The following is a 57,411-nucleotide window of genomic DNA, read 5'->3' as shown; positions in this document are numbered from 1 at the left end:
GGCCGACCATTCTTCAGTCCACGTAGTGCCTTATCTTCTTTGGCCAAAACACGTTATACGGGCCTAATAACAGTGAGCCTCCAACATGCTATACAACACGAACTCAACTTCTTTGACTATTATACTAGAATCTCATCAAAATAAATTACCTTCTATGTTTGGTGACTTGTTAACTGGGCTTTGGGGTTTAAAGAGGACCTTTTGGAGAGACATATAATGGATTTTTTTTATAATTCATAATTTATAATAAGTTGAGTTTTTCGAAGTGGGTTATAGTACAAGACCTTATCTTCAACTATTAAAAACATAATTTCCCTTTTATGTTTGGTCGTTTTTTCGTTTGCGATTTGAAGAGAACCTTTTGGAGCCCCTTTTGGAGCCATCTATACTCTTTATTATCAAAATATTGAATTACCAAATTTGGTACAACTGTTAACACAAATTGACTTTGTCCTCTATCCATTAGTATCATGACCATATAATTGTTTTTAAAATATGATAATATTATTAAATCTCAACTATTAACAACTTCAATTCTCTGCAGACTTTATTTTCTATTAGTTAATTTTCATCTAAGCAACTCTTTACTTTTATTATATAGAAAAACATTTTTAAGGAGCGATATTAAACAAATTATACAGAAAAAGATAATTATTTTAATTTCAAAGATAATTTTTTTATCAATAATTAAGTAATATTAAACAAACTATATTAAAAAAGTTAAACAAATAATATTAAAAAGTGATTATTTTAATTTAAAAAACAACTTCTTATCAATAATTAACCTTTTTTATATTATAAAAAGTGAAATATACCATATACGAGGAGTCTTTGACCATATTGTTTGTCTTTCTTATTATAACGAGTTAGATGGTTAACCATCTGCCTTACTTTATTGTTCAAAATCAGTTCTCCTTCTTTTCCTCTTATTCTTCCAAGATAATTATTTTAATTTTAAAAATAACTTCATATCAATAATTAAGTACTATTAAACAATTTATATTGAAAAAAATAAATATAAATATTAAGTAATATTAATTCCACACTTTTATTAATAAATGAAATCATCTTTGATTGAAATACAAAATTACTAAAGTACCAAATTTGGTACTCACCATATAATTATATATATATATTTTTAAAATTTTATGTTATTAAATTATAAGTACTAACATGAAATGAATTGTAGACTTTATTTTATAGTAGTTAGTGTTCATCCAAGTACTAACACATATTGACATACTTTTTTTTAGATTTTTTTTAACCTGTACTATTTAATTTTTATAAACAATTAAGCCATAATTTATTGGAACATAAACATATCAAAAGTAACAAATTACTAAATTTTGGTACTTATTAGATATTTATATATATATTTTTTAAATTTTATATCACTAAATCATAACTACTTACTTACTATTTTTCTTTGTAGATTTTGTTGACTTTTGGTTATAATAATAGTGTGACGAATTGACTTCTATTTTATTTACACTTTATTTTTTATATACAATTTTTTAATAAGTAATACACTCTTTAAATGGAACACAATAATTTATTAAGACTCTCATTGTAATCGCGAGTTTGATTCCCCACAACTACGTTTTTATTCAAAATTTATTGATATAATTTTCAATTATTTAATTTTAACATGGTTCGATTCCCCATAACCTACATAAAATTTATTTATAATTTAACTTTTATGATTTTACTTAGATTTCAATTTGGCATGACTATACATAGTTAAATAAGATTTACTTATTATACACTTTTAATAATGCTTATTAATAATTTCACTATATTTTGATTCTTTGCAATAATGTAATTAAAAAAAAATTAATTTGTAATGTATCTTCTATTATTTCACTTGGATTTAATTATTATGACTACCTATAATTAAATATTATTTATTGCTATTCACACTTTATAGTATTTAATAAATTTTGTAAAGTAAAACACTTTAAATTGTTAGTATTCCGAGGAATGATCTCAGTATAGTAATTAAAAAGTATATGTCATTAACGAGTATTTATAAACAAACCGCTTTAATATGATAAGTTTTCGTGATCTTTTTTTTTCGAGTCTTAATAATATTATGTTGGAGAGATTTTTTGTTGTTGCTAAGTATGTATATATTGTAGAAACTAAGAAAAATAAGGGATATACCCAAACTCTATGACAGGCCATAAAGGGGACTATCTATAATCAATCTACAAGCAGATTGAAGATAGAAAGCAATCAAAAATATACTCAGGCCTAGTAGAAACTAGTTTAGAGAACCATAAAGAACTAGCTAATTTTGCTTTAAAATCGACCACGATCTCGTCAAAAAGTTGTTGAGACCCAAAACAGCTTTTATCATGAACCCGTACGTTTCTTTCCCTCCAAATATGATAACAAAAGATCTGAAGGCAATATAAAGAAAGGGTACGAAGTAGCCTGTCTTCAATCTGTAAAACTAACTCCAGACAGTGAAGCCAAGAGTCACCCAAAATGTGCACATGCAAGAGAGTACAAATTTTCCGAAGTACGAAAGCATTGTTGGACAATGTCTAAGAAGGAGATTGTCTGCCTCGAGACCTCCTATACACAAGTAAAAAATCTGAGAAAAAGCAATGCCAAAACGAGCATGGCGCGCAAGCGTAGGGAGACACCCATGACAAGCCACCCATTGGTGGTGCACATAACGATAGATTGTGAGTTTGTGCCAAACCGCAAGAGCCCAACTTATCTCAGTTCCCCTATTTTTGATAGAATCCCAAATATTCCATGTCTTTATCTTGACAACATGAATGCTTGCCCAAAGTATCCTGTCTTCTCTATGAACTCGCACAACCGGAAAGGAAAAATGTTCAAGCCATTGCGTTACGAGAGGATCCACGTGATGATGTCTAGAGTTGGGAGTTGGCAACGCCCAATGACCAGTTTGAAGCAGCACACCAACAGTAGCAGTACTTGAAAGACCACATTGACGAATGATGGGAGATGTCAAAGTAGATACAAGACAGACCCCTTCCCACCAAGGATCAAACCACAACGAAGTATTGCATCCATTCCCTATATCATAGGTGATGAACTACAATGCAATGTTACGAAGTTTGAGAACCTTTTTCCAGATCCAGGATGAGTCAGGAGTAATTTTCATGGTCCAGAAATGTTTGTTACGAAGAAGAGTAGCATTAACCCAAGTAGACCACAAATTAGAGTTTTTTGTGACAACCTTGAGTAAGTGACCTATAATTTGAGCTCGATTTCAATCCACCATATTTTTAACACCAAGGCCCCCTTCCTTCTTAGGGAGACAAACTATTCTCCAAGATATTTTAGCACCACCTTTCTGATTAATATTACTCCTCCACAAAAAAACGAGTCAACAAAGATCGGATATGTGCATGAACCGCCGTTGGAAGCAAAAAATGGTTGCACCAATAGGCCTCGATAGCATGTAGAACAGAGTTTATTAGGCGAACTCTTCCAGCAAAAAAAAGTAGCAGTGAAGTCTAATTATGAATTCTAGCAGTGATTTTATCAATCAGGGGAATGCAGTCATTCAAGCACAACTGACCAGAAATTGAAGACACCCCAAGAAACTTAACTGGTAGACACCCTCTAGGAATAGAAAAATCATTATCAAACCAATCAAAAAACTCGGGGGAAGCATTGCAGAAAAAACTATTGCTTTTGTGAATGCTTGGCTGAAGCCCACTCATAGAGGAACAAGTGCTTGCATTTCCAATGATATTTGAAGGCAGGAGGCTTTGGCTTTAATAGACAACAAAGAACATTGATGCATATAGTGAAGAGATAAGGCGACAAAGGATCACCTTGGTGAATTCCTTGCGCACCATCAAAATAACCGTGAATAATGCCATTAAGTTTGATAGAAAACTTTGTTGTGCAAATGCAAGCTTTAATCCAAGAGATAAAAGGGGATGAGAATCCCATTTTTTCCAAAGTAGCCAAAACAAAAGGCCATTGGAGAGATATAAATGTAGTATTTGATATTTTATAATTTAGGCCCGTACTTCACACATGTTACTAACTAGTATAATAGAATTTTGTATAATTTGTAAACTATTATAAAAATAACAACTGTAGTTGACAAATAACAAATTTAAATTATTTACATTTATAGTTTATATAATTTTTTTGACCAAAAACTGACCCAACATTATGTCGGTTTTGTAAATCATAAGGAGTTATGAAATACTTATTAGTTGAATGTAACTACATTGCATCAAATTTTCTTAGGTATTTATGGGATTATGTGATAAATTAATGGAATATTATGTGTTATTAAGGTTTTTTTTCATAGAAGAGATGTGAGAATAATTCTGTTTTAAAATAATTAACTTTGTTGATTAAAAATATTAACACATTGCATAAGTAAATTTTGTTTTGGAGATATGACCAATAGATTATACCTTGATTAAGCTAATATGGAATGATGAGTTGGTTATTAGTTCCAATTAAAACGGCATATTTTCTAGTAAACAAATTAATTAATTAAAAAAATATCAAGTAAAGTGTAATTATTTAATTATGAACTTAACAAAATATATATCTCAGAAATCATTGTTCATAAATTAGCAAAGAGAATACCCTTCTATCATATTATACTTGTTCATAAATTGTTCATAAATATTGTTCCAATAAAAGAAATATTGTCTAGAAGCCTTTTATCTAAATACACGGGTTGTTGATTCAATATCTAAAAGGGAGGCCCTGGTGCAACAAAATTATTTGGCAAATCTACAGCAGGCCCTGCATTAAACAAAGAAAGACTAGTACCAACACTTCCTATCACGGTAAATGCCTGAGATATTAGTGGCTGAACCTCCTGCACCTGATTAGCACCATTTGCTGCATTTTCCTGCTCTGCTGCCCCGTGCCTCTCCAATGGTATACGCTCAAATACCGCATTAGCAAAAGTAGCCACCATCAAAATAACTGCACCTTTGGCAATCAGCGGACCTACCACTTTTCCCCCAAGAACCTGCCCTTGTCCTCCTGATAAAAAGATCGATAGGCTCCCGAATCCTGGTGGAGCCGGGGGAGGAAGCACTATCCCAGTAATCGAAATAATCTCAAAAGCACCTGGCAGTGTAATAACGCCCCCAGACAAGGAAGAAGAAGCATGTTGGTGGATGATAACATTCCAAACTGTCCCCTTCCCATTAAAGATACACACACCTCTGCCTCTCTGCATTGCATATGTGTTAAGGGTCTCCATTATGTCAGCGCCCGATGAAATTTCAAGAACGTGCGCCTCGAGAACATTGAAGCTCTCACAATTGCGGACAACAGGAGTCTTAGGCTTGTTTTTGGAGCCACGAGGACGGCCTCGTGGACAACTTTTTGGGAAAAAACCGCCACCCCCTGTAGAGTTGTTGTTCTGGGGATTGGTGTTGTTCAGGGGATTGGTTTCAAAATCAGAGTGGTGCGGTTCATGAGGTGGGAGTAACCGTTGAACCATTTGGGAAGAGTCTTGGCTTTGGTTGTTATCGCCTTCCATCTGTAAATGTAACATAAAACTCTAGATCATTACTGATTTACTATATCACAACATGTTGGTAGTGCCTTATATTTATATGATTTAAAATACAGCTTTGATTTAAAACCGATTAGGCAATAATTATGGATTTCAAAATTATTTTATGTAGATATTAATAAGATACTGGAGTAAATTAATGACTAAATTAAAAACTAAAATCCAATAGATTTTGACTAGTTTTTATTTTCTTTGATTTGTATGTCACGGGTCTGTTACAAATATAGCAACTGACTAAATTGCTACTCAGATATGGATTTTGCATATATTTACCTAGCGGCATAATGCTAGTTGCTTGACTATTAGTTACCAGGGTTTTTAGCACGTGGGATATAAACATGATTATTAGTTGCTAATTTTCTCGCACGTGCACGGACAAACTCTAGTTGCATAATTAGGAGGCGCGTACCATACCCGTATCATGTTTGTTAATTGCTAGTTATTTAGTGAAATAATCTTTTAGCACGTGACATGCACATATATTATATTGTTAATTTGTGCGGTAAACATTTATTTTTTAGGATAATAAGCACCGCAAAGATCAATGACATTATTCAAAATAATTGGATTTTATTATCTTACGGTGGACATGATTATTAGTTGCTAATTTCTTAGCACGTGAGTTGCACGGACAAACTCTAGTTGCATAGCACGGACAAACTCTAGTTGCATAATTAGGTGGCGCGTACCATACCCGTATCATGATTGTTAATTGCTAGTTATTTTTAGCGAAGTAATCTTTTAGCACGTGACATGCACATATATTATATTTTTAATTTATGCGGAAAGTATTTATTTTTTAGGACAATAAGCACCGCAAAGATCAATGACATTATTCAAAATAATTGGTTTTTATTATCTTACGGTGCTTGTTTACATTATGAAGATTTGATTATTACTGATTAGCTAATTACACAGTGAAAAAATAAGTGATAAGGTGAATGAAGATATCGATCATAAATATCAAATGTAAACGGGAGGATTTTTATTATATAAATTTATAAAGTAAATTAGGATTTGATTGACTTATTAACACTAGAGGTAGCGCGTATGGCGATTAACATTAAAAATTAAGGGCATTTTTAGTTATATTAACGAAGGTGTATTTAATTAGGAATATAACATATATTTTTGAATATTAAAAATTTGTGACTGTTTGATAGACTTTTAAAACATTCATTAAATTTGTCATATCTGGTTAAAAATTTATTGATTTTTATTGAAATATTATTGTATTCACATTTCAGAGACAATCAATTACTCCATCCGTTCCACTAGGTTCTTAACGTTTGAAATAAAAAGTTCGGCACGTATTTTAAGGTTCTTATTTACTATAGTTCCGTAACTTGTTTTTAATTTTTTTTTCAATAAAAGTTTAAACGTTAAACTTTTATTCAGAAAAAGAAAATTTTAAATATATGTTATAAAACTATACTAGATAAAAGTATTAAAATGTATGTCGATACTCCATTTCAAATGTTAATAATCTAGTGAGACGAAGGAAGTAATATTTTATAAATTTTTAAAGTTGATGATATTCAAATTTATTTCATAAACTTTATAAAATTTTTGGATTGTAATGAAATTTTTATGAAGTTTTCTAGAAGATTATGGTAAATTCATGATATTTTAAAATATGTTACAAAAATTTATAAATTAGATAAAACACATTGAAATCATTATATAACTGGACCAAGACATTAAGCCACGCTTCACTAGACCAAGACATTAAGCCACGCTTCACGGCGGAACTATACAAATATTTTTAAGAAATTAATAAATATTTATTATTAAATATGATAGCATTTACTTATATACGTGCTCCATTGAAAATAAAATAAATATTTTATAATTACAATAATAAATACATGCGAAAATGCATTAATATATAAAAATTATAGGTTGTTTTGTTCTACTCATGATTATTAATTTCGGAAATTAGAACTATTTGGTTTAGTTATTGATATGTGATTTATCGTGCGATTTTTGACAAATCGAATGATTTATCGGTAATTTAGCAACCCGGTAAAATATTGGACGGGTTTCTTAGCGATTTATTGATGATTTTTGAAAAATGGACCGATTTCTATAATGGGCTTAAACTTGTCTTTTGCTAATGTATGTAAAATTTATTATTACCCCTACAGCATATATTGTGCTCCACTATATTTCTTGACTACATCAAAAATACTTAAATATAAACTTTGAGTAACATACTTTTAACCAAATATATAAAACGAATCACTAAGTCTAGTAGCATCCATAATTCTTTTTTAAACAAAATGATACACTCTGAACTCATAAAAACAACAATTAACACAAATTTAAAGGCTTAACAAAATGAATAGCCGAAAAATTACAATAACATGAAAAATAAAGTTTGAAATTGTAATAGAAAATTATTTTTGAAGTCAAACGATTGGCATTTATGTATATAATATAAGATTATTTACTTGCTTTTTACATTGCCAAACTTGTTAGTCAAGACTTTACTCAATTAAATATTAAATATTTAACTTGTTAGTCAAGACTTCTATTAATTATTTTTCTTATAAATTACAAAAATTTTAAAGAAAAGAATATTACGAACGATAATAATATATTTAGAAGAATATATGTAACTGTAATTTTTAATATTAACTAATTCAGAAAATTAAGAAAATTAGAAAAAAAAATAATATTGAGGAACATCACATAAACGCTTTCGTCTTCCATCTTCTCCCCTATATATATTAATTTACCACCTATACCTATATTGAAGGTGAAAACTAGCTTGAGGATTATAATTTATGGTTAAGATTTTTGGGGTAAGATTAGGGCTAAAACTTAATTTTTTTTTAATTTTTTGAATAATTCATCCGTGATCTGACGAGTGAACTAGTCATGTATGTCAAGTGTTGTGATTTTTAAAGTTCATTTGCAATGCTTTAATTTTAATATGTATTGATTAATCTTTTTAAAAAATTCCTTGAAGGATCCAATAGGAATGAAATACACATGTGTGTAAATATTATGATTTCTACTACTCATTTGCAAATATTTTAATATAATTTTTTTTGAATAATAATTTGTGTTGATTATTTATAATTTTTGGGTGATCCAATTGTAATATTTAATATAAATATATATTAATTATATGTACAAAAAAGTGTTATTGGTAAAGCACATTTAGATTGAATTTACAATGAAAAATCGATTATAATGATTCACATAATAAAGTTTCATAATTTTTTTTTCACAATTTTGATAATTTCCTAAAAATTTTTAAAACCAGGCTTATATGTGCAAAAAAATTAAAATGATGACCAAAGTTTTAACTTACCACAAGTTGATGGTAAATAGAAGATATCGTTGAAAATTATAGTTTACAAAAAAATTGAAATTGGGCCTAAAGTTAAATATTTAATATTGAAGTCAAAACTTATAACCTATCCCATGCAGGAAACCATAATTCTATAAAAAATTTAAAATGAGGGCTCTAATCCAAAACTTCAAAATGAGCATCTAAATTTAAAAAGTTAAAAATGACGCCCAACTTTATAATTGATATTTAGGAAATATAAGTCAAGCATAGTAGAAAAATTTGTAATTAGTATTTATAAAGCTATAGTTTTCTCCCACGGATTGTCATTTTCATTTTATAACTTTTCATCTTCTTCTACTTGCACATCTGTTTCATTTTTCACATCTTGATTGTTTAGGTAAAAAATTTCTTCCCTTCATTACTTTTCTTAGTTTGTTGTCGATCATTTTTCAATTTTAAAATGAACTTAGGTATTCATTAATACTAACCATTCATATTCATGTTATGTAAATTGTACGTACTGGAGAATGACATGAGATAACAAATAATTTTAGGTTCTTAGAATGTTTAGGGTGGGACCAAGAGACCTCTCAAATACTTATTTTCTCATGGTAGTTCTTTCACAAAGACTTGCTATTGTAATTAAGAAGGGAGGAACAAGTACACTTGGAGAGCTATGAAGAGTTGTATGGAAAAAGCTACTCTAAATGAATTTAAATTCACTAATGAAGGCAAAAAGACAACGTTGTGATCAAAGATTATGACATAAAAGAATGCATGCTAGGACAAAGATATAAGAAATGCTAAAATAATGAAGACTCTGAAGATGATTAATTAAGTTTTAAAAAAATCTTCTAGATATATTTTTAGGTTGTTATTGTTAGTATTTGTGCCCTACACATAACCCTATTATATTTTGTTTATGATATTTGGATTATTAATATTTATGTTCAATCGATTATTCTTTCATAGTTTATTATATCTTAATTTACTGCGATATAAATATTAGATTAATAAATGTCCTTTTAATATGATATGAATTCTATATCTTTAAGTACGTGACTAGTATTATATCCTAAATATCTCTAGTCGACTGTTATTATTATGGGACAATAATAATGTATTAAGACTAGTGTGTTTATTGACTGATAATCACATCTTATTGATCATACGTATAGTGATAGTAAAATCGAAAACACGGGTAGATGTAAATATACATGGTGCTGGAGAGACCAAATGTGAGATTTTATATGTGTGTTGATAAGTAATTCTCACAGTGATAATGATGTAATGGTCCTTCGACTTGAAATCATTATATTTCTATATGATGATTAATATGACCGGGTAATGATGAAATTGGACTTTAGATGTATAATAAATCATATGAGAAATATGAATGATCTAGAAATGATTTAACCTTCCTATTTGAAGTAATATTATTGGCCTCTTGTGCGAGCTAGACTATGAAATGCGTGACGCCGCGCTCAAAAGTTGATTTAGAATGATAGTCTACTCATTGATCATGGAACCCGCGATTAAACCATGAAGAGGATGACACATAACATGCCTTGAGTTTAATCTATAATATATAGTTAGATGGATTATATTATATTGTACATTATTCACGAAAGGTTTAATCGATCACCGATTTAATTATTATTACTTGCGTAGCAATGATGTATTTCTGGATGCCACTCATTATTTATAATTTTAATATGAGATATTTAATAATTTGCCAACATAATAATAACCTATAGGGTCGACGCAAAAAGAAAGTTTGGAGGAATATTTAATTTATACTCAAATTTGAATTAAATATGAATTTTTTATTATTTAATTTTAATTAAGTTGGAATTAATTAATAGATTAAATGAAATTCAAATTTATTATTATTAAATTAGAAATTTAGTTATTGGATAATTAAGTGAGACTTAATTAGACAATAAATTAGAATTTAATATTTAATATGACTATATTATTGGATTAGGGTTATAACTCATTTTTTTCTCTCATATATAATCTCTTTTAGGGATGAATTAGGTAACTACATTTTTATAACAAAACCCTAGAAGCAGAGGGAGAGAGAGAAGTAGAACGAGTTCAATTTCCGGTGCTAGTACACGCCTCCTCCGTACCGGATTTCGTATGGATACCTATACGGCGTAGATCGTTAAGGCGAGATAAGTGGTGTTGGGTTGAAGTAATGATCTCTTTTTGACAACCATAATCGTAAAATACTTTAAGGTAAATATCTCATCCACAAATTAAATATTTTTTCGCATGGATCATGCGGTGGGTTTCAGTTTTTATCTATTTTTACGGTTTTATTTATTGTTCCGTTGTGTTTTTATATCCCGAAACCCAACAATGATATCATAGCTACTTGCGAAAGGTTTTAATTCGTTTATGTGTTTACTGATTTTGATGATAATATCATGTATACATTCTGTCATGACTATATGTTTGCGATTTGTATATTATGCATGTGTTGATAATCTTCCATGATAGATATTATGATATTATGCATGTGTTAATGATTAGCCATGATAAATATGATGATATTATATATGTTGATGATCTTCCATGATATATATGAAGATATTATGCATGTGTTGATGATCTGAGATGACTTTTATTATGATTAATTGTGTATGGACATAATAGGGGACTGGAACATACTGTATGTATATGATACAATGATACATACATGAAGAATCAAGCAGAAAGTTTCTGTATTGATTATGATGTTTTTTTTCAAAATTTTCAGCGGAGTTTGTTCTGTAAAATAGTGTTTCATATATGTTCCACTTGATATGATTAATTAGATTAATAATAATAAGTATATAATAAATTATATTAATATATGTTATTTAAGCATGGTGGATGGTTATGATCTTTAGACATTAGATTAATGTTTTTTAATTATGGTTTTAGTTTTTAAATATGACTTGCATGTCGTTTTGATTCATGTAATATTAAATCTCGAATGTAACTCGAGTTCTTCTTGTAAGTTTATTAAATTAGTCTTTTATATTTTATTTATGTAATGCACCTGAAGACTTGAAGACTAGAAAAAGGAGTCCATTGAATGTGATCCAAGAAAGCTATACAAGGAAGCAAATAAAGTAAGAAGATATATGATGTAATAGATAGTTGTATTTATTTACTTAACCACCTTAGATTGACCATGATCTTGATCATGAGCTTGATGAAGATCACATAGGATGGGGCCATAACCTACCACGTTTATTTTATTGCACTTTACATATATCATGTGATGAATGAATCTATAGAGTAGTTAGAATGATGTATGCTTAATTAGATTAGCAATGTATGTATATATTAGATAATTCACCCATGCAATGCCTGCTAAAGAAGATAAAATTTGTCACGATTCAAGATTTTAAAATTTAACAAACGAACATGAGATTCTTGTATTTTAGAAATACAGAATAAAAATAAGAATTTTCTTTATTTCTGATATGGGGCAATTTTGTCAAAAAGCGGGTACATTGAACTTGTAAGGTTGCGGGTTTTAAGAGAGACCATTGTGACTCCCTCTCTACTGGAAATCAAACCATTGACAAATATTGATTTGAAGTATATTATTCAAGGAACAATTGATAATCTCTTTATGATGGGATCATGATCGTTTTAATATTTACAAAACCCTAAAGCTCATATTAAGTTGTTCACATGCCTTCCAATATGTCCAACGCGTTAACCCCTACATCGATAAGGAGTGGGTTCGCAAGAGCGAAGTACTCCCATCTATAGTGGGAGATGCGGTGAAGTATATTAATACTTTCTGACTATTATGTTTGACTTAACTAAGTTACCACAATAGGATTGTGAACTTAGAGGCATGGAGTTTGGCGAGATTTATTAGATAAATATGAACAAATGTTGTTCCATCGAACTCTCCAAGAGTTATATAGTTGATATAATTAACAAATACTGTCTATCTTATTGAATCATGTTTTAGGAGTAAAGCCAAAGCTGAACTAAAATGTTGTGAAATTTGGATCTTGGCTCACCAGAAAGGATATTAAAGATTTTCTTTCCGAATTAATAGTTAGGGCTATTGATTTGATAAAAATAGTAGGAGATATATATTTTGAATATATATAAATAATCACTTGAACATAATCTAATGAGCATTTGTAGACTAATTCATTTTATGTATTTTAATATTATAGATATCAAATGACAAACAACTCAAACAACTTCTTCGTGTGGCCAGTCCTTGAGAAGGACAAGCTGACATGAACAAACTTCCTTGATTGGAAAAGGAACCAGAGGATAGTCCTCAGGAAGGAGCGAAAGTTCCATGTCATTAATTTTCCTCGCCCTGAACCTCTTCCTGAAGGGGCAACACATGTTCAACAGGCTGCTTATCAAAAGCATATAGATGCTGACATGTATGTCACCTATTTGATGCTAGCGGCTATGAGTCCTGAGCTTCAGAAACAATATGAGCATATGAATGCTTATATCATGATTGATCACCTTAAATGTATGTTTGAAGAATGGGCTCGTCAAGAGAGATTTGATACAAGCAAAGCTTTGTATGCATGCAAACAGGGTGATCGTGATTTGGTTGGACCGCATATTTTGAAGATGATTGAATATATGGAGTACCTTGCTACTATGGGTTCTAAGATTGGGACGGAAGCCTATATAGATCTGATCCTACAATCTTTGAACAACCACTGTGCTCAATTTTTAATGAATTACAACATAAATGTGAGACAAGATACCTACCAAATTGTTGGCTATGTTGGAAACTGCCGAGACCAACATTCAGACGGTGTCCCCTGCTCCCATAATGATGGTGATCAAAGAGAGAGACAAAGGGAAAGGTAAATGGAAAGGCAAGAAGAGGATGTGATCCAAATCTGGTACTGCTCTCAAAACTTCTCCCAAATAGGCTTTGAAGCCTGGAGGCGGTATTGCAAAGGGCGATACTTGTCACTATTGCAAGAAACCGGGTCATTGGAAGAGAAACTATCATGCTTTTTTGGAGGATCTGGAAAATAAGAAGGCTGCCGGCACTTCTGATTCAGGTATTTATGGTATAAAAGTTAACTTTTCTACTTCTAGTTCATGGGTATTAGATAATGGATATGGTTCTCACATTTGTATAAATATGCAGGAACTGCAGGAAAGTAGGTTATTGGCGAAGGGAGAAGTCGATCTACGTGTTGGGAATAGAGTAAAGATTGCTACTTTAGCTGTAGGGACTTATCATTTATCATTACCCACCGGGCTTATTTTAGAACTAGATAACTATTTTTACGTGCCTGCGATTTGTAAAAACATTATTTTGGTTTCTTATTTGGATAAGAAAGGTTTTTCATTTTTGATTAAGAAAAATGTTTTTCCTTTTTATTGAAATGCTAGCCATGGGGTTGCACATTTGTTTAATAGTTTATATGTTCTTGATCTTGATACTCATGTCTATAAAATAAATAGTAATGATAATAAACGCAATAAGATGATAGACTCAAATCAAACATACCTCTGGCATTGTCATTTAGGCCACATAAATGAGAAACACATTTCTAAGTTACATAAAGATGGCTACCTGGATAAATTTGAATTATGAATCATACGAAGAATGCAAAGCTTGTCTCATTGGAACATAGTTTACTCCTTCGGGAATGCCTCAATGGAACATAGTTTCTGAGAGAAGAAATCATACCTTGTTGGACATGGTACGATCGATGATGAGTCTAAAGGATCTTCCAATAAATTTCTAGGGTTATGCTCTGGAAATGGCTACATATACACTAAATCGAGTTCTAACTAAATCGGTTAAAAAGACTCCATATGAGATATGAACTGAGAAACGCCATAGCATGTCATTTATGAAAGTATGGGGATGCAAAGCATTTGTAAAACGCTTGGTCTCTGACAAGCTAGGACCAAAATTAGATAAATGTTATTTTATGGGATATCGTGAAGAAACAAAGGGTGTAGTTTATATAATTCTACTGAGAACCAAGTGTCTGTTGCTCGGACTGCTGTATTTTTTGAAATAGAGTTACTTTACAAGAAAACTAGTTGGAGGACTATAGATCTCGATGAAGATGTTCCTGCTCCGGAAATATAGGTTGTTCGTAGATCTAGTAGGGTTCTTCATGAGTGAGAGAGATATTATGGATTTTTATTGACTCAAGATGATGATGTGATGCTTATAGACAATGATGAACCTCTTATCTACCAAGAAGCTATGAACAGTCCATACTCCGAGAGATAACTAGAGGCCATGAAATCCGAGATGGAATCCATGTATCAAAATAAAGTATGGACTTTAGTTGATCCACCTGAAGGGATAAAACCTAAAGGATGCAAGTGGGGTTTTAAGAAGAAAACTAAAATAGATGGTAAAGTACAGACCTATAAGGCGGCACTAGTGGAAAAATGTTTCAAACAAATTCATGGTATAGACTATGATGAGACTTTTTCACCAGTTGCTATGGTCAAGTCCATTAGGATTTTGCTAGCAGTAGCTGCTCAATACTACTATGAGATTTGGCAAATGGATGTTAAAACCGCTTTCTTAAATGGGAGCCTTGAAGAGGATGTATACATGTTACAACCTGAGGGTTTTTTTGGATCCAAAGTTTGTTAAGATGGTCTGTAAGTTGCTTCGATCTATTTATAGATTGAAGCAAGCCTCAAGGAGATGGAATCATTCTTTTGATTAACAGTCAAAGAGTTGGCTTTATTCAAAAGGAAGATGAACCATGTATTTACAAGAAGGTTAGTGGGAGCCATGTGGCTTTCCTAGTACTATATGTAGATGACATATTACTAATAGGGAATGACATACCTCCTTTACAGGCTGTTAAGACTTGATTGGGAAATAGTTTCTCAATGAACAACTTAGGCGATGCTACTTACATATTAGGGATCAAGATCTTTAGAGATAGATCAAGAAGATTAATCGGCCTAAGTCTGAGTACATACATAGACAAAGTATTGCATCGTTTTGGGATACAAGAGGCAAAAAGAGGATATGTCCCAATGTCTGATGGGATAGTGATCTCAAAAGATAACTGCCCTATATCATTAGATGATAAGGGCTGTATGAGCAAAGTTCCATATGCTTCAGCAATTGGAATTTTTGTATGCGATTATATATAATCGTCCTGATATTTCGTATGCCTTGAGCATGATGAGTAGATACTAGTCTAATTCAGGTGCTGGACAACTATCAAGAATATTCTCAAGTACTTAAAGAGGACGAAAGATTTATTCTTAGTGTATGGAGGAGATGAGAAGCTAGTTATACTGGGTTACACTGATGCTAGCTTCCAGACAGACAGAGACGATTCAATATCTCAGTTATATTTTGTGTTTTTCCTTAATGGAGGTGCTGTAAGCTGGAAAAGTTTAAAACAAGAGAAATTAGCTGATTCTACAATAGAAGCTGAGTATATTGCTGCCAGTGAAGCAACCAATGAGGTTGTTTGGATGTAGAAATTTATAACGGGACTTAGTGTGGTTCCATCGATCACATATCTAGTTGATCTTTATTGCGATAACAATGGAGCCATTGCGCAGGCTAAAGAACCGAGGTCCCATTTCAAAGCAAAGCATATATTTAAAAGATATTACCTTTTTCTAGAGATTAATGAGAGAGGAGATATACATATATATATAGTGCATATTGATGATAATCTTACGGCTGGGATTAAAAATAACATGAAAGGGACCGCGGAAATTGTCCGCGGTACAGTGTAATTACCAAATTACCCCTAGCCCACAGACCGCGGACAATTTCAGCGGTTGGGGTCAGTTATTTCTTATGCAATCCCTGGAAAACACTCACAGAACACAGATAAAAATCCAGACGCACAACACAGACAAACACAGACACACAACACAACAAACAACAAACATAACAAGCCGAGGGAGATTGAATCGGGGAGGATAGTGGACCCATAATCGAGATTTGAATCATTCCCCTATCCTAATTACGGTATATAATCGATCCCCTTTTTCTTATGCACTTGCTCAGATTAATCTTTATGCTATTTTTTCTAAGAGTTTCAAAACATTCTCGGAGGTCTTCAGCGTGGTCCTGGAAAAGTGACTTAACAATCATATCGTCCACATAACATTCCATATTGCGCCCAATTTGTTATTTGAAGACTATATTGATTATACATTGAAAGGTTGACACTACATTCTTCAGGTTAAAGGGCATTTTAATGTATGCGTATGTTCCCTTTGGCGTGATGAAGGCTGTCTTTGGGATATCAGCCGTATTCATGATTATCTAATGGTAACCCGAAAAGGTATCAAGAAAGCCGAGGACTTCGTAGCCGGCCGTGTTATCTATCAGCTGGTCAATGCTAGATAAGAGGTAATGATCTTTCAGACATGCTTTATTAAAGTCTGTGTAGTCTACACACATCCTCCATTTATTGTTTGCTTTCTTGACTGCGACTACATTAGCAAGCCAATCATAGTATTCAATCTCAATGAACTTGGCTTCCAATAACTTTTCAACCTCGGCTTCCATAAGTTTTTGTCGCTCTGAGGCGAAGGTTCTCTTCTTTTGTCTCATGGGCTTAGCCTCGAGCTTCACATTAAGGCAATGCTTAGCTGTCTTCGGATCTAGCCCGTGCATATCTTCAGGATCCTATGCGAAGACCTCTTGGTATTCACTTACCACTGCGATAACCTTCTCCTTCAGGTCAGGTTCCATATTTTTTCCTATACGAACCATCTTTCCTGAACATCTAGCGTAGAGCTCGACCTCTCCTACTTCGGCCCCATGCTCGGCAATTGGGCAAGACAGGTCGGCTCCAAACTTCTTCAGTTCAATATTCAGTAACTATTTATTCCGACTTGGTTCGGCTTCAAAACACTTTCTTTTCCCTTTTAAGTCATTCTCCTCGTACTCCTTGTCTTTGTCGAGGTCCTCGAGCATGATAATCCTCGTCATCTTCTGGTCCCCTCTCATCATACCAACCCCCTTTTCCGTGGGGAACTTCAGCTTGAGATGGGGTATGTACTCCACGACTTGGAAAACGGATAAGAAGGGTCGGCCAAAGAGTGGATTATACTGGCTTTCAACCCTCATAATATAGAACTTGACCTATATTTCAGCAGTATAGGGCAATTTACCGATAATAACAAGTAAAGTGATCGTACCTTCAGAGGGTATATGATGTCCGCCAAAGGCCTCGAGAGGTGTTTCGCGGCACAGTTCCATTTATTGTCCCGCTAGGTTCATTTTAGTGTATGTCCGATGGAACAAGATATTACAAGTGGGTCCTCATGAGGGCATATGACATCCTCATAGTCCTCTTCGGTAAAGGAGAGGGGCGTGGCCTTCCTGGCAAGGCTGAACTGACACATGTTATAAACTTGGCGGGTACCTCTTTCTGGCATTCTTGCTATCAAGACCGAGGGCACTGCCACCTGAGATGGTCTTCACCTCTCCCTGATATCTTTCTGCGGTCCCTCTATTTCTTGCATCGTTCTGTTCCATCTTGTCCCTCAGATCCCTTACAAACTTATTCAATTCTCTGGCCTTAATAATCTTCTCAATTATCTTCTTCAGGTGAAAGAATTCATCTGTATTATGCCCCTTATCCCGATGGTAGTCACAGTACTTGTCCGAATTCTTCTGGTGATCAGCCATTTTTATTTTGGCGAGATGGAAAAAACATGTCTTTCCTTTAATCTCATGGAGAATCTTGGAGATTGACACATTAAGAGGTGTAAACGCGGTCAAATCTCCATCTCTTCACCTTTCCAAGCCCCGACCAGTCTATTTTTTATTATCATTCCTACGATCGTCCCTTCGGTCACGGTTGGACCCTCGAGAGTACTCATAAGACCGAACTGCCAGCTTCGGCCCTCTCTTCGTGGCTCTCTATACCCTTCCAGAATTTCCATTTTCCTCCGAATGTTCCTACCCATCACATATATGTCATTCAGATATTTTGGGGGATAATCATAAAGAGATCATATGAGTTTTTTTTATCTTTGATTGGGTCCAGTCCAGTGGTTAGATATTCCATAGCCTTTTTCTTATTCAGATCGGTGACCATGTCTGCTTCCTCCTTAAACCTGGCTAGGTAATCACCTAGGGACTCGTTTTTCCACTGCCTACAATGGATGAGAGTCTCATTATCTTTGTCTCTTCGGCATAGGTGTAAATAGTGCCTTATAACTTTTCCTTCAGCTGCTCATATGAATGGATCGAATATGGACGAAGCGATTTATACCACATCGAAGTCCCTCTTTTCAGGTACGTCTTAAATATCTTACACAATATCGTCTGGATATGACCCACGCCAGTCATCAATAATTCATATTTGTCACAATTATCTTCAGGATCCCTCTCCCATTGAACTTAGTCATTTTCAAAAACTGTTCTCTTCTCTTGGAAGAGGCCGATATGCCTCTATTTCTTAACATGGACTCATCTTCCTTAACGTGGACTCGTTTTACTTTTCGAGTACTCTTAGCCCCTTTGGTTTCTTCGAGTGATGCTCTAAACACTCTCTCCTCCAGTATTAACTCTTCCCTTCGTAGCTTAATGACCTTAAGTTTCAGCACATCGACCTCCCATTTTTGGTCCTTTGTTCAGTCTCATCGGCCTCTTTCAATTTTCCCTTTTTTTTGGCGATATTTTCTGCTCTCAGCTTTCTTAGCATCTCCTGTTCTTCAGGAGTTGGGACTATTTCGGCTTCCTCATCGAAATCAGCTCCCAGATTCCGAGGGTTAATCACAGATTGCATCGTAGGATTAGTTTTCGGATCGGTGAACCCCGAATGGCCCTGCTCAACGTTGCTTTTAGTCATCGTCTCGATCTCAGGACTTAATCTCCTATTCCCACAAACGGTGCCAAATATTATAACCAATTCTCTGCCGACTTGGTCTCCGTCCCGATGAATAAACTTCGGCCTATAAAGAGATGAATACGGTAGATGATCCCCCGATTCACCTCCGATATGAGAATAAGTTAACTGGTTTTTGTATGGATAATTCGAAATACAAGATATTAATTTGATCCAAGAGTGTGTGTTGATGAATGAATTTTTTTTGTGTACATAACCTTAACCATCAACGTTACTCTCCGAACTTGTCGGTTCGTTGCGTTTAGAGGGGGGATGTGGCAGTTGTGGCTAGGAGACTGTGTCCTCATCTTTATTGGACAAACCGTCGTCCTCGTTATTGGGCCGACCATTCTTCAGTCCACGTAGTGCCTTATCTTCTTCGGCCCAAACACGTTATACGGGCCTAATAACAGTGAGCCTCCAACATGCTATACAACACGAACTCAACTTCTTTGACTATTAGACTAGAATCTCATCAAAATAAATTACCTTCTATGTTTGGTGACTTGTTAACTGGGCTTTGGAGTTTAAAGAGGACCTTTTGGAGAGACATATAATGGATATTTTATAATTCATAATTTATAATAAGTTGAGTTTTTCGAAGTGGGTTATAGTACAAGACCTCATCTTCAACTATTAAAAACATAATTTCCCTTTTATGTTTGATCGTTTTTTCGTCTGCGATTTGAAGAGAACCTTTTGGAGCCCCTTTTGGAGCCATCTATACTCTTTATTATCAAAATATTGAATTACCAAATTTGGTACAACTGTTAACACAAATTGACTTTGTCCTCTATCAATTAGTATCATGACCATATAATTGTTTTTAAAATATGATAATATTATTAAATCTCAACTATTAACAACTTCAATTCTCTGCAGACTTTATTTTCTATTAGTTAATTTTCATCTAAGCAACTCTTTACTTTTATTATATAGAAAAACATTTTTAAGGAGCGATATTAAACAAATTATACTGAAAAAAGATAATTATTTTAATTTCAAAGATAATTTTTTTATCAATAATTAAGTAATATTAAACAAACTATATTAAAAAAGTTAAACAAATAATATGAAAAAGTGATTATTTTAATTTAAAAAACAACTTCTTATCAATAATTAACCTTTTTTATATTATAAAAAGTGAAATATACCGTATACGAGGAGTCTTTGACCATATTGTTTGTCTTTCTTATTATAACGAGTTAGATGGTTAACCATCTGCCTTACTTTATTGTTCAAAATCAGTTCTCCTTCTTTTCCTCTTATTCTTCCAAGATAATTATTTTAATTTTAAAAATAACTTCATATCAATAATTAAGTACTATTAAACAATTTATATTGAAAAAAATAAATATAAATATTAAGTAATATTAATTCCACACTTTTATTAATAAATGAAATCATCTTTGATTGAAATACAAAATTACTAAAGTATCAAATTTGGTACTCACCATATAATTATATATATATATATATTTTTAAAATTTTATGTTATTAAATTATAAGTACTAACATGAAATGAATTGTAGACTTTATTTTATAGTATTTAGTGTTCATCCAAGTACTAACACATATTGACATACTTTTTTTTAGATTTTGTTTTTTAACCTGTACTATTTAATTTTTATAAACAATTAAGCCATAATTTATTGGAACATAAACATATCAAAAGTAACAAATTACTAAATTTTGGTACTTATTAGATATTTATATATATATATTTTTTAAATTTTATATCACTAAATCATAACTACTTACTTGACTATTTTTCTTTGTAGATTTTGTTGACTTTTGGTTATAATAATAGTGTGACGAATTGACTTCTATTTTATTTACACATTATTTTTTTTATACAATTTTTTAATAAGTAATACACTCTTTAAATGGAACACAACAATTTATTAAGACTCTCATTGTAACCGCGAGTTTGATTCCCCACAACTACGTTTTTATTCAAAATTTATTGATATAATTTTCAATTATTTAATTTTAACATGGTTCGATTCCCCATAACCTACATAAAATTTATTTATAATTTAACTTTTATGATTTTACTTAGATTTCAATTTGGCATGACTATACATAGTTAAATAAGATTTACTTATTATACACTTTTAATAATGCTTATTAATAATTTCACCATATTTTGATTCTTTGCAATAATGTAATTAAAAAAAAATTAATTTGTAATGTATCTTCTATTATTTCACTTGGATTTAATTATTATGACTACCTATAATTAAATATTATTTATTGCTATTCACACTTTATAGTATTTAATAAATTTTGTAAAGTAAAACACTTTAATTGTTAGTATTCCGAGGAATGATCTGAGTATAGTAATTAAAAAGTATATGTCGTTAACGTGTATTTATAAACAAACCGCTTTAATATGATAAGTTTTCGTGATCTTTTTTTTTCGAGTCTTAATAATATTATGTTGGAGAGATTTTTTTTTGTTGCTAAGTATGTATATATTGTAGAAACTAAGAAAAACAAGGGATATACCCAAGCTCTATGACAGGCCATAAAGTGGACTATCTATAATCAATCTACAAGCAGATTGAAGATAGAAAGAAATCAAAAAATATACTCAGGCCTAGTAGAAACTAGTTTAGAGAACCATAAAGAACTAGCTAATTTTGCTTTGAAATCGACCACGATCCCATCAAAAAGTTGTTGAGACCCAAAACAGCTTTTATCATGAACCCGTGCGTTTCTTTCCCTCCAAATATGATAACAAAAGATCTGAAGGCAATATAAAGAAAGGGTACGAAGTAGCCTGTCTTCAATCTATAAAACTATCTCCAGACAGTGAAGCCAAGAGTCACCCAAAATGTGTACATGCAAGAGAGTACAAATTTTCCGAAGTACGAAAGCACAGTTGGACAATGTCTAAGAAGGTGATTGTTCGCCTCGAGACCTTCTATACACAAGTAACAAATCTGAGAAAAAGCAATGCCAAAACGAGCAAGGCGCGCAAGCGTAGGGAGACGCCCGTGACAAGCCACCCATTGGTGGTGCGCATAACGATAGATTGTGAGTTTGTGCCAAACCGCAGGAGCCCAACTTATCTCAGTTCCCCTATTTCTGATAGAATCCCAAATATTCCATGTCTTTATCTTGACAACATGAATGCCTGCCCAAAGTATCCTATCTTCTCTATGAACACGCACAACCGGAAAGGAAAAATGTTCAAGCCATTGCGTTAGGAGAGGATCCACGTGATGATGTCTAGAGTTGGGAGTTGGCAACGCCCAATGACCAGTTTGAAGCAGCACACCAACAGTAGCATTACTTGAAAGACCACATTGACGAATGATGAGAGATGTCAAAGTAGATACAAGACAGACCCCTTCCCACCAAGGATCAAACCACAACGAAGTATTGCATCCATTCCCTATGTCATAGGTGATGAACTACAATGCAATGTTACGAAGTTTGAGAACCTTTTTCCAGATCCAGGATGAGTCAGGAGGAATTTTCATGGTCCAGAAATGTTTGTTACGAAGAAGAGTAGCATTAACCCAAGTAGACCACAAATTAGAGTTTTTTGTGACAACCTTGAGTAAGTGACCTATAATTTGAGCTCAATTTCGATCCACCATATTTTTAACACCAAGGCCCCCTTCCTTCTTAGGGAGACAAACTATTCTCCAAGATATTTTAGCACCACCTTTCTGATTAATATTACTCCTCCACAAAAAAACGAGTCAACAAAGATCGGATATGTGCATGAACCGCCGTTGGAAGCAAAAAATGGTTGCACCAATAGGCCTCGATAGCATGTAGAACAGAGTTTATTAGGCGAACTCTTCCAGCAAAAGAGAGTAGCAGTGAAGTCTAATTATGAATTCTAGCAGTGATTTTATCAATCAGGGGAATGCAGTCATTCAAGCACAACTGACCAGAAATTGAAGACACCCCAAGAAACTTAACTGGTAGACACCCTCTAGGAATAGAAAAATCATTATCAAACCAATCAAAAAACTCGGGGGAAGCATTGCAGAAAAAACTATTGCTTTTGTGAATGCTTGGCTGAAGCCCACTCATAGAGGAACAAGTGCTTGCATTTCCAATGATATTTGAAGGCAGGAGGCTTTGGCTTTAATAGACAACAAAGAACATTGATGCATATAGTGAAGAGATAAGGCGACAAAGGATCACCTTGGCGAATTCCTTGCGCACCATCAAAATAACCGTGAATAATGCCATTAAGTTCGATAGAAAACTTTGTTGTGCAAATGCAAGCTTTAATCCAAGAGATAAAAAGGGATGAGAATCCCATTTTTTCCAAAGTAGCCAAAACAAAAGGCCATTGGAGAGATATAAATGTAGTATTTGACATTTTATTATTTAGGCCCGTACTTCACACATGTTACTAACTAGTATAATAGACTTTTGTATAATTTGTAAACTATTATAAAAAATAACAACTGTAGTTGACAAATAACAAATTTAAATTATTTACATTTATAGTTTATATAATTTTTTTGACCAAAAACTGGACCCAACATTATGTCGGTTTTGTAAATCACAAGGAGTTATGAAATACTTATTAGTTGAATGTAACTACATTGCATCAAATTTTCTTAGGTATTTATGGGATTATGTGATAAATTAATGGAATATTATGTGTTATTAAGGTTTTTTTTCATAGAAGAGATGTGAGAATAATTCTGTTTTAAAATAATTAACTTTGTTGATTAAAAATATTAACACATTGCATAAGTAAATTTTGTTTCAGAGATATGACCAATAGATTATACCTTGATTAAGCTAATATGGAATGATGAGTTGGTTATTAGTTCCAATTAAAACGGCATATTTTCTAGTAAACAAATCAATTAATTAAAAAAATATCAAGTAAAGTGTAATTATTTAATTATGAACTTAACAAAGTATATATCTCAGAAATCATTGTTCATAAATTAGCAAAGAGAATACCCTTCTATCATTAAATAATTTGTAAACTTTTATTAGATCTCAAACTACCGATCTTTTTGACTTAAAAATTAACCCACTAAAAGAAATATTGTCTAGAAGCCTTTTATCTAAATACACGGGTTGTTGATTCAATATCTAAAAGGGAGGCCCTGGTGCAACAAAATTATTTGGCAAATCTACAGCAGGCCCTGCATTAAACAAAGAAAGACTAGTACCAACACTTCCTATCACGGTAAATGCCTGAGATATTAGTGGCTGAACCTCCTGCACCTGATTAGCACCATTTGCTGCATTTTTCCGCTCTGCTGCCCCGTGCCTCTCCAATGGTATACGCTCAAATACCGCATTAGCAAAAGTAGCCACCATCAAAATAACTGCACCTTTGGCAATCAGCGGACCTACCACTTTTCCCCCAAGAACTTGCCCTTGTCCTCCTGATAAAAAGATCGATAGGCTCCCGAATCCTGGTGGAGCCGGGGGAGGAAGCACTGTCCCAGTAATCGAAATAATCTCAAAAGCATCTGGCAGTGTAATAACTCCCCCAGACAAGGAAGAAGAAGCATGTTGGTGGATGATAACATTCCAAACTGTCCCCTTCCCATTAAAGATACACACACCTCTGCCTCTCTGCATTGCATATGTGTTAAGGGTCTCCATTATGTCAGCGCCCGATGAAATTTCAAGAACGTGCGCCTCGAGAACATTGAAGCTCTCACAATTGCGGACAACAGGAGTCTTAGGCTTGTTTTTGGAGCCACGAGGACGGCCTCGTGGACAACTTTTTGGGAAAAAACCGCCACCCCCTGTAGAGTTGTTGTTCTGGGGATTGGTGTTGTTCAGGGGATTGGTTTCAAAATCAGAGTGGTGCGGTTCATGAGGTGGGAGTAAACGTTGAACCATTTGGGAAGAGTCTTGGCTTTGGTTGTTATCGCCTTCCATCTATAAATGTAACATAAAACTCTAGATCATTACTGATTTACTATATCACAACATGTTGGTAGTGCCTTATATTTATATGATTTAAAATACAGCTTTGATTGAAAACCGATTAGGCAATAATTATGGATTTGAAAATTATTTTATGTAGATATTAATAAGATACTGGAGTAAATTAATGACTAAATTAAAAACTAAAATCGAATAGATTTTGACTAGTTTTTATTTTCTTTGATTTGTATGTCACGGGTCTGTTACAAATATAGCAACTGACTAAATTGCTACTCAGATCTGGATTTTGCATATATTTACCTAGCGGCATAATGCTAGTTGCTTGACTATTAGTTACCAGGGTTTTTAGCACGTGGGATATAAACATGATTATTAGTTGCTAATTTTCTCGCACGTGCACGGACAAACTCTAGTTGCATAATTAGGAGGCGCGTACCATACCCATATCATGTTTGTTAATTGCTAGTTATTTAGTGAAATAATCTTTTAGCACGTGACATGCACATATATTATATTGTTAATTTGTGCGGTAAACATTTATTTTTTAGGATAATAAGCACCGCAAAGATCAATGACATTATTCAAAATAATTGGATTTTATTATCTTACGGTGGACATGATTATTAGTTGCTAATTTCCTAGCACGTGAGTTGCACGGACAAACTCTAGTTGCATAATTAGGTGGCGCGTACCATACCCGTATCATGATTGTTAATTGCTAGTTATTTTTAGGGAAGTAATCTTTTAGCACGTGACATGCACATATATTATATTTTTAATTTGTGCGGAAAATATTTATTTTTTAGGACAATAAGCACCGCAAAGATCAATGACATTATTCAAAATAATTGGTTTTCATTATCTTACGGTGCCTGTGTACATTATGAAGATTTGATTATTACTGATTAGCTAATTACACAGTGAAAAAATAAGTGATAAGGTGAATGAAGATATCGATCATAAATATCAAATGTAAACGGGAGGATTTTTATTATATAAATTTATAAAGTAAATTAGGATTTGATTGACTTATTAACACTAGAGGTAGCGCGTATGGCGATTAACATTAAAAATTAAGGGCATTTTTAGTTATATTAACGAAGGTGTATTTAATTAGGAATATAACATATATTTTTGAATATTAAAAATTTGTGACTGTTTGATAGACTTTTAAAACATTCATTAAATTTGTCATATCTGGTTAAAAATTTATTGATTTTTATTGAAATATTATTGTATTCACATTTCAGAGACAATCAATTACTCCATCCGTTCCACTAGGTTCTTAACGTTTGAAATAAAAAGTTCGGCACGTATTTTAAGGTTCTTATTTACTATAGTTCCGTAACTTGTTTTTAATTTTTTTTTCAATAAAAGTTTAAACGTTAAACTTTTATTCAGAAAAAGAAAATTTTAAATATATGTTATAAAACTATACTAGATAAAAGTATTAAAATGTATGTCGATACTCCATTTCAAATGTTAACAATCTAGTGAGACGAAGGAAGTAATATTTTATAAATTTTTAAAGTCGATGATATTCAAATTAATTTCATAAACTTTATAAAATTTTTGGATTGTAATGAAATTTTTATGAAGTTTTCTAGAAGATTATGGTAAATTCATGATATTTTAAAATATGTTACAAAAATTTATAAATTAGATAAAACACATTGAAATCATTATATAACTCGACCAAGACATTAAGCCACGCTTCACTAGACCAAGACATTAAGCCACGCTTCACGGCGGAACTATACAAATATTTTTAAGAAATTAATAAATATTTATTATTAAATATGATAGCATTTACTTATATACGTGCTCCATTGAAAATAAAATAAATATTTTATAATTACAATAATAAATACATGCGAAAATGCATTAATATATAAAAATTATAGGTTGTTTTGTTCTACTCATGATTATTAATTTCGGAAATTAGAACTATTTGGTTTAGTTATTGATATGTGATTTATCGTGCGATTTTTGACAAATTGAATGATTTATCGGTAATTTAGCAACTCGGTAAAATATTGGACGGGTTTCTTAGCGATTTATTGATGATTTTTGAAAAATGGGCCGATTTCTATAATGGGCTTGAACTTGTCTTTTGCTAATGTATGTAAAATTTATTATTACCCCTGCAGCATATATTGTGCTCCACTATATTTCTTGACTACATCAAAAATACTTAAATATAAACTTTGAGTAACATACTTTTAACCAAATAATATGAAACGAATCACTAAGTCTAGTAGCATCCATAATTCTTTCTTAAACAAAATGATACACTCTGAACTCGTAAAAACAATCAAACAATTAACACAAATTTAAAGGCTTAACAAAATGAATAGCCGAAAAATTACAATAACATGAAAAATAAAGTTTGAAATTGTAATAGAAAATTATTTTTTAAGTCAAACGATTGGCATTTATGTATATAATATAATATTATTTACTTGCTTTTTACATTGCCAAACTTGTTAGTCAAGACTTTACTCAATTAAATATTAAATATTTAACTTGTTAGTCAAGACTTCTATTAATTATTTTTCTTATAAATTACAAAAATTTTAAAGAAAAGAGTATTATGAACGATAATAATATATTTAGAAGAATATATGTAACTGTAATTTTTAATATTAACTAATTCAGAAAATTAAGAAAATTAGAAAAATAAAATAAGATTGAGGAACATCACATAAACGCTTTCGTCTTCCATCTTCTCCCATATATATATTAATTTACCACCTATACCTATATTGAAGGTGAAAACTAGCTTGAGGATTATAATTTATGGTTAAGATTTTTGGGGTAAGATTAGGGCTAAAACTTATTTTTTTTTTTAATTTTTTGAATAATTCATCCGTGATCTGACGAGTGAACTAGTCATGTATGTCAAGTGTTGTTATTTTTAAAGTTCATTTGCAATGCTTTAATTGTAATATGTATTGATTAATCTTTTTAAAAAATTCCTTGAAGGATCCAATAGGAATGAAATACACATGTGTGTAAATATTATGATTTCTACTACTCATTTGCAAATATTTTAATATAATTTTTTTTGAATAATAATTTGTGTTGATTATTTATAATTTTTGGGTGATCCAATTGTAATATTTAATATAAATATATATTAATTATATGTACAAAAAAGTGTTATTGGTAAAGCACATTTGGATTGAATTTACAATGAAAAATCGATTATAATGATTCACATAATAAAGTTTCATAATTTTTTTTTCACAATTTTGATAATTTCCTAAAAAATTTTAAAACCAGGCTTATATGTGCAAAAAAATTAAAATGATGACCAAAGTTTTAACTTACCACAAGTTGATGGTAAATAGAAGATATCGTTGAAAATTATAGTTTACAAAAAAATTGAAATTGGGCCTAAAGTTAAATATTCAATATTGAAGTCAAAACTTATAACCTATCCCATGCAGGAAACCATAATTCTATAAAAAATTTAAAATGAGGGCTCTAATCCAAAACTTCAAAATGAGCAACTAAATTTAAAAAGTTAAAAATGACGCCCAACTTTATAATTGATATTTAGGAAATATAAGTCAAGCATAGTAGAAAAATTTGTAATTAGTATTTATAAAGCTATAGTTTTCTCCCACGGATTGTCATTTTCATTTTACAACTTTTCATCTTCTTCTACTTGCACATCTGTTTCATTTTTCACATCTTGATTGTTTAGGTAAAAAATTTCTTCCCTTCATTACTTTTCTTAGTTTGTTGTCGATCATTTTTCAATTTTAAAATGAACTTAGGTATTCATTAATACTAACCATTCATATTCATGTTATGTAAATTGTACGTACTGGAGAATGACATGAGATAACAAATAATTTTAGGTTCTTAGAATGTTTAGGGTGGGACCAAGAGACCTCTCAAATACTTATTTTCTCATGGTAGTTCTTTCACAAAGACTTGCTATTGTAATTAAGAAGGGAGGAACAAGTACACTTGGAGAGCTATGAAGAGTTGTATGGAAAAAGCTACTCTAAATGAATTTAAATTCACTAATGAAGGCAAAAAGACAACGTTGTGATCAAAGATTATGACATAAAAGAATGCATGCTAGGACAAAGATATAAGAAATGCTAAAATAATGAAGACTCTGAAGATGATTAATTAAGTTTTAAAAAAATCTTCTAGATATGTTTTTAGGTTGTTATTGTTAGTATTTGTGCCCTACACATAACCCTATTATATTTTGTTTATGATATTTGGATTATTAATATTTATGTTCAATCGATTATTCTTTCATAGTTTATTATATCTTAATTTACTGCGATATAAATATTAGATTAATAAATGTCCTTTTAATATGATATGAATTCTATATCTTTAAGTACGTGACTAGTATTATATCCTAAATATCTCTAGTCGACTGTTATTATTATGGGACAATAATAATGCATTAAGACTAGTGTGTTTATTGACTGATAATCACATCTTATTGATCATACGTATAGTGATAGTAAAATCGAAAACACGGGTAGATGTAAATATACATGGTGCTGGAGAGACCAAATGTGAGATTTTATATGTGTGTTGATAAGTAATTCTCACAGTGATAATGATGTAATGGTCCTTCGACTTGAAATCATTATATTTCTATAAGATGATTAATATGACCGGGTAATGATGAAATTGGACTTTAGATGTATAATAAATCATATGAGAAATATGAATGATCTAGAAATGATTTAACCTTCCTATTTGAAGTAATATTATTGGCCTCTTGTGCGAGCTAGACTATGAAATGCGTGACGCCGCGCTCAAAAGTTGATTTGGAATGATAGTCTACTCATTGATCATGGAACCCGCGATTAAACCATGAAGAGGATGACACATAACATGCCTTGAGTTTAATCTATAATATATAGTTAGATGGATTATATTATATTGTACATTATTCACGAAAGGTTTAATCGATCACCGATTTAATTATTATTACTTGCGTAGCAATGATGTATTTCTGGATGCCACTCATTATTTATAATTTTAATATGAGATATTTAATAATTTGCCAACATAATAATAACCTATAGGGTCGACGCAAAAAGAAAGTTTGGAGGAATATTTAATTTATACTCAAATTTGAATTAAATATGAATTTTTTATTATTTAATTTTAATTAAGTTGGAATTAATTAATAGATTAAATGAAATTCAAATTTATTATTATTAAATTAGAAATTTAGTTATTGGATAATTAAGTGAGACTTAATTAGACAATAAATTAGAATTTAATATTTAATATGACTATATTGTTGGATTAGGGTTATAACTCATTTTTTTCTCTCATATATAATCTCTTTTAGGGATGAATTAGGTAACTACGTTTTTATAACAAAACCCTAGTAGCAGAGGGAGAGAGAGAAGTAGAACGAGTTCAATTTCCGGTGCTAGTACACGCCTCCTCCGTACCGGATTTCGTATGGATACCTATACGGCGTAGATCGTTAAGGCGAGATAAGTGGTGTTGGGTTGAAGTAATGATCTCTTTTTGACAACCATAATCGTAAAATACTTTAAGGTAAATATCTCATCCACAAATTAAATATTTTTTCGCATGGATCATGCGGTGGGTTTCAGTTTTTATCTATTTTTACGGTTTTATTTATTGTTCCGTTGTGTTTTTATATCCCGAAACCCAACAATGATATCATAGCTACTTGCGAAAGGTTTTAATTCGTTTATGTGTTTACTGATTTTGATGATAATATCATGTATACATTCTGTCATGACTATATGTTTGCGATTTGTATATTATGCATGTGTTGATAATCTTCCATGATAGATATTATGATATTATGCATGTGTTAATGATTAGCCATGATAAATATGATGATATTATATATGTTGACGATCTTCCATGATATATATGAAGATATTATGCATGTGTTGATGATCTGAGATGACTTTTATTATGATTAATTGTGTATGGACATAATAGGGGACTGGAACATACTGTATGTATATGATACAATGATACAGACATGAAGAATCAAGCAGAAAGTTTCTGTTTTGATTATGATGTTTTTTTTCAAAATTTTCAGCGGAGTTTGTTCTGTAAAATAGTGTTTCATATATGTTCCACTTGATATGATTAATTAGATTAATAATAATAAGTATATAATAAATTATATTAATATATGTTATTTAAGCATGGTGGATGGTTATGATCTTTAGACATTAGATTAATGTTTTTTAATTATGGTTTTAGTTTTTAAATATGACTTGCATGTCGTTTTGAATCATGTAATATTAAATCTCGAATGTAACTCGAGTTCTTCTTGTAAGTTTATTAGATTAGTCTTTTATATTTTATTTATGTAATGCACCTGAAGACTTGAAGACTAGAAAAAGGAGTCCATTGAATGTGATCCAAGAAAGCTATACAAGGAAGCAAATAAAGTAAGAAGACATATGATGTAATAGATAGTTGTATTTATTTACTTAACCACCTTAGATTGACCATGATCTTGATCATGAGCTTGATGAAGATCACATAGGATGGGGCCATAACCTACCACGTTTATTTTATTGCACTTTACATATATCATGTGATGAATGAATCTATAGAGTAGTTAGAATGATGTATGCTTAATTAGATTAGCAATGTATGTATATATTAGATAATTCACCCACGCAATGCCTGCTAAAGAAGATAAAATTTGTCACGATTCAAGATTTTAAAATTTAACAAACGAACATGAGATTCTTGTATTTTAGAAATACAGAATAAAAATAAGAATTTTCTTTATTTCTGATATGGGGCAATTTTGTCAAAAAGCGGGTACATTGAACTTGTAAGGTTGCGGGTTTTAAGAGAGACCATTGTGACTCCCTCTCTACTGGGAAATCAAACCATTGACAAATTTTGATTTGAAGTATATTATTCAAGGAACAATTGATAATCTCTTTATGATGGGATCATGATCGTTTTAATATTTACAAAACCCTAAAGCTCATATTAAGTTGTTCACATGCCTTCCAATATGTCCAACGCGTTAACCCCTACATCGATAAGAGTGGGTTCGCAAGAGCGAAGTACTCCCATCTATAGTGGGAGATGCGGTGAAGTATATTAATACTTTCTGACTATTATGTTTGACTTAACTAAGTTACCACAATAGGATTGTGAACTTAGAGGCATGGAGTTTGGCGAGATTTATTAGATAAATATGAACAAATGTTGTTCCATCGAACTCTCCAAGAGTTATATAGTTGATATAATTAACAAATACTGTCTATCTTATTAAATCATGTTTTAGGAGTAAAGCCAAAGCTGAACTAAAATGTTGTGAAATTTGGATCTTGGCTCACCGGAAAGGATATTGAAGATTTTCTTTCCGAATTAATAGTTAGGGCTATTGATTTGATAAAAATAGTAGGAGATATATATTTTGAATATATATAAATAATCACTTGAACATAATCTAATGAGCATCTGTAGACTAATTCATTTTATGTATTTTAATATTATAGATATCAAATGATAAATAACTCAAACAACTTCTTCGTGTGGCCAGTCCTTGAGAAGGACAAGCTGACATGAACAAACTTCCTTGATTGGAAAAGGAACCAGAGGATAGTCCTCAGGAAGGAGCGAAAGTTCCATGTCATTAATGTTCCTCGCCCTGAACCTCTTCCTGAAGGGGCAACACATGTTCAACAGGCTGCTTATCAAAAGCATATAGATGCTGACATGTATGTCACCTATTTGATGCTAGCGGCTATGAGTCCTGAGCTTTAGAAACAATATGAGCATATAAATGCTTATATCATGATTGATCACCTTAAATGTATGTTTGAAGAACGGGCTCGTCAAGAGAGATTTGATACAAGCAAAGCTTTGTATGCATGCAAACAGGGTGATCGTGATTTGGTTGGACCGCATATTTTGAAGATGATTGAATATATGGAGTACCTTGCTACTATGGGTTCTAATATTGGGACGGAAGCCTATATAGATCTGATCCTACAATCTTTGAACAACCACTGTGCTCAATTTTTAATGAATTACAACATAAATGTGAGACAAGATACCTACCAAATTGTTGGCTATGTTGGAAACTGCCGAGACCAACATTCAGACGGTGTCCCCTGCTCCCATAATGATGGTGATCAAAGAGAGAGACAAAGGGAAAGGTAAATGGAAAGGCAAGAAGAGAATGTGATCCAAATCTGGTACTGCTCTCAAAACTTCTCCCAAATAGGCTTTGAAGCCTGGAGGCGGTATTGCAAAGGGCGATACTTGTCACTATTGCAAGAAACCGGGTCATTGGAAGAGAAACTATCATGCTTTTTTGGAGGATCTGGAAAATAAGAAGGCTGCCGGCGCTTCTGATTCAGGTATTTATGGTATAAAAGTTAACTTTTCTACTTCTAGTTTATGGGTATTAGATAATGGATATGGTTCTCACATTTGTATAAATATGCAGGAACTGCATGAAAGTAGGATATTGGCGAAGGGAGAAGTCGATCTACGTGTTGGGAATAGAGTAAAGATTGCTACTTTAGCTGTAGGGACTTATCATTTATCATTACCCACCGGGCTTATTTTAGAACTAGATAACTATTTTTACGTGCCTGCGATTTGTAAAAACATTATTTCGGTTTCTTATTTGGATAAGAAAGGTTTTTCATTTTTGATTAAGAAAAATGTTTTTCCTTTTTATTGAAATGCTAGCCATGGGGTTGCACATTTGTTTAATAGTTTATATGTTCTTGATCTTGATACTCATGTCTATAAAATAAATAGTAATGATAATAAACGCAATAAGATGATAGACTCAAATCAAACATACCTCTGGCATTGTCATTTAGGCCACATAAATGAGAAACGCATTTCTAAGTTACATAAAGATGGCTACCTGGATAAATTTGAATTATGAATCATACGAAGAATGCAAAGCTTGTCTCATTGGAACATAGTTTACTCCTTCGGGAATGCCTCAATGGAACATAGTTTCTGAGAGAAGAAATCATACCTTGTTGGACATGGTACGATCGATGATGAGTCTAAAGGATCTTCCAATAAATTTCTAGGGTTATGCTCTGGAAATGGCTACATATACACTAAATCGAGTTCTAACTAAATCGGTTAAAAAGACTCCATATGAGATATGAACTGAGAAACATCATAGCAGGTCATTTATGAAAGTATGGGGATGCAAAGCATTTGTGAAACGCTTGGTCTCTGACAAGCTAGGACCAAAATTAGATAAATGTTATTTTATGGGATATCGTGAAGAAACAAAGGGTGTAGTTTATATAATTCTACTGAGAACCAAGTGTCTGTTGCTCGGACTGCTGTATTTTTTGAAATAGAGTTACTTTACAAGAAAAATAGTTGGAGGACTATAGATCTCGATGAAGATGTTCCTGCTCCGGAAACATAGGTTGTTCGTAAATCTAGTAGGGTTCTTCATGAGTGAGAGAGATATTATGGATTTTTATTGACTCAAGATGATGATGTGATGCTTATAGACAATGATGAACCTCTTATCTACCAAGAAGCTATGAACAGTCCATACTCTGAGAGATAACTAGAGGCCATGAAATCCGAGATGGAATCCATGTATCAAAATAAAGTATGGACTTTAGTTGATCCACCTGAAGGGATAAAACCTAAAGGATGCAAGTGGGGTTTTAAGAAGAAAACTAAAATAGATGGTAAAGTACAGACCTATAAGGCGGCACTAGTGGAAAAATGTTTCAAATAAATTCATGGTATAGACTATGATGAGACTTTTTTACCAGTTGCTATGGTCAAGTCCATTAGGATTTTGCTAGCAGTAGCTGCTCAATACTACTATGAGATTTGGCAAATGGATGTTAAAACCGCTTTCTTAAATGGGAGCCTTGAAGATGATGTATACATGATACAACCTGAGGGTTTTTTTGGATCCAAAGTTTGTTAAGATGGTCTGTAAGTTGCTTCGATCTATTTATGGATTGAAGCAAGCCTCAAGGAGATGGAATCATTCTTTTGATTAACAGTCAAAGAGTTGGCTTTATTCAAAAGGAAGATGAACCATGTATTTACAAGAAGGTTAGTGGGAGCCATGTGGCTTTCCTAGTACTATATGTAGATGACATATTACTAATAGGGAATGACATACCTCCTTTACAGGCTGTTAAGACTTGATTGGGAAATAGTTTCTCAATGAATAACTTAGGCGATGCTACTTACATATTAGGGATCAAGATCTTTAGAGATAGATCAAGGAGATTAATCGGCCTAAGTCTGAGTACATACATAGACAAAGTATTGCATCGTTTTGGGATACAAGAGGCAAAAAGAGGATATGTCCCAATGTCTGATGGGATAGTGATCTCAAAAGATAACTGCCCTATATCATTAGATGATAAGGGCTGTATGAGCAAAGTTCCATATGCTTCAGCAATTGGAATTTTTGTATGCGATTATATATAATCGTCCTGATATTTTGTATGCCTTGAGCATGATGAGTAGATACTAGTCTAATTCAGGTGCTGGACAACTATCAAGAATATTCTCAAGTACTTAAAGAGGACAAAAGATTTATTCTTAGTGTATGGAGGAGATGAGAAGCTAGTTATACTGGGTTACACTGATGCTAGCTTCCAAACAGACAGAGACGATTCAATATCTCAGTTACGTTTTATGTTTTTCCTTAATGGAGGTGCTGTAAGCTGGAAAAGTTTAAAACAAGAGAAATTAGCTGATTCTACAATGGAAGCTGAGTATATTGCTGCCAGTGAAGCAACCAATGAGGTTGTTTGGATGTAGAAATTTATAACGGGACTTAGTGTGGTTCCATCGATCACATATCTAGTTGATCTTTATTGCGATAACAATGGAGCCATTGCGCAGGCTAAAGAACCGAGGTCCCATTTCAAAGCAAAGCATATATTTAAAAGATATTACCTTTTTCTAGAGATTAATGAGAGAGGAGATATACATATATATAGTGCATATTGATGATAATCTTACGGCTGGGATTAAAAATAACATGAAAGGGACCGCGGAAATTGTCCACGGTACGGTGTAATTACCAAATTACCCCTAGCCCACAGACCGCGGACAATTTCAGCGGTTGGGGTCAGTTATTTCTTATGCAATCCCTGGCAAACACTCACAGAACACAGATAAAAATCCAGACGCACAACACAGACAAACACAGACACACAACACAACAAACAACAAACACAACAAGCCGAGGGAGATTAAATCGGGGAGGATAGTGGACCCATAATCGAGATTTGAATCATTCCCCTATCCTAATTACGGTATATAATCGATCCCCTTTTTCTTATGCACTTGCTCAGATTAATCTTTATGCTATTTTTTCTAAGAGTTTCAAAACATTCTCGGAGGTCTTCAGCGTGGTCCTGGAAAAGTGACTTAACAATCATATCGTCCACATAACATTCCATATTGCGCCCAATTTGTTATTTGAAGACTATATTGATTATACGTTGAAAGGTTGACACTACATTCTTCAGGTTAAAGGGCATTTTAATGTATGCGTATGTTCCCTTTGGCGTGATGAAGGCTGTCTTTGGGATATCAGCCGTATTCATGATTATCTGATGGTAACCCGAAAAGGTATCAAGAAAGCCGAGGACTTCGTAGCCGGCCGTGTCATCTATCAGCTGGTCAATGCTCGACAAGAGGTAATGATCTTTCAGACATGCTTTATTAAAGTCTGTGTAGTCTACACACATCCTCCATTTATTGTTTGCTTTCTTAACTGCGACTACATTAGCAAGCCAATCATAGTATTCAATCTCAATGAACTTGGCTTCCAATAACTTTTCAACCTCGGCTTCCATAAGTTTCTGTCGCTCTGAGGCGAAGGTTCTCTTCTTTTGTCTCACGGGCTTAGCCTCGAGCTTCACATTAAGGCAATGCTTAGCTGTCTTCGGATCTAGCCCGTGCATATCTTCAGGATCCTATGCGAAGACCTCTTGGTATTTCCTTACCACTGCGATAACCTTCTCCTTCAGGTCAGGTTCCATATTTTTTCCTATACGAACCATCTTTCCTGAACATCTAGCGTAGAGCTCGACCTCTCCTACTTCGGCCCCATGCTCGGCAATTGGGCAAGACAGGCCGGCTCCAAACTTCTTCAGTTCAATATTCAGTAACTATTTATTCCGACTTGGTTCGGCTTCAAAACACTTTCTTTTCCCTTTTAAGTCATTCTCCTCGTACTCCTTGTCTTTGTCGAGGTCCTCGAGCATGATAATCCTCGTCATCTTCTGGTCCCCTCTCATCATACCAACCCCCTTTTCCGTGGGGAACTTCAGCTTGAGATGGGGTATGTACTCCACGACTTGGAAAACGGATAAGAAGGGTCGGCCAAAGAGTGGATTATACTGGCTTTCAACCCTCAATATAGAACTTGACCTATATTTCAGCAGTACAGGGCAATTTACCGATAATAACAAGTAAAGTGATCGTACCTTCAGAGGGGATATGATGTCCACCAAAGGCCTCGAGAGGTGTTTCGCGGCACAGTTCCATTTATTGTCCCGCTAGGTTCATCTTAGTGTATGTCCGATGGAACAAGATATTACAAGTGGGTCCTCATGAGGGCATATGACATCCTCATAGTCCTCTTCGGTAAAGGAGAGGGGCGTGGCCTTCCTGGCAAGGCTGAACTGACACATGTTATAAACTTGGCGGGTACCTCTTTCTGGCATTCTTGCTATCAAGACCGAGGGCACTGCCACCTGAGATGGTCTTCACCTCTCCCTGATATCTTTCTTCGGTCCCTCTATTTCTTGCATCATTCTGTTCCATCTTGTCCCTCAGATCCCTTACAAACTTATTCAATTCTCTGGCCTTAATAATCTTCTCAATTATCTTCTTCAGGTGGAAGAATTCATCTGTATTATGCCCCTTATCCTGATGGTAGTCACAGTACTTGTCCGAATTCTTCTGGTGATCAGCCATTTTTATTTTGGCGAGATGGAAAAAACATGTCTTTCCTTTAATCTCATGGAGAATCTTGGAGATTGACGCATTAAGAGGTGTAAACGCGGTCAAATCTCCATCTTTTCACCTTTCCAGGCCCCGACCAGTCTATTTTTTATTATCATTCCTACGATCATCCCTTCGGTCACGGTTGGACCCTCGAGAGTACTCATAAGACCGGACTGCCAGCTTCGGCCCTCTCTTCGTGGCTCTCTATACCCTTCCAGAATTTCCATTTTCCTCCGAATGTTCCTACCCATCACATATATGTCATTAAGATATTTTGGGGGATAATCATAAAGAGATCATATGAGTTTTTTTTATCTTTGATTGGGTCCAGTCCAGTGGTTAGATATTCCATAGCCTTTTTCTTATTCAGATCGGTGACCATGTCTGCTTCCTCCTTAAACCTGGCTAGGTAATCACCTAGGGACTCATTTTTCCACTGCCTACAATGGATGAGAGTCTCATTATCTTTGTCTCTTCGGCATAGGTGTAAATAGTGCCTTATAACTTTTCCTTCAGCTGCTCATATGAATGGATCGAATATGGACGAAGCGATTTGTACCACATCGAAGTCCCTCTTTTCAGGTACGTCTTAAATATCTTACACAATATCGTCTGGATATGACCCACGCCAGTCATCAATAATTCATATTTGTCACAATTATCTTCAGGATCCCTCTCCCATTGAACTTAGTCATTTTCAAAAACTGTTCTCTTCTCTTGGAAGAGGTCGATATGCCTCTATTTCTTAACGTGGACTCATCTTCCTTAACGTGGACTCGTTTCACTTTTCGAGTACTCTTAGCCCCTTTGGTTTCTTCGAGTGATGTTTTAAACACTCTCTCCTCCAGTTTTAACTCTTCCCTTCGTAGCTTTATGACCTTGAGTTTCAGCACATCGACCTCCCATTTTTGGTCCTTTATTCAGTCTCATCGGCCTCTTTCAATTTTCCCTTTTCTTTGGCGATATTTTCTGCTCTCAGCTTTCTTAGCATCTCCTGTTCTTCAGGAGTTGGGACTATTTCGGCTTCCTCATCGAAATCAGCTCCCAGATTCCGAGGGTTAATCACAGATTGCATCGTAGGATTAGTTTTCGGATCGGTGAACCCCGAATGGCCCTGCTCAATGTTGCTTTTAGTCATCGTCTCGAACTCAGGACTTAATCTCGTATTCCCACAAACGGTGCCAAATATTATGACCAATTCTCTGCCGACTTGGTCTCCGTCCCGATGAATAAACTTCGGCCTATAAAGAGATGAATGCGGTAGATGATCCCCCGATTCACCTCCGATATGAGAATAAGTTAACTGGTTTTTGTATGGATAATTCGAAATACAAGATATTAATTTGATCCGAGAGTGTGTGTTGATGAATGAATTTTTTTTATGTACATAACCTTAACCATCAACGTTACTCTCCGAACTTGTCGGTTCGTTGCGTTTAGAGGGGGGATGTGGCAGTTGTGGCTAGGAGACTGTGTCCTCATCTTTATTGGACAAACCGTCGTCCTCGTTATTGGGCCGACCATTCTTCAGTCCACGTAGTGCCTTATCTTCTTTGGCCCAAACACGTTATACGGGCCTAATAACAGTGAGCCTCCAACATGCTATACAACACGAACTCAACTTTTTTGACTATTATACTAGAATCTCATCAAAATAAATTACCTTCTATGTTTGGTGACTTGTTAACTGGGCTTTGGGGTTTAAAGAGGACCTTTTGGAGAGACATATAATGGATTTTTTTATAATTCATAATTTATAATAAGTTGAGTTTTTCGAAGTGGGTTATAGTACAAGACCTTATCTTCAACTATTAAAAACATAATTTCCCTTTTATGTTTGGTCGTTTTTTCATTTGCGATTTGAAGAGAACCTTTTGGAGCCCCTTTTGGAGCCATCTATACTCTTTATTATCAAAATATTGAATTACCAAATTTGGTACAACTGTTAACACAAATTGACTTTGTCCTCTATCCATTAGTATCATGACCATATAATTGTTTTTAAAATATGATAATATTATTAAATCTCAACTATTAACAACTTCAATTCTCTGCAGACTTTATTTTCTATTAGTTAATTTTCATCTAAGCAACTCTTTACTTTTATTATATAGAAAAACATTTTTAAGGAGCGATATTAAACAAATTATACAGAAAAATATAATTATTTTAATTTCAAAGATAATTTTTTTATCAATAATTAAGTAATATTAAACAAACTATATTAAAAAAGTTAAACAAATAATATTAAAAAGTGATTATTTTAATTTAAAAAACAACTTCTTAACAATAATTAACCTTTTTTATATTATAAAAAGTGAAATATACCGTATACGAGGAGTCTTTGACCATATTGTTTGTCTTTCTTATTATAACGAGTTAGATGGTTAACCATCTGCCTTACTTTATTGTTCAAAATCAGTTCTCCTTCTTTTCCTCTTATTCTTCCAAGATAATTATTTTAATTTTAAAAATAACTTCATATCAATAATTAAGTACTATTAAACAATTTATATTGAAAAAAATAAATATAAATATTAAGTAATATTAATTCCACACTTTTATTAATAAATGAAATCATCTTTGATTGAAATACAAAATTACTAAAGTACCAAATTTGGTACTCACCATATAATTATATATATATATATTTTTTTAAAATTTTATGTTATTAAATTATAAGTACTAACATGAAATGAATTGTAGACTTTATTTTATAGTAGTTAGTGTTCATCCAAGTACTAACACATATTGACATACTTTTTTTTAGATTTTTTTTAACCTGTACTATTTAATTTTTATAAACAATTAAGCCATAATTTATTGGAACATAAACATATGAAAAGTAACAAATTACTAAATTTTGGTACTTATTAGATATTTATATATATATTTTTTAAATTTTATATCACTAAATCATAACTACTTACTTGACTATTTTTCTTTGTAGTTTTGTTGACTTTTGGTTATAATAATAGTGTGACGAATTGACTTCTATTTTATTTACACTTTATTTTTTATATACAATTTTTTAATAAGTAATACACTCTTTAAATGGAACACAACAATTTATTAAGACTCTCATTGTAATCGCGAGTTTGATTCCCTACAACTACGTTTTTATTCAAAATTTATTGATATAATTTTCAATTATTTAATTTTAACATGGTTCGATTCCCCATAACCTACATAAAATTTATTTATAATTTAACTTTTATGATTTTACTTAGATTTCAATTTAGCATGACTATACATAGTTAAATAAGATTTACTTATTATACACTTTTAATAATGCTTATTAATAATTTCACTATATTTTGATTCTTTGCAATAATGTAATTAAAAAAAAATTAATTTGTAATGTATCTTCTATAATTTCACTTGGATTTAATTATTATGACTACCTATAATTAAATATTATTTATTGCTATTCACACTTTATAGTATTTAATAAATTTTGTAAAGTAAAACACTTTAAATTGTTAGTATTCTGAGGAATGATCTCAGTATAATAATTAAAAAGTATATGTCGTTAACGAGTATTTATAAACAAACCGCTTTAATATGATAAGTTTTCGTGATCTTTTTTTTTCGAGTCTTAATAATATTATGTTGGAGAGATTTTTTGTTGTTGCTAAGTATGTATATATTGTAGAAACTAAGAAAAATAAGGGATATACCCAAACTCTATGACAGGCCATAAATGGGACTATCTATAATCAATCTACAAGCAGATTGAAGATAGAAAGCAATCAAAAAATATACTCAGGCCTAGTAGAAACTAGTTTAGAGAACCATAAAGAACTAGCTAATTTTGCTTTGAAATCGACCATGATCTCGTCAAAAAGTTGTTGAGACCCAAAACAGCTTTTATCATGAACCCGTGCATTTCTTTCCCTCCAAATATGATAACAAAAGATCTGAAGGCAATATAAAGAAAGGGTACGAAGTAGCCTGTCTTCAATCTGTAAAACTAACTCCAGACAGTGAAGCCAAGAGTCACCCAAAATGTGCACATGCAAGAGAGTACAAATTTTCCGAAGTACGAAAGCACAGTTGGACAATGTCTAAGAAGGTGATTGTCCGCCTCGAGACCTCCTATACACAAGTAACAAATCTGAGAAAAAGCAATGCCAAAACGAGCAAGGCACGCAAGCGTAGGGAGACGCCCGTGACAAGCCACCCATTGGTGGTGCGCATAACGATAGATTGTGAGTTTGTGCCAAACCGCAGGAGCCCAACTTATCTCAGTTCCCCTATTTCTGATAGAATCCCAAATATTCCATGTCTTTATCTTGACAGCATGAATGCCTGCCCAAAGTATCCTGTCTTCTCCATGAACACGCACAACCGGAAAGGAAAAATATTCAAGCCATTGCGTTAGGAGAGGATCCACGTGATGATGTCTAGAGTTGGGAGTTGGCAACGCCCAATGACCAGTTTGAAGCAGCACACCAACAGTAGCAGTACTTGAAAGACCACATTGACGAATGATGGGAGATGTCAAAGTAGATACAAGACAGACCCCTTCCCACCAAGGATCAAACCACAACGAAGTATTGCATCCATTCCCTATATCATAGGTGATGAACTGCAATGCAATGTTACGAAGTTTAAGAACCTTTTTCCAGATCCAGGATGAGTCAGGAGGAATTTTCATGGTCCAGAAATGTTTGTTACGAAGAAGAGTAGCATTAACCCAAGTAGACCACAAATTAGAGTTTTTTGTGACAACCTTGAGTAAGTGACCTATAATTTGAGCTCGATTTCAATCCACCATATTTTGAACACCAAGGCCCCCTTCCTTCTTAGGGAGACAAACTATTCTCCAAGATATTTTAGCACCACCTTTCTGATTAATATTACTCCTCCACAAAAAAACGAGTCAACAAAGATCGGATATGTGCATGAACCGCCGTTGGAAGCAAAAAATGGTTGCACCAATAGGCCTCGATAGCATGTAGAACAGAGTTTATTAGGCGAACTCTTCCAGCAAAAGAGAGTAGCAGTGAAGTCTAATTATGAATTCTAGCAGTGATTTTATCAATCAGGGGAATGCAGTCATTCAAGCACAACTGACCAGAAATTGAAGACACCCCAAGAAACTTAACTGGTAGACACCCTCTAGGAATAGAAAAATCATTATCAAACCAATCAAAAAACTCGGGGGAAGCATTGCAGAAAAAACTATTGCTTTTGTGAATGCTTGGCTGAAGCCCACTCATAATGGAACAAGTGCTTGCATTTCCAATGATATTTGAAGGCAGGAGGCTTTGGCTTTAATAGACAACAGAGAACATTGATGCATATAGTGAAGAGATAAGGCGACAAAGGATCACCTTGGCGAATTCCTTGCGCACCATCAAAATAACCGTGAATAATGCCATTAAGTTTGATAGAAAACTTTGTTGTGCAAATGCAAGCTTTAATCCAAGAGATAAAAGGGGATGAGAATCCCATTTTTTCCAAAGTAGCCAAAACAAAAGGCCATTGGAGAGATATAAATGTAGTATTTGATATTTTATAATTTAGGCCCGTACTTCACACATGTTACTAACTAGTATAATAGAATTTTGTATAATTTGTAAACTATTATAAAAATAACAACTGTAGTTAACAAAGAACAAATTTAAATTATTTACATTTATAGTTTATATAATTTTTTTGACCAAAAACTGACCCAACATTATGTCGGTTTTGTAAATCATAAGGAGTTATGAAATACTTATTAGTTGAATGTAACTACATTGCATCAAATTTTCTTAGGTATTTATGGGATTATGTGATAAATTAATGGAATATTATGTGTTATTAAGGTTTTTTTTCATAGAAGAGATGTGAGAATAATTCTGTTTTAAAATAATTAACTTTGTTGATTAAAAATATTAACACATTGCATAAGTAAATTTTGTTTTAGAGATATGACCAATAGATTATACCTTGATTAAGCTAATATGGAATGATGAGTTGGTTATTAGTTCCAATTAAAATGGCATATTTTCTAGTAAACAAATTAATTAATTAAAAAAATATCAAGTAAAGTGTAATTATTTAATTATGAACTTAACAAAGTATATATCTCAGAAATCATTGTCCATAAATTAGCAAAGAGAATACCCTTCTATCATTAAATAATTTGTAAACTTTTATTAGATCTCAAACTACCGATCTTTTTGACTTAAAAATTAACCCACTAAAAGAAATATTGTCTAGAAGCCTTTTATCTAAATACACGGGTTGTTGATTTAATATCTAAAAGGGAGGCCCTGGTGCAACAAAATTATTTGGCAAATCTACAGCAGGCCCTGCATTAAACAAAGAAAGACTAGTACCAACACTTCCTATCACGGTAAATGCCTGAGATATTAGTGGCTGAACCTCCTGCACCTGATTAGCACCATTTGCTGCATTTTCCCGCTCTGCTGCCCCGTGCCTCTCCAATGGTATACGCTCAAATACCGCATTAGCAAAAGTAGCCACCATCAAAATAACTGCACCTTTGGCAATCAGCGGACCTACCACTTTTCCCCCAAGAACCTGCCCTTGTCCTCCTGATAAAAAGATCGATAGGCTCCCGAATCCTGGTGGAGCCGGGGGAGGAAGCACTGTCCCAGTAATCGAAATAATCTCAAAAGCATCTGGCAGTGTAATAACGCCCCCAGACAAGGAAGAAGAAGCATGTTGGTGGATGATAACATTCCAAACTGTCCCCTTCCCATTAAAGATACACACACCTCTGCCTCTCTGTATTGCATATGTGTTAAGGGTCTCCATTATGTCAGCGCCCGATGAAATTTCAAGAACGTGCGCCTCGAGAACATTGAAGCTCTCACAATTGCGGACAACAGGAGTCTTAGGCTTGTTTTTGGAGCCACGAAGACGGCCTCGTGGACAACTTTTTGGGAAAAAACCGCCACCCCCTGTAGAGTTGTTGTTCTGGGGATTGGTGTTGTTCAGGGGATTGGTTTCAAAATCAGAGTGGTGCGGTTCATGAGGTGGGAGTAAACGTTGAACCATTTGGGAAGAGTCTTGGCTTTGGTTGTTATCGCCTTCCATCTGTAAATGTAACATAAAACTCTAGATCATTACTGATTTACTATATCACAACATGTTGGTAGTGCCTTATATTTATATGATTTAAAATACAGCTTTGATTTAAAACCGATTAGGCAATAATTATGGATTTCAAAATTATTTTATGTAGATATTAATAAGATACTGGAGTAAATTAATGACTAAATTAAAAACTAAAATCCAATAGATTTTGACTAGTTTTTATTTTCTTTGATTTATATGTCACGGGTCTGTTACAAATATAGCAACCGACTAAATTGCTACTCAGATATGGATTTTGCATATATTTACCTAGCGGCATAATGCTAGTTGCTTGACTATTAGTTACCAGGGTTTTTAGCACGTGGGATATTTAGCACGTGGGATATAAACATGATTATTAGTTGCTAATTTTCTCGCACGTGCACGGACAAACTCTAGTTGCATAATTAGGAGGCGCGTACCATACCCGTATCATGTTTGTTAATTGCTAGTTATTTAGTGAAATAATCTTTTAGCACGTGACATGCACATATATTATATTGTTAATTTGTGCGGTAAACATTTATTTTTTAGGATAATAAGCACCGCAAAGATCAATGACATTATTCAAAATAATTGGATTTTATTATCTTACGGTGGACATGATTATTAGTTGCTAATTTCCTAGCACGTGAGTTGCACGGACAAACTCTAGTTGCATAATTAGGTGGCGCGTACCATACCCGTATCATGATTGTTAATTGCTAGTTATTTTTAGGGAAGTAATCTTTTAGCACGTGACATGCACATATATTATATTTTTAATTTATGCGGAAAATATTTATTTTTTAGGACAATAAGCACCGCAAAGATCAATGACATTATTCAAAATAATTGGTTTTTATTATCTTACGGTGCTTGTGTACATTATGAAGATTTGATTATTACTGATTAGCTAATTACACAGTGAAAAAATAAGTGATAAGGTGAATGAAGATATCGATCATAAATATCAAATGTAAACGGGAGGATTTTTATTATATAAATTTATAAAGTAAATTAGGATTTGATTGACTTATTAACACTAGAGGTAGCGCGTATGGCGATTAACATTAAAAATTAAGGGCATTTTTAGTTATATTAACGAAGGTGTATTTAATTAGGAATATAACATATATTTTTGAATATTAAAAATTTGTGACTGTTTGATAGACTTTTAAAACATTCATTAAATTTGTCATATCTGGTTAAAAATTTATTGATTTTTATTGAAATATTATTGTATTCACATTTCAGAGACAATCAATTACTCCATCCGTTGCACTAGGTTCTTAACGTTTGAAATAAAAAGTTCGGCACGTATTTTAAGGTTCTTATTTACTATAGTTCCGTAACTTGTTTTTAATTTTTTTTTTCAATAAAAGTTTAAACGTTAAACTTTTATTCAGAAAAAGAAAATTTTAAATATATGTTATAAAACTATACTAGATAAAAGTATTAAAATGTATGTCGATACTCCATTTCAAATGTTAATAATCTAGTGAGACGAAGGAAGTAATATTTTATAAATTTTTAAAGTCGATGATATTCAAATTTATTTCATAAACTTTATAAAATTTTTGGATTGTAATGAAATTTTTATGAAGTTTTCTAGAAGATTATGGTAAATTCATGATATTTTAAAATATGTTACAAAAATTTATAAATTAGATAAAACACATTGAAATCATTATATAACTGGACCAAGACATTAAGCCACGCTTCACTAGACCAAGACATTAAGCCACGCTTCACGGCGGAACTATACAAATATTTTTAAGAAATTAATAAATATTTATTATTAAATATGATAGCATTTACTTATATACGTGCTCCATTGAAAATAAAATAAATATTTTATAATTACAATAATAAATACATGCGAAAATGCATTAATATATAAAAATTATAGGTTGTTTTGTTCTACTCATGATTATTAATTTCGGAAATTAGAACTATTTGGTTTAGTTATTGATATGTGATTTATCGTGCGATTTTTGACAAATCGAATGATTTATCGGTAATTTAGCAACCCGATAAAATATTGGACGGGTTTCTTAGCGATTTATTGATGATTTTTGAAAAATGGGCCGATTTCTATAATGGGCTTAAACTTGTCTTTTGCTAATGTATGTAAAATTTATTATTACCCCTGCAGCATATATTGTGCTCCACTATATTTCTTGACTACATCAAAAATACTTAAATATAAACTTTGAGTAACATACTTTTAACCAAATAATATGAAACGAATCACTAAGTCTAGTAGCATCCATAATTCTTTTTTAAACAAAATGATACACTCTGAACTCATAAAAACAATCAAACAATTAACACAAATTTAAAGGCTTAACAAAATGAATAGCCGAAAAATTACAATAACATGAAAAATAAAGTTTGAAATTGTAATAGAAAATTATTTTTGAAGTCAAACGATTGGCATTTATGTATATAATATAAGATTATTTACTTGCTTTTTACATTGCCAAACTTGTTAGTCAAGACTTTACTCAATTAAATATTAAATATTTAACTTGTTAGTCAAGACTTCAATTAATTATTTTTCTTATAAATTACAAAAATTTTAAAGAAAAGAATATTACGAACGATAATAATATATTTAGAAGAATATATGTAACTGTAATTTTTAATATTAATTAATTCAGAAAATTAAGAAAATTAGAAAAAAAAAATAAGATTGAGACATAAACGCTTTCGTCTTCCATCTTCTCCCCTATATATATTAATTTACCACCTATACCTATATTGAAGGTGAAAACTAGCTTGAGGATTATAATTTATGGTTAAGATTTTTGGGGTAAGATTAGGGCTAAAACTTAATTTTTTTTTAATTTTTTGAATAATTCATCCGTGATCTGACGAGTGAACTAGTCATGTATGTCAAGTGTTGTGATTTTTAAAGTTCATTTGCAATGCTTTAATTGTAATATGTATTGATTAATCTTTTTAAAAAATTCCTTGAAGGATCCAATAGGAATATAATACACATGTGTGTAAATATTATGATTTCTACTACTCATTTGCAAATATTTTAATATAATTTTTTTTGAATAATAATTTGTGTTAATTATTTATAATTTTTGGGTGATCCAATTGTAATATTTAATATAAATATATATTAATTATATGTACAAAAAAGTGTTATTGGTAAAGCACATTTAGATTGAATTTACAATGAAAAATCGATTATAATGATTCACATAATAAAGTTTCATAATTTTTTTTTCACAATTTTGATAATTTCCTAAAAAATTTTAAAACCAGGCTTATATGTGCAAAAAAATTAAAATGATGACCAAAGTTTTAACTTATCACAAGTTGATGGTAAATAGAAGATATCGTTGAAAATTATAGTTTACAAAAAAATTAAAATTGGGCCTAAAGTTAAATATTTAATATTGAAGTCAAAACTTATAACCTATCCCATGCAGGAAACCATAATTCTATAAAAAATTTAAAATGAGGGCTCTAATCCAAAACTTCAAAATGAGCATCTAAATTTAAAAAGTTAAAAATGACGCCCAACTTTATAATTGATATTTAGGAAATATAAGTCAAGCATAGTAGAAAAATTTGTAATTAGTATTTATAAAGCTATAGTTTTCTCCCACGGATTGTCATTTTCATTTTACAACTTTTCATCTTCTTCTACTTGCACATCTGTTTCATTTTTCACATCTTGATTGTTTAGGTAAAAAATTTCTTCCCTTCATTACTTTTCTTAGTTTGTTGTCGATCATTTTTCAATTTTAAAATGAACTTAGGTATTCATTAATACTAACCATTCATATTCATGTTATGTAAATTGTACGTACTGGAGAATGACATGAGATAACAAATAATTTTAGGTTCTTAGAATGTTTAGGGTGGGACCAAGAGACCTCTCAAATACTTATTTTCTCATGGTAGTTCTTTCACAAAGACTTGCTATTGTAATTAAGAAGGGAGGAACAAGTACACTTGGAGAGCTATGAAGAGTTGTATGGAAAAAGCTACTCTAAATGAATTTAAATTCACTAATGAAGGCAAAAAGACAACGTTGTGATCAAAGATTATGACATAAAAGAATGCATGCTAGGACAAAGATATAAGAAATGCTAAAATAATGAAGACTCTGAAGATGATTAATTAAGTTTTAAAAAAATCTTCTAGATATGTTTTTAGGTTGTTATTGTTAGTATTTGTGCCCTACACATAACCCTATTATATTTTGTTTATGATATTTGGATTATTAATATTTATGTTCAATCGATTATTCTTTCATAGTTTATTATATCTTAATTTACTGCGATATAAATATTAGATTAATAAATGTCCTTTTAATATGATATGAATTCTATATCTTTAAGTACGTGACTAGTATTATATCCTAAATATCTCTAGTCGACTGTTATTATTATGGGACAATAATAATGCATTAAGACTAGTGTGTTTATTGACTAATAATCACATCTTATTGATCATACGTATAGTGATAGTAAAATCGAAAACACGGGTAGATATAAATATACATGGTGCTGGAGAGACCAAATGTGAGATTTTATATGTGTGTTGATAAGTAATTCTCACAGTGATAATGATGTAATGGTCCTTCTACTTGAAATCATTATATTTCTATATGATGATTAATATGACTGGGTAATGATGAAATTGGACTTTAGATGTATAATAAATCATATGAGAAATATGAATGATCTAGAAATGATTTAACCTTCCTATTTGAAGTAATATTATTGGCCTCTTGTGCGAGCTAGACTATGAAATGCGTGACACCGCGCTCAAAAGTTGATTTAGAATGATAGTCTACTCATTGATCATGGAACCCGCGATTAAACCCTGAAGAGGATGACACATAACATGCCTTGAGTTTAATCTATAATATATAGTTAGATGGATTATATTATATTGTACATTATTCATGAAAGGTTTAATCGATCACCGATTTAATTATTATTACTTGCGTAGCAATGATGTATTTCTGGATGCCACTCATTATTTATAATTTTAATATGAGATATTTAATAATTTGCCAACATAATAATAACCTATAGGGTCGACGCAAAAAGAAAGTTTGGAGGAATATTTAATTTATACTCAAATTTGAATTAAATATGAATTTTTTATTATTTAATTTTAATTAAGTTGGAATTAATTAATAGATTAAATGAAATTCAAATTTATTATTATTAAATTAGAAATTTAGTTATTGTCTAATTAAGTGAGACTTAATTAGACAATAAATTAGAATTTAATATTTAATATGACTATATTGTTGGATTAGGGTTATAACTCATTTTTTTCTCTCATATATAATCTCTTTTAGAGATGAATTAGGTAACTACGTTTTTATAACAAAACCCTAGTAGCAGAGGGAGAGAGAGAAGTAGAACGAGTTCAATTTCCGGTGCTAGTACACGCCTCCTCCGTACCGGATTTCGTATGGATACCTATACGGCGTAGATCGTTAAGGCGAGATAAGTGGTGTTGGGTTGAAGTAATGATCTCTTTTTGACAACCATAATCGTAAAATACTTTAAGGTAAATATCTCATCCATAAATTAAATATTTTTTCGCATGGATCATGCGGTGGGTTTCAGTTTTAATCTATTTTTACGGTTTTATTTATTGTTCCGTTGTGCTTTTATATCCCGAAACCCAACAATGATATCATAGCTACTTGCGAAAGGTTTTAATTCGTTTATGTGTTTACTGATTTTGATGATAATATCATGTATACATTCTGTCATGACTATATGTTTGTGATTTGTATATTATGCATGTGTTGATAATCTTCCATGATAGATATTATGATATTATGCATGTGTTAATGATTAGCCATGATAAATATGATGATATTATATATGTTGATGATCTTCCATGATATATATGAAGATATTATGCATGTGTTGATGATCTGAGATGACTTTTATTATGATTAATTGTGTATGGACATAATAGGGGACTGGAACATACTGTATGTATATGATACAATGATACAGACATGAAGAATCAAGCAGAAAGTTTCTGTTTTGATTATGATGTTTTTTTTCAAAATTTTCAGCGGAGTTTGTTCTGTAAAATAGTGTTTCATATATGTTCCACTTGATATGATTAATTATATTAATAATAATAAGTATATAATAAATTATATTAATATATGTTATTTAAGCATGGTGGATGGTTATGATCTTTAGACATTAGATTAATGTTTTTTAATTATGGTTTTAGTTTTTAAATATGACTTGCATGTCGTTTTGATTCATGTAATATTAAATCTCGAATGTAACTCGAGTTCTTCTTGTAAGTTTATTAGATTAGTCTTTTATATTTTATTTATGTAATGCACCTGAGACTTGAAGACTAGAAAAAGGAGTCCATTGAATGTGATCCAAGAAAGCTATACAAGGAAGCAAATAAAGTAAGAAGACATATGATGTAATAGATAGTTATATTTATTTACTTAACCACCTTAGATTGACCATGATCTTGATCATGAGCTTGATGAAGATCACATAGGATGGGGCCATAACCTACCACGTTTATTTTATTGCACTTTACATATATCATGTGATGAATGAATCTATAGAGTAGTTAGAATGATGTATGCTTAATTAGATTAGCAATGTATGTATATATTAGATAATTCACCCATGCAATGCCTGCTAAAGAAGATAAAATTTGTCACGATTCAAGATTTTAAAATTTAACAAACGAACATGAGATTCTTGTATTTTAGAAATACAGAATAAAAATAAGAATTTTCTTTATTTCTGATATGGGGCAATTTTGTCAAAAAGCGGGTACATTGAACTTGTAAGGTTGCGGGTTTTAAGAGAGACCATTGTGACTCCCTCTCTACTGGGAAATCAAACCATTGACAAATATTGATTTGAAGTATATTATTCAAGGAACAATTGATAATCTCTTTATGATGGGATCATGATCGTTTTAATATTTACAAAACCCTAAAGCTCATATTAAGTTGTTCACATGCCTTCCAATATGTCCAACGCGTTAACCCCTACATCGATAAGGAGTGGGTTCGCAAGAGCGAAGTACTCCCATCTATAGTGGGAGATGCGGTGAAGTATATTAATACTTTCTGACTATTATGTTTGACTTAACTAAGTTACCACAATAGGATTGTGAACTTAGAGGCATGGAGTTTGGCGAGATTTATTAGATAAATATGAACAAATGTTGTTCCATCGAACTCTCCAAGAGTTATATAGTTGATATAATTAATAAATACTGTCTATCTTATTGAATCATATTTTAGGAGTAAAGCCAAAGCTGAACTAAAATGTTGTGAAATTTGGATCTTGGCTCACCGGAAAGGATATTGAAGATTTTCTTTCCGAATTAATAGTTAGGGTTATTGATTTGATAAAAATAGTAGGAGATATATATTTTGAATATATATAAATAATCACTTGAACATAATCTAATGAGCATCTGTAGACTAATTCATTTTATGTATTTTAATATTATAGATATCAAATGACAAACAACTCAAACAACTTTTTCGTGTGGCCAGTCCTTGAGAAGGACAAGCTGACATGAACAAACTTCCTTGATTGGAAAAGGAACCAGAGGATAGTCGTCAGGAAGGAGCGAAAGTTCTATGTCATTAATGTTCCTCGCCCTGAACCTCTTCCTGAAGGGGCAACACATGTTCAACAGGCTGCTTATCAAAAGCATATAGATGCTGACATGTATGTCACCTATTTGATGCTAGCGGCTATGAGTCCTGAGCTTCAGAAACAATATGAGCATATGAATGCTTATATCATGATTGATCACCTTAAATGTATGTTTGAAGAACGGGCTCGTCAAGAGAGATTTGATACAAGCAAAGCTTTGTATGCATGCAAACAGGGTGATCGTGATTTGGTTGGACCGCATATTTTGAAGATGATTGAATATATGGAGTACCTTGCTACTATGGGTTCTAAGATTGGGACGGAAGCCTATATAGATCTGATCCTACAATCTTTGAACAACCACTGTGCTCAATTTTTAATAAATTACAACATAAATGTGAGACAAGATACCTACCAAATTGTTGGCTATGTTGGAAACTGCCGAGACCAACATTCAGATGGTGTCCCCTGCTCCCATAATGATGGTGATCAAAGAGAGAGACAAAGGGAAAGGTAAATGGAAAGGCAAGAAGAGGATGTGATCCAAATCTGGTACTGCTCTCAAAACTTCTCCCAAATAGGCTTTGAAGCCTGGAGGCGGCATTGTAAAGGGCGATACTTGTCACTATTGCAAGAAACCGGGTCATTGGAAGAGAGACTATCATGTTTTTTTGGAGGATCTGGAAAATAAGAAGGCTGCCGGCGCTTCTGATTCAGGTATTTATGGTATAAAAGTTAACTTTTCTACTTCTAGTTCATGGGTATTAGATAATGGATATGGTTCTCAGATTTGTATAAATATGCAGGAACTGCAGGAAAGTAGGATATTGGCGAAGGTAGAAGTCGATCTACGTGTTGTGAATAGAGTAAAGATTGCTACTTTAGCTGTAGGGACTTATCATTTATCATTACCCACCGGGCTTATTTTAGAACTAGATAACTATTTTTACGTGCCTGCGATTTGTAAAAACATTATTTCGGTTTCTTATTTGGATAAGAAAGGTTTTTCATTTTTGATTAAGAAAAATGTTTTTCCTTTTTATTGAAATGCTAGCCATGGTGTTGCACATTTGTTTAATAGTTTATATGTTCTTGATCTTGATACTCATGTCTATAAAATAAATAGTAATGATAATAAACGCAATAAGATGATAGACTCAAATCAAACATACCTCTGGCATTGTCATTTAGGCCACATAAATGAGAAACGCATTTCTAAGTTACATAAAGATGGCTACCTGGATAAATTTGAATTATGAATCATACGAAGAATGCAAAGCTTGTCTCATTGGAACATAGTTTACTCCTTCGGGAATGCCTCAATGGAACATAGTTTCTGAGAGAAGAAATCATACCTTGTTGGACATGGTACGATCGATGATGAGTCTAAAGGATCTTCCAATAAATTTCTAGGGTTATGCTCTGGAAATGGCTACATATACACTAAATCGAGTTCTAACTAAATCGGTTAAAAAGACTCCATATGAGATATGAACTGAGAAACGTCATAGCATGTCATTTATGAAAGTATGGGGATGCAAAGCATTTGTGAAACGCTTGATCTCTGACAAGCTAGGACCAAAATTAGATAAATGTTATTTTATGGGATATCGTGAAGAAACAAAGGGTGTAGTTTATATAATTCTACTGAGAACCAAGTGTCTGTTGCTCGGACTGCTGTATTTTTTGAAATAGAGTTACTTTACAAGAAAAATAGTTGGAGGACTATAGATCTCGATGAAGATGTTCCTGCTCCGGAAACATAGGTTGTTCGTAGATCTAGTAGGGTTCTTCATGAGTGCGAGAGATATTATGGATTTTTATTGACTCAAGATGATGATGTGATGCTTATAGACAATGATGAACCTCTTATCTACCAAGAAGCTATGAACAGTCCATACTCTGAGAGATAACTAGAGGCCATGAAATCCGAGATGGAATCCATGTATCAAAATAAAGTATGGACTTTAGTTGATCCACCTGAAGGGATAAAACCTAAAGGATGCAAGTGGGGTTTTAAGAAGAAAACTAAAATAGATGGTAAAGTACAGACCTATAAGGCGGCACTAGTGGAAAAATGTTTCAAATAAATTCATGGTATAGACTATGATGAGACTTTTTCACCAGTTGCTATGGTCAAGTCCATTAGGATTTTGCTAGCAGTAGCTGCTCAATACTACTATGAGATTTCGCAAATGGATGTTAAAACCGCTTTCTTAAATGGGAGCCTTGAAGAGGATGTATACATGATACAACCTGAGGGTTTTTTTGGATCTAAAGTTTGTTAAGATGGTCTGTAAGTTGCTTCGATCTATTTATGGATTGAAGCAAGCCTCGAGGAGATGGAATCATTCTTTTGATTAATAGTCAAAGAGTTGGCTTTATTCAAAAGGAAGATGAACCATGTATTTACAAGAAGGTTAGTGGGAGCCATGTGGCTTTCCTAGTACTATATGTAGATGACATATTACTAATAGGGAATGACATACCTCCTTTACAGGCTGTTAAGACTTGATTGGGAAATAGTTTCTCAATGAACAACTTAGGCGATGCTACTTACATATTAGGGATCAAGATCTTTAGAGATAGATCAAGGAGATTAATCGGCCTAAGTCTGAGTACATACATAGACAAAGTATTGCATCGTTTTGGGATACAAGAGGCAAAAAGAGGATATGTCCCAATGTCTGATGGGATAGCGATCTCAAAAGATAACTGCCCTATATCATTAGATGATAAGGGCTGTATGAGCAAAGTTCCATATGCTTCAGCAATTGGAATTTTTGTATGCGATTATATATAATCGTCCTGATATTTCGTATGCCTTGAGCATGATGAGTAGATACTAGTCTAATTCAGGTTCTAGAGATTAATGAGAGAGGAGATATACATATATATAGTGCATATTGATGATAATCTTACGGCTGGGATTAAAAATAACATGAAAGGGACCGCGGAAATTGTCCGCGGTACAGTATAATTACCAAATTACCCCTAGCCCACAGACCGCGGACAATTTCAGCGGTTGGGGTCAGTTATTTCTTATGCAATCCCTGGAAAACACTCACAGAACACAGATAAAAATCCAGACGCACAACACAGACAAACACAGATACACAATACAACAAACAACAAACATAACAAGCCGAGGGAGATTGAATCGGGGAGGATAGTGGACCCATAATCGAGATTTGAATCATTCCCCTATCCTAATTACGGTATATAATCGATCCCCTTTTTCTTATGCACTTGCTCAGATTAATCTTTATGCTATTTTTTCTAAGAGTTTCAAAACATTCTCGGAGGTCTTCAGCGTGGTCCTGGAAAAGTGATTTAACAATCATATCGTCCACATAACATTCCATATTGCGCCCAATTTGTTATTTGAAGACTATATTGATTATACGTTGAAAGGTTGACACTACATTCTTCAGGTTAAAGGGCATTTTAATGTATGCGTATGTTCCCTTTGGCGTGATGAAGGCTGTCTTTGGGATATCAGCCGTATTCATGATTATCTAATGGTAACCCGAAAAGGTATCAAGAAAGCCGAGGACTTCGTAGCCGGCCGTGTCATCTATCAGCTGGTCAATGCTCGACAAGAGGTAATGATCTTTCAGACATGCTTTATTAAAGTCTGTGTAGTCTACACACATCCTCCATTTATTGTTTGCTTTCTTGACTGCGACTACATTAGCAAGCCAATCATAGTATTCAATCTTAATGAACTTGGCTTCCAATAACTTTTCAACCTCGGCTTCCATAAGTTTCTGTCGCTCTGAGGCGAAGGTTCTCTTCTTTTGTCTCACGGGCTTAGCCTCGAGCTTCACATTAAGGCAATGCTTAGCTGTCTTCGGATCTAGCCCGTGCATATCTTCAGGATCCTATGCGAAGACCTCTTGGTATTTCCTTACCACTGCGATAACCTTCTCCTTCAGGTCAGGTTCCATATTTTTTCCTATACGAACCATCTTTCCTGAACATCTAGCGTAGAGCTCGACCTCTCCTACTTCGGCCCCATGCTCGGCAATTGGGCAAGACAGGTCGGCT

The 57,411-nt window shown here is 32.7% G+C and overlaps 3 protein-coding genes across 3 annotated transcripts; all 3 read right to left on the bottom strand.

The window, feature by feature from the left end:
• Nucleotides 1–4,708: 4,708 nt before the first annotated feature.
• LOC141680562 (AT-hook motif nuclear-localized protein 29-like) lies at nucleotides 4,709–5,512 on the bottom strand. Its single transcript, XM_074486755.1, has one exon. It carries the CDS (start codon nucleotides 5,510–5,512, stop codon nucleotides 4,709–4,711), a length of 804 nt encoding a protein of 267 aa, XP_074342856.1.
• A 19,293-nt stretch (nucleotides 5,513–24,805) lies between these two features.
• On the bottom strand, nucleotides 24,806–25,609 carry LOC141680561 (AT-hook motif nuclear-localized protein 29-like). The gene has a single exon (XM_074486754.1). The coding sequence runs from the start codon at nucleotides 25,607–25,609 to the stop codon at nucleotides 24,806–24,808; it is 804 nt and encodes a 267-aa protein (XP_074342855.1).
• A 19,266-nt stretch (nucleotides 25,610–44,875) lies between these two features.
• LOC141680560 (AT-hook motif nuclear-localized protein 29-like) lies at nucleotides 44,876–45,679 on the bottom strand. Its single transcript, XM_074486753.1, has one exon. It carries the CDS (start codon nucleotides 45,677–45,679, stop codon nucleotides 44,876–44,878), a length of 804 nt encoding a protein of 267 aa, XP_074342854.1.
• Between the last annotated feature and the right edge of the window lie 11,732 nt (nucleotides 45,680–57,411).

The sequence above is a fragment of the Apium graveolens genome, chromosome 8 (genome assembly GCF_009905375.1).
Source record: "Apium graveolens cultivar Ventura chromosome 8, ASM990537v1, whole genome shotgun sequence".
NCBI lineage: Eukaryota > Viridiplantae > Streptophyta > Magnoliopsida > Apiales > Apiaceae > Apium > Apium graveolens.
Note: the sequence above shows the minus strand (reverse complement) of the source record. Positions and strands in the feature narration are given on the sequence as shown.

Bases quoted from the DNA above. Each gene is read 5' to 3' on its own strand.
- LOC141680562 (XM_074486755.1), bottom strand. From the start codon at position 5,512: ATGGAAGGCGATAACAACCAAAGCCAAGACTCTTCCCAAATGGTTCAA.
- LOC141680561 (XM_074486754.1), bottom strand. From the start codon at position 25,609: ATGGAAGGCGATAACAACCAAAGCCAAGACTCTTCCCAAATGGTTCAA.
- LOC141680560 (XM_074486753.1), bottom strand. From the start codon at position 45,679: ATGGAAGGCGATAACAACCAAAGCCAAGACTCTTCCCAAATGGTTCAA.